The 61,533-nt window shown below is 32.0% G+C and overlaps 6 protein-coding genes across 7 annotated transcripts; 2 read left to right on the forward strand and 4 right to left on the reverse strand.

Annotated features, from left to right (window-relative positions):
• Positions 1–4,390: 4,390 nt before the first annotated feature.
• On the forward strand, positions 4,391–5,733 carry LOC122603938 (transcription factor PRE6-like). Its single transcript, XM_043776797.1, has 2 exons — positions 4,391–4,788; positions 5,362–5,733. Exons 1-2 carry the CDS (start codon positions 4,675–4,677, stop codon positions 5,512–5,514), a joined length of 267 nt encoding a protein of 88 aa, XP_043632732.1. The 5' UTR covers positions 4,391–4,674; the 3' UTR covers positions 5,515–5,733.
• A 7,600-nt stretch (positions 5,734–13,333) lies between these two features.
• On the reverse strand, positions 13,334–14,990 carry LOC122603638 (uncharacterized protein At3g28850-like). The gene has a single exon (XM_043776402.1). The coding sequence runs from the start codon at positions 14,716–14,718 to the stop codon at positions 13,474–13,476; it is 1,245 nt and encodes a 414-aa protein (XP_043632337.1). The 5' UTR covers positions 14,719–14,990; the 3' UTR covers positions 13,334–13,473.
• A 16,419-nt stretch (positions 14,991–31,409) lies between these two features.
• On the forward strand, positions 31,410–34,769 carry LOC122603674 (vacuolar protein sorting-associated protein 29). Its single transcript, XM_043776445.1, has 4 exons — positions 31,410–31,533; positions 31,787–31,961; positions 33,448–33,585; positions 34,277–34,769. Exons 2-4 carry the CDS (start codon positions 31,830–31,832, stop codon positions 34,571–34,573), a joined length of 567 nt encoding a protein of 188 aa, XP_043632380.1. The 5' UTR covers positions 31,410–31,533; positions 31,787–31,829; the 3' UTR covers positions 34,574–34,769.
• A 2,200-nt stretch (positions 34,770–36,969) lies between these two features.
• On the reverse strand, positions 36,970–41,578 carry LOC122603590 (protein IQ-DOMAIN 31-like). 2 transcript variants are annotated; one of them, XM_043776335.1, is made up of 8 exons: positions 41,519–41,578; positions 41,321–41,382; positions 40,757–40,861; positions 39,893–40,165; positions 38,963–39,163; positions 38,667–38,741; positions 37,412–38,414; positions 36,970–37,282 (listed from the first exon to the last, which is right to left on the reverse strand). In XM_043776335.1, the coding sequence occupies exons 3-8, from the start codon at positions 40,829–40,831 to the stop codon at positions 37,251–37,253; spliced, it is 1,659 nt and encodes a 552-aa protein (XP_043632270.1). In that variant the 5' UTR covers positions 40,832–40,861; positions 41,321–41,382; positions 41,519–41,578; the 3' UTR covers positions 36,970–37,250. The 2 variants fall into 2 exon arrangements, with proteins under 2 accessions (XP_043632270.1, XP_043632271.1); XM_043776336.1 differs by lacking the exons at positions 41,321–41,382; positions 41,519–41,578 and adding an exon at positions 41,226–41,269.
• Positions 41,579–48,456: 6,878 nt separating this feature from the next.
• On the reverse strand, positions 48,457–52,017 carry LOC122603355 (ubiquitin-conjugating enzyme E2 2). Its single transcript, XM_043776031.1, has 6 exons — positions 51,868–52,017; positions 51,483–51,621; positions 51,026–51,051; positions 50,121–50,210; positions 49,649–49,737; positions 48,457–48,758 (listed from the first exon to the last, which is right to left on the reverse strand). Exons 2-6 carry the CDS (start codon positions 51,605–51,607, stop codon positions 48,630–48,632), a joined length of 459 nt encoding a protein of 152 aa, XP_043631966.1. The 5' UTR covers positions 51,608–51,621; positions 51,868–52,017; the 3' UTR covers positions 48,457–48,629.
• A 5,901-nt stretch (positions 52,018–57,918) lies between these two features.
• Positions 57,919–58,774, reverse strand: LOC122606141 (protein TRACHEARY ELEMENT DIFFERENTIATION-RELATED 7A-like). Its single transcript, XM_043779102.1, has one exon. The coding sequence runs from the start codon at positions 58,728–58,730 to the stop codon at positions 58,071–58,073; it is 660 nt and encodes a 219-aa protein (XP_043635037.1). The 5' UTR covers positions 58,731–58,774; the 3' UTR covers positions 57,919–58,070.
• Positions 58,775–61,533: the final 2,759 nt, after the last annotated feature.

Here is a 61,533-nt window from a genome sequence, read left to right on the forward strand (position 1 = left end):
AAAGAAAGAAATTACTTAGTGTCATCTTCCGCGGGGTTTGAGCCTTAATACCCCGACGGTGTATGGGAGAGGTTAAGATGTAGGCAGACCTTACCTCAACCTAAATAGATAAGCTGCTTCCCTTTTCTACTTAAATGGTAGAAAAGGCCCCCAACTATTGCATGGGATGAGGATCGAACTCATGATTTATGTGTGTTTCTCCATGAATGAAAGAAAGAAACTGCTCAGTGTCGCCCTCCGCGGGTTTTAAGCCTTAATACCTCGACGGTGTATGGGGGAGGTTAAGATGTATGCAGACGTTACCTCTACCTAAGTAGAGAGGCTGCTTCAATTTTCTACCTAAATGGTAGAAAAGGCCCTCCAACCTTTGCATGAGATGAGGATCGAACTCATGACCTCTGTGAGTTTCTCCATGAAGGAAAGAAACTGCCCAGTGCCGCCTTCCGCGGGTTTTGAGCCTTAATGCCTTGACGGTGATTTGGGGGGGGGGGGTTAAGATTTAGGTAGACCTTACCTCTATCTAAGTAGAGAGACTGCTTCCATTTTATACCTAAATGGTAGAAAAGGACCTCCAAGCTTTGCATGTGTTTTCTCATGAATCACATGTAACGACTCATGGTCCATATCTCGTATTCTAAAATACGTGCAATGTTTCATCATGTAATCTAGAATACGTGTATGACTTCATCTTTATACGGTGAAATATCATCTATGTCAAATATTGACTGTCAAAAAAACATTTGAGTGTCCAAAAACTTTTAGATCATTCTACAAAAATCAATGTGATTGTTGGACTTTTAGTACTGTTTTACTAGTTTAATTGAAGTGCAGGTCTTGTCTTCTTATCAATAAATTTTAATGAAAATTTTACCAAGAATTTTTTATTTGGAATTATTCAGCTTTGATTTTTTTTTCTTGAACAGTTCATTAATTATTCTTCAAGTTTTTTTTTTTTAACTTAAATAAATATAAAGAAGCAAAAATAATCAACACGTATCAAATTTATCTCTCATAACGAACTATTACTAAATTTGAGAGTCTCACAAATATGGAGGTTCTTTGGTGACCGGACTATACTACAATAAATTAGTCATTTCTATACACTTTATTTATTCATATGTCCCATTTTAATTGTTCAATTTTAACTTATCAAGTCTTCTCCCTTCAATGTTTACCGTAAATATTTTCGTCTATATTTTATAACACTTGCTATAACATATATGAATAAATTAAGTTTTAAATATATATTTCATTGATATAAATTTCATATTCTGGTAATATATAATACAAACAAAGATATTTATGGTCAAAGTTTAAAGAAAAGACTTGAAAAATCAAAATAGAACATTTAAAATGGGACGGAGGGAGTACATAATTTTGAAAAGTGCGTAAAAACTTGTTAAATCAATTGCATTTAAAAATGTGTACAAATAGTTTACATTAAAAAGTGTAAAGAAAACTACAAGCTCCACATTTAAAAGTGTGAAGAAAAAAAATGTTCACACTAATATGTGTATACAAATTTTATACCATATGCTGATATGCACTTTTTAACTGTGGAGATCATTTCTTCACAAGTGATTTCTGCGCACTTGCGTAGAAATAACCTGTAAAGAAATTATTTTTCAGTACGTAGAATTAACTCGTGAAAAAATTGATTTATATATTTAAAAACGCGTACAAATCTAATATTGTACACACTTATTAGTGTGTAAACATTTTCTTCACGCTTTTAATTGTAAAACTGATAATTTTTTTTACACTTTTTAATGTAGACTAATTCCACATATTTTTAAATGCGAACAACTTAACAAAACTTTACGCATTTTAATGTATACGTAAAAAAAGTTCTTACAAACGATAAATTTGTTGTAGTTACTATTTGCATGCCGTAAAGACGGGCATGGTTTTATGACTAAGATTATAAGAAAGATACAGTATTATTTGCATCACCTTGTATTTATTTAATAATTGTTGATTCAAAGGAAACAATATGCTGTTATGATATGAAAACATGTTTCTCATAATCATCGCCGACAACTTCTGTGCTATCAAATAGTATCACGTGACTTACATATGGTCGAGTTTGATTTGCTTGATTGTTTCCTTGTTAAATCAAAAAAGTTTTATACAAGAAAATGAACAAAAATAAAAGGAGAAGAACTTCAAAACTAACTTATGGGTGCTTTTACCTCCAATATTAATTTTAGATCCTAACTTTAAATTTGATACAAGAAAAATCTTTAATAAATAGTAAAAGGGTTTCCCCGCAATGTGGTTACAATAGCGGTGTGATGATACCAACTGTTGGTGATAGTGGTTGTGTCGAGTAATGTAGATATTATTTGATATAAAGTTGGTAGTGAAAATATCTCTATATAACTAAGAGATGATATGTTTTTTCCTAGGTGACACTTCTCTTTTTGTGCCAACTATGTTTTTTTCCTAGGTGTCATTTTTTAATAATTTTGAAGTTTTTCAAATAATTTAGATATATATTTTGTAATGCTCATGTGGCACTTCATTTGCCACGTCATCATTTGCCTACGTTGACATTTGTTTTTTTTAATTAATCTTAAATAGCAAATAAAAAATTAAAATACAAGATTAGAACTCATGACATCTAATTTTAATATTATGCACAAACCACTTGATCTAACTTAATATTTGTTTATATTTTGCAAACTACGGTAGATATTCATTGAATTTTAAAACTAATTAAAAGATATTGATAATATATTGTCGATCTTTGTAATTTATCTCTTTCTATTTTCCTTTGTATTAATTATCTTTATACGTGGAATATAATATAGTTTAATATAATATAAGACTAGGTTATATTGATAGTTACATCTAATATTTTACTAACCGATTATATTATCAATGTTAAATTAGATATTTACTTTATCAATTTTACACATATATTTTTGATATTTAAATCTATATTTGTAACTTATCTTCATATAACTAAGATTTTGTATTTTGATAATGTATGAGCGCAAAGATGTTTATATATTCTTTAGACCGCGTCTTTTTATTAATTCAATGATAATTATCATTGTGCCGTTCTAAAAAAAATAAAAAATAATGATCATTGTTTTAAGTGAGATTGTTTTTTATATTTACGTTTCATTAGTCATGTTTTAACATATTTGATAAGTATATATATAAATATATATTTATAAATTATAATTTTATTATTTGCATCAGTTGTAAATTGACTATTTTTTATATTATCATAAATTATGAATAATAATGTAATTATCAGTTATTTTTTTATTTATGTTTTCAGTCAGTCCCACACAACGTGCGGGTTTAATCTAGTTTTACAATATAAGATTTTGATTGTATAAATTGATTCAATAAGATAAAGTAAGATAAAATAGTAATTTTGAATTCCCAAAAATCTAATTTTCGACAATCGGGTAAACATAGATGTATATAGTTTAATGTAAAAATTATATATTATGGGTGTATATGTAGAATTATTTATCTATATTATGTTAAGATACTATTTGTTTGTTAGGTTGGTTTTGAGTTAATCACGGGTTAAAATGATTCAACATTTTCCTAAAGCCTTTTTTTCAATCCACTAAAAGTGAAACGTACACCAAATTTTTTTCTTTTAATTCTATTAACAAAAACATCTCCCAATTTCCATTTAATAACTGAGTATAAAAGTCTATCATTGTAAAACAAGTTATTACTTTTCGCCGTTCAACCGTCGACCAACTATATAGTCCTATTATATCTCCAGTTAATTGCTAGAACATCCTGGTATGAGGTATAGGGGATTGAGGTATATATCAAAATCTGTTTTCAATTGAGTTTTCTAGAGAATAAAAAAAGACTAGTGTGGAAATTATATATATATGATGGATTTATTTTCTAAAGCAACCTCTCTGAACATAGAATCACATGCTAAATTAACCTTTTTTAAAATTGTCCATTTTTTCCTTCCTATCTAACTCATGAACATGGAAATGACAAGGAAAAAACATTTTACTAACATTTATTTTAAGCTATTTTCCCTTGCTTTCTATATCATTGTCTCCAAAGTCCAAACTCTAGAAAGTACTTTATAGAGATGTCGTTTTGGATATCGTTAATTTATAACTAATTACAATCCTACTATATTATATATAAATTCTCACCGGACAAATTAAGCTCTCCATGACAATTAGCCTATAATATATATATTTTTTACTAGATGATGAAATGCTAGCTAGCTAGCTAGCTAGATTGCCCGTTAAATACAGTTAGTTGAACTAACCGGCCAGTTGATCGAATTGAATTGAAACAAGGTAACCGAAAGTCATGGTGTGGGGCTAGCTCCATATATATATGACCCCTACATGGCTCCATCTCTGATCGAGCAAGCACATCAGAGACATGATCGGCCCGGCTGTTTAATCTTTTATGTTTCTACCAATATATATTACCAATCTGCCACACTACAAAGCCTTCATCAATTCATCCTTAACTCCAACCATATATATATATATATAAACCCCACTAGACATTACCCATTTATATGTATGCATTCTTCTCTAACGACTCTTCACTTAAACAACCTAGCTAGTTAATTAGCTACTTCATTTATTTTCCTTAAATATCAATTAACAAAATCTTAATCAATTAAGGCTCGATCGATCTCTATATATTTTGATCATAATGTCGAGCAGGAGGTCAGGCGGAACTCCAAGGATCACCGATGAGCAGATAGTTGATCTCGTCTCCAAGCTGCAACAACTTGTTCCTGAGCTAAGAAACCGGCGTTCCAACAAGGTACTATACGTACATATCATCATGGTTTCACTTATTTCTTAGATTTGTAATGCATAGCAAAATTAATATGACTATTAATTTCTTCATACAAATTATATTTCTATGAATTTAAAGCTTATAATAATATACGTAAAGTTATCTTATCAATTTTAAAGCACATTAGATGATTTGATAATCACAACAAAATTACTTGAAACCGAATTGATATAACCTTATAGCAATGATCAAAGCCACTTGATAAATTTCTCATTCAAGTTATTTGTCGATATATATATATATATGTCCCTACTCTTAATTATATGTTTGTTGGTTATACATATATACACGGTGTATAACAAACTTTTTGTACGTAGATATTTCTCAACCGAAAAAACTACCCTATATCCTAGATACCTAGCTACCTCTTGACCAATTACATCATGACAAATTAAGGGATGATCGATCTTTAATTAGCTATAGCTAGATTTGAATCCCCAATGGACTAACTTAATTACTCGAATGTATGTATGAGATAATTAAAAGTTCATTTATATCATCATTAACGTACGTACATACTCTATATGATTTTTCTAGGCATCGGCTTCGAAGGTGTTACAAGAGACATGCAACTACGTGAGACACTTGCACAAGGAGGTTGATGACCTTAGTGATCGTCTCTCCCGGTTATTATCAACCATTGATGACGATAGCCCTCAAGCTTCCATTATTAGGAGTCTAATTAATTGATTATCAAGTACAAATATATACAAGTAATGCATAAGTCTAAGTATTATTTCAACCATTTTCTTACTTCACATATATGTTAGTTGTCTTAATTTGTATTTCATATGTCAAAATGTCAAATCATATATATAGTTTAAAACAATTAAGGATACATATATATGTATCTTTATATTTGTAAGTTTATGTTAGTTTCTTCCCTCAATGAATTTTTATTTGTGATTATCTGAACAATTTACGATCCCAATATCGACATTTTATTAATTATCATGCATGCATGTTTATAAACAAGTGATTAAATTTCAATATCACAATCAATGGTTTAAAATCTTGATCAATTTAGGCTAAGAGACTCTTTATATCATATAAACATTATTGGCTCCTTGCGATACTTTCAAGGTTTCAAAGATTTTATGATCTCCCAATAAGAAATCTTTTTGTTGCTTCATTGAAAGTGCAACATTTTATGTTTTGAACGAATTTTCGAATAAAAGTTTACTTGTTTGTTCTATATACATTCGGTTGCCAGAAGTTTAATTCCCTTTCTATTAAAAGGGTTGTAAAGTTTTTGAAGTAAATAGTAGAAATTAAATTGTTTGAGTGTTATATTAAATAAAATGGGACCAAAAGGAAGCAATGTATATAAAGAAATGGGACCAAAGATTTTGTTGCACAATCAAATGTCACAATCCAACTTCAACATATAGATATTAGAGATGAGGTGGTCATTTAATACTCTTAAACAGGACACTGTACCACGAAAGTGATGTATGTCAACTCGATCTCCTTTCTCAAACACACAATCTCATAACTTTTAGTAGTATTATTGTTATGTTAATATATTTGTATTATTAGATTTGTTCTAACCTTCATATTGCGAACATACAAATATAGCCACACAATGACAAGTTGAGAATATACAAATCACAACTCTCAAGCTATACAATTATAGACCGACATTGACAAAATGTGCAATGTAATTGCAAGTAATAACCATTTGCTAACAATTATAAAGACACTTGAAAGGGAAAAAAGGAACGTATAATGAGCCAAATGTAACCTATGAAAAATACCAACAAGATTAATACCACTTGACCAAACTTTGCGCAAGGCAAAAAGGTAAAAGAAAACACACTAAAGTCCTAAAAGGTCTTATTTTATGTAGCCAAAGGTAAGCTCATATGTGTTGGATGGAATTTGCAATTGTCGATTGCCTGTTGACCAAAGTCCAATATGGTGGATGGAATGTGTAATTGCCCATTGGGCAAGTATGAACAAATAAGGCCCAAGAAAGTCATAAGGACCTAAGAACCTACATTATAAGGCTCCGTTTGATGTGAAGAATGAGCCAAGGAAGGCCCATTACCCATTAGAAACCCATTCTCTCAAACTATGGATTTTTAATTCCAGCCAACTACCTTTTCTATCTCATTTGTGTGCATTCATGGAATAGATATTTTTGGTACTTGGTAGAACAGGACCGAATATAAACAAATATGAATGAGTATAGTGCAGAATCAGGATTTAGGAGATGGGAGCCTGAAATATATTTTTTTAAATGGGGTTGCGGCCTAGTATTTTAGACTTTTTGGTTGGAGCTTAATAAAAGAAAAATTAAAAAGAAATTTTTGGGTTGAGGAGGGGCGAGGAGCAATGACCACCCTCATAGTGGGTTGAATCCACCCCAGAATGAGTAACGGAAAGGAATTAGCAATATAATAAAATGAAATGTTACATTCCATTAGCATGCTCATTTTAAGAATGTGTCTTAATATATAGTTTTTTTTATAAAAAAATTTCGATAGGAAAAGCTATACATGGATTCAATGTTATCAACTAATTACAAACATAATTTTAAAAACTCATTCTCCACCTAATTACAAACATATTTTTACAAACTCATTCTCGACCTATAAAAATAAAGAAAGAAAAAAAACAAGAGAAAACAAATATTAACATGATTGGTCCACTTCATAAGCCGTGTCAATTTGTAAAACAATGTTTGTAATTAGTTTGTAGATATAGCATTTCTAAAAAAAAAAAAAAAAATCAACTTTGTAGCATGATAGGGCTGTAACTCCCTTTCTTACACCACAATTCCAAATTGGTGATCAGCGAAGCCAATAACCGTTCATCCAAACATTTTAGCCAAGTGTTCTTGTTAAACAACGTGAAACATTTGACTCATGCGAATTGTATGGGTACACTTACAGTATATATCATATTGATTAGCGACATCCTTATTTGTGGGAGGGAGTTCCCTAAAGTTATCTTAACTTAATTAGTCAAGTTAGGAAGATCTTAACCTTTGATGAAAATCAAGGGTGTTGATTTAAAACTTATATTTAAATCTTGACCCCTGATTTTTCTAAAGAAATACTTTCCAAAAAGAACATTAATTGCCTCTTTCTAGATAACTTTAAGGCAAAATTGATTTCCTTTTAATAAACTAGACAAGGTCAAGCCTTCTTAAATAATCATGAGCCGTACTCAAACTCGACTCATTTCCTATAGAGCCCAAGATCATTATTCGTAAAACAAAACTATTAAAAGAATGAAAAAAGATAAGGCATTTGTATTTAATGTTGGGATTTTTGCATACATCCCCTATAAAACTATACTAATTATATATACACCCAAATTACAATTGAATTAACAAATATCCCCATTATTAGTATTTCTCATCATTAGGACCATTATATCCTTTTCCCTCCATTCAAGATTGAGCCCCAAATAATCCCTCCATTTAGGTTATTGAGTCTTCTTAAATATGTCTCCTTAATCTCTCAATCAATTAAACAATTATTCAAGAATTGGTACTGAGTTTTTCAATCACGGATATGTTTTAATCAAACCCTATCCGATACATTGTTGTAATCATTGTTTTTCTCTTTTATATGGTAATTCTAATACTTATTTTATTTCACAATTTTAATCACTTTCTTGTTCGTCATTATAGTAGTAGTAGTAATATATACTTTTTTGATTTTACAATTAGATTTGTCATTATCCTTTTATGTTTAATATACGCTTTCTGGAATAGATCGTTGTATGAAAACGGACATGATATATGATCTTGCAAATATGTTAAGTTCATATAGAATGGGGAGAAGCAACTGATCTAGTTCATTCGTGTAAATATTGGCATGTGTAAAATATTATCTTAGCATGCAATTGTTATGTTCCAAATATGATTACACTCACCGATCGACGTCGTATTACCATTTACCAGTGAGGCATGTATAGTTATGAGATGTACGGAATTCACTATTGAGACAAGTACACAATAGCAACCCATAAGTGTGTCCGTTTAATTGCAGGATAAAGAATTGAGATGGAACATCGTGTAAAATATTAAAGATCACGAGCCTTTAATCCATTTAAGATATTACTATTTGAATTTGATAATTTATTTAGATATTAAGGTGTTATGATTTGGATGAATTTTGAATTGATGGCGGTTAAGAATGAAAGGGCAAAATTATCAAAAATCTAAGTATTTTTAATACAGAAAATATGATTGGATAAAAATGTAAATTTATATGATAAAATAGGGATATTTGTTAATTTAATTGTAGCTTGGGTGATATGTAATTAGTATAGTCTTAAAGGGGATTTATGCAAAAATCCCTTCAATGGTTTCTTATGAAAAGGATTACTTGATTAGTTTGGATTGGATATGGAAAGGATTGAAGAGGGTTTTTTTTTAGAACGACATTAAAAATTTTTATTGAAAAATGCTAGTAAAAATCTAGCAAGTACAAGACACTCGCGAATTGATCTAACTAAAAAACGAAAATAAAGAACATAAAAAGTTCCAACGATACAAAACAAACACGCAACAAACTTATGGCGACTAAAACCACAATGGAGATCCCAACCCGAGACGAAAAAAATGATCTCCCATGAACGAATTCAAACACTCGTTGTATCATACCACAAATGCAAAGAAATCTAACAGACATCTTTTTTCCGTCTCTTTAAGACACTGTGTAGGAGAACAGTACCACCTTTTACGTTGCCATAATATCTTCAAATCTTGAAATCGCTAGAAAAATAATATTTCCACATGTTTAATTGTGCGAGAGAGAACGAGCCTTGAACATTTCCATCGGGGTCTTTATAGCTCTACAATTTTTCATAATCTAATTTGTCATCGGTTGGTGGACCAATATAGTCAAGCCACGTCGAACAAGACTCTACAACAAGATTAATATCAGTAGCTGGGGGGCGTTGAAGGAAACATAACACTGTAAGACGGCTGATTTTCCACTTGATTATGTTTTTCGTTACGGGTAACCTCATTGAAAGATTGATCTTGCTTTACTGATGCATCACTTGAAACCTTTGAATTCTCCTTTTCAATAGCTTTGACAGGCCTAACCTGACACTTATCTTGTTGTAATAACCTGTTGACTCAGTGCCGTCTCATGGATTTTAAAGGCCCTGCACTGCATTATTTATAAGGACCTTTATCCATATCATTTACGTATTCTCTCATTTTATAGAATAAAAAAATACCTTTCAATTCCAAACAAAAACACAATATCACATTGTAATCGTTGGGTATTATGATATAAATATTTAATATTAGCAAAAGAAAATTGAACTTTTGGGCCCTTAAACAAAACTAGGCCCTGTTCGTTTGAACATGTTGAACACCCTAAAATCCGACCTTGCTGTTGAGCAAAAAAAATCATGATCATCCAACCCATTATTATAATGTGTTGAATGTTCATTCTTAACACTAATTTCAAAAGAGGACAACTCTTCGACACATTCTGGGATACTAGAATTCTGGGCATTATCTTTCATAAAATCATTACCACAATCACACTAGTTGGTTAATATTGGATGTTAGATTGTTAATCTTTTTACAAAAAATTTTAGATGAATTAACTCAAAAGAAATTTTTTTATAAGTGTAGTTTCGGACTTTCGGATATTCATATAAGAGATTGCTTGTTCGAATCATATAACTAGTTGGTTAAGAATAGTTACAAAATTCTTTTAGGACCACCCTTTCATTTGACCAACCGATCCTCAAACCAACTTGTCGGCACACATATGAAATTATGAATCAAAAGCCTAAATTTCAGTTAACTGGAAATACAAAACATAATATATATATATATATATATCCATTCGTTTAACTAACATTGGATGCAAAGGCGGTACTAAAGGGGGTCCAAATACTCCTCTCAAAATTTAAATTTTGTTATGTATTTTTAAAAATTTTGTAGATTTTTTAAAATTTTTTTATGCGTTTTTAACATTTTGCTCCCTTTTAGATTTACTTTATATAAGTTTTTTAATTTTACCCTTATGGGATTTTTTCCTGGTACCACCTTTGATTGGTTGTTAGATTGTTAATCTTTATCATTTTACACTTCAAATTTTAATTCACACGGTCAGTATATGCTTAACCTTCTAATTTTACACTTTTACGGTGATCTTCATTTAATGAAACATTGACCATATAGAAAATATTCGTATGTCCACAAAATCGAAAACAATGTACGTGGTACTATTTTTAACTCAGATCTTAAAAGAATATACTTACCATTATTAATTTCTTGTCTTACAGAAAAAGGATGTCCAAAAAACGCGTTCACCTAATTGGTCAAACGACAACAGTCTTTGCTCCTTGCACCAACATAAATAGTATATGTTGTTGTTAAGGGCGTTTACCGAAGCATCAAGGACTACCACTCCTCTTCTCAGTTCTCATACTAATATTATTATTACTCGTATTATTATATCTATAATCTGTATATTTATAATTTTTAGTGTACATCACCAAATATGTTTTAAAACATTATACTATAAAATTATATTATTCATGTTTTATGGTGTATGGCTAAAAAGTAATGGTATCCATCATCACATTTCTCTCTGGTTTATTCTTTTCACATATCACTACAATAAAAATATCATTTAATCACTTACTTATATGAAGTGTAAACAGATATCTTAATTTGTTCACACTTAAAAATGTTTAAAAAGTGTTTACATTTAAAAATGTGAATAAATTTGAAAAATCATAACTTTTTCACACTTATATATATGGAGAAAAAAAGTTTACACTTTCAAATGTGTAAAACTATATCAACTGTTCACACTTAGAAGTGTAATGATTAATTTGTAACACCAAATTTCTTCACACAAGAAAGGTGTGAAGAAATAAGGTGTTACAATTTTACTTTCACACTTTTATGTACGAATATGTTTAACATTTGTTCATATTTTTTGGTGTGAATTTTTTCTTTCCATGCATATAAGTGTGAAAAAATTTTAATTTTTCAAAAATTTTCACACTTTTATATGTATATACTTTTAAAATATTTTTAAGTGTAAATATATTAAGAAATTTATTCACAATTTTTTAAAGTAAGTGTGAATAAATGAATTTTTTGTTGTAGTATTAACAACGTGCAATAACAAGTACGACTTTTAGCGAAACTAAATCGACTATGGTTAAGTCTTCATTAAATGTAAAGAGTTTACACATTATTATTTTTTTCAACGAACTTGATTCTACAACCTCTTATTTAGCGTCGATTTCGATGCAGTTAGAATACAAGTTTGTACTTGTTTAATAATATAATGTGGATTTTAATTATAGGGATTAGTTTCTTGAAATGTAACTATCTTTGACCGAATGTTTATAGTAGGAAAAAACTAAAGTTATGTGTATTGTATGTAAGCACCTTGAAAAAATGTTTATTGTATGTAAGAAAACATACGTGGCAACCATATACAGGTGCCACTTGTCAGATTGTAATTGGTTAAAACGAAATTCTTACATACAATAAATATTATTTCAAAGTTGTTTACATACAATACACGCAACTTTAGTTATTTCTTACTATAGACATTCGTTCAAAGTTTCTTACATTCGAGGGAACTACTCCCTTAATTATAAGCATATGTTATGGGGTGGTCTGGATTTGAGTTCGATGATGCTCGGCAATCACCCAGTGTTCAATGTGGACGAGAAAAAAAAAAAAAGATTGCCTTTGTAATGCAATCGGTTTTCCTTTCTTGTTTCTTCTTTCCTCCTTGGACACACATATATAGTTAAATTTTGGATATCATTAATTATCCAAAAATCCCAACTAATCCACCAGAGGAAAGAATACCGGAATTAATTTTTGACTTATTCCTATCTAAAGTTTTTCATTCTTTTTGATAAAACTAATTAATCACAGCCTGTGCCTACTTATAACTTGTTCAAAGTTTTCATATTTCCACTTTTATATTAGAAGTGCCCGTTTTTTCGGCAATTCTAATAATTACATTCAAAACAATCTTATTAAATTTTATTTATTTCAACCTAATAAATAATTTGCCTTGTAGTTATTGTGACCAACTACTTCACTTTTTAGGGTTGGTGGATCCTAATAATATAATTATTCCTCCTATGAAAAAAGATTAGTAGGTGTAGAGTTAATGAAATATTAACCAACGCAAGATCTTTCAGTTTATTTCTTTTTATATATTGTTGGTGTCAAAAACAGATGCACAAATATCCCACTTTGAATGAAAGAGACCTGAGTTCACAAAAATGAATAATAATCGAATTATACAATCCGGAAATTGTGGTAGTATTTATGTCTCGATATGCTTTGGTCCTATTTGATTAGTCATGAGGCCCAATAAAATGGACCACTTATGGCTCATGTGGAATAAAATGCTAAAATGGTCACGATGTACATATCTTCTTTAAAATGTGATAACCAGTGCTTGCACATGCAAAAGAAATCTAAGAAGCTTCAATAAGATGGCAAATCTTTCAAATAGTAATAATCAAGACTCTCAATGTGTAAAGGCAAACAAAACAATAGAGTAAATTTTGAATGTATCACTCTATCTAAAACAATTGATCAAAAAATAATTTCTTAGATGTAAGAAAAACAGCCTCTACTATACAATCAAAAATCAGCACAAATTGAAACCGTGTAAATTAATCACAACATATAGGACACCTTATTAGTCCATTTTCGTTGCAATCTGGACATCTTTGAAATCCATAATCGCTTTCTTCCCTTTCATCGTCTTCAGTTTCATCAGACTCGTCTTCGTAATATATCTTACAGCTACCAGAACACGTCTCACATGGCACAAATCTAATATCACCGCAAGCCTCACAACCACCTTTGCCGCCACCACCACCAAAATTGTCAACTTCCATCATTTCACAACCTTCCAACGCCTTCTCGAGGTGCCCGTCTTCATGCAATCGCCTAATTTCCATCGCACCACCGATACATTTTTTCCCGATAAATACCTTAGGCAATCCGCTAATAATGCCACCCAATAACTCCTTCAACTCCTCTTTAAATCCCGAATGCATCGATACATCCCGTTCGTCGACTCGAACTCCGGTCGCCTTCAAAATGTGTCTTACGTGACAACACTCTTCGTATGTCTTCCTAACTCCCCGTAAACTAGTGAAGTACAGAACCAATTTTTCTTTGACACGTGGCGGGCTGTTATTGGCTTTACAATCACTGACATAATCTTTCTTGGGATCCGATATATCCAATAATTCATCATTAAAGCCGTCATTAGACGGCAAATAACACGAGTTTTCTGGATGTAACAATTCCAATGATTTCCTAAATTCAGTAATCATCTCACTATCAAAATCCGATGCGATCGACGTGTCGACCGAATCAAAAACTGAATTCGAGTTCGAGTCGGGCCCATCAAGAGAAGTAAACGAATTCGGGTTAACATGAAACGAAAAACTCCGAATATGATTCGAAATCAGCTTCGGCCGAAGCGGACTCGTATCATCCAAACCTTCCATTAACTCCCACGCATTAATCGTCTCCGGTTCACCCGGAGGCGTAGTAATAGGCGTTTTCGGGGCGAATTTAGGAATCTTTTCTTCAATCATTTTCGACCATGTTTTAGCATCAATAACCCCAACAGCAAATTCATTACTTTCTTTCTCCGGCACATTTTCACAAACAGGTTCTGGACGAATCTGACACCCACCGGAATTTTTCAACCGGTCACCGGAATCCGATTGATCAAGCTGAAGGTACCCAAGTGTAGAAGATGTCAAGGCAACAAGATGGTAACTATCGCCGGTGGTTTGCGGTGGGTGATGAACATGCATTGAATAGCTTCTTGTCATCGGAGCAAATTGTCCACGGCAGTTCCGGCACACCGGTTTTTGCTTAGAAGATGCACAACCCATTTATGTTACTTGAAATTCAAAACCCACTAACAAGATTTGATTTTGAATCAAACCCAGAAACAGTTTTGTTAAATTCTATGTCTATCACTATAAATATATCAATAAGATTTACCCAAAAATTTCTTTGTGTGTGTATGTGGATAAAATGATTAAAAAAGGAATGAAAGAATTCTAAGAAAATAAGATTTTAGTATTGATTTGCAACTATAATGTATAGTAAAGCAAATGATCAAAAAAGATTTTTGAAGTTTTTAGAAAACACACACACACAAAAAAAAAAAAAACAATATAAAGTGAGTGTGAAATGAGAGAAAAAAATAAAACAAAACTTTTAGAAGATGAAATGTAAGAAGTGGTGGGAGAATGAGTGGTGTGGTGATAACAACATTCTAACACAGCCTATGAAGTCGTGGGGGACATACCATCTAAATATTTGATTGAATTAATTAAGAGTATTATTAAAAAGAAATAAATAATTAAAAACACGGCTAAAAGGACGTGTAAAGCGGGAATTATTCCCTAAATGACTCTTTCATAAATCTCTTTTTTTACATTTAGCGACTGACTCCGCTAAAAGGGTCGATCGGAAAGGGTGTGATTTGATTTGGTGTATTTGATTGTATTATGCTCGTGTAAGTGGGTTACTTATGCTGACATTATGGCGGGAATAACTTTTGTGTTAAAATTTTTTTGTGATACGATAAATGGTTTGGAAACGATTATAAAAATAATAGAATTAAACAACTTATTTACATATCGATCGAAAATTTATTTCGGTAAAATAATATATAGTCGCTTCTCATCCTTGCATTCAAAGTTTTGATATACTATATAAAAAGACGGCACCAAAAGAGGGCAAGAGGAGCCAATGCTCCCTCAGAATTTAATATTGTCATCATATATGTAATTTCTTCACTGATTAATAAAATTTTCTTATCGAATTTTAATAATTTGCTTCTCTTTGGATTTGTTTTTCATAAAATTTTTTTTTTCTTTTTGTCCTATTTTGATATTTTTTTCTAATACTGCCTCTAACAATATAAAAGCTTTCTGTACAAAGAAAATATTCAAACATTCACAATCATTCATTAACTTATGGTGTGTTTGATTTATAACTTTCATATTATAAATTGGACATGAAATTCTTCAAAATAGTTAGACCTATATATCCATCAAGGCTAGTAAGTTTTTAAATCAATTCCCCTTCACATGTTAAACCCAAATTCACAGTAATTCCATGTTTTAAATCGTATACCCCCTTAAAACCTCTTGGTCAATAAACTATGCCAAATGCCTTTTGGTAAGTTAAAAAAGATAGTTAGTTACAGTGGTTTATCAATTTATTATTATTTTACGTTTTTTTCTAGTTTTAATTAAACTTTTTCTTAGAGTGTTAGAATTTTCATAAAATAGTCCGGCATAATCATTTAGACTTTTAAGGTTTTTTCAAAGTCTTTTAGTCCTTTACTAAGACATGAAAGTGATATTTGTACATTGCAAGAATCAAATTATATATCTTTTCAAGACTTCAAACTAAAACATATTGTAGTTCTTTGAATAGTTCTTTTAGAATTTAATATATTTCTTCCTTTTTGTTGAATATACCGTAGATTACATACTCATTTTTCATGTATTTATTATGACTCTTTCAAAGAGGTCAAATAATCAACATAGGTGTCTAATTAAATACAAACTACTAGAAGCTTTGGTTATTAGATGAAACAAATTAAATCATACTTCTGCCCCATCTCAATCTCAAATAAATTAAGACAAAGAGATGGTTACGTAAAATAATAATAATCATAGAAAAAATTTACTCACTTTTTCTTAAATCTCATTTTCAATTTATTGCATTATAAATAGCCTCTAAAGATCTTTAATCAAGTCTTAGGTGTTGGGTGTTATGTTTATGGCCATAGGTGGTATAGTATAGTCTTGCACATGGTGCCATGGTTGATGGACCAAGGTTTGTGTGACAATATATTTGTTGGTAATTGCAATTACAAATATAGTAGTGGTGTGTCACGAGCAGTTAAGGCGTATGACATTGACAATACAAGAAGCGGTCGAGGCTACTAAAACTTCAAAAGCCAATCGACGGCCAACGGCTACAAATTAAAAGCTGTATCATTTTTTAACGCAAATGTTAAATGTTATTATTTAGTATTTTTAGATGATGTCTGAATTGAATATGAGACCTCCCAAGGGGCAAAATGTTGAGAAAAGATAAAGTATCTTAAAATGTTGTTTTGGGCTTTTGTTCTGGTTATTTAAAATGTTTACTATTTTATTGTGCTTTAATATGAGTAGTTAAAAAATAATTTTTGCATTGTATTTATTTATTTGAGATGTTTTTTTAAATAATACTAGACGAATATCCGTACGATGCGGCGGATATGATAGCGGTAACGACATAATGACGTTGAGTAGTGTAGGTTAATGATATAAAAAGGTACTATGGTTATTTTAAAATTTCAGAGATAAAGATTATAAATTAATACAATTAAGGGTATTTTTGTAATTCATTAGATTATGAATAGTGTTAAGTTTTATTATTAAATGAAATTTGAGTTCAAAAGTAGAAAGTTGAAGAAGGGTTGCATTATATAATAGTAAAGATAAGATAAAGTGTGAAAAATAAGGCACAATTTTCAAAATTATTCTAAAATACAATAAGCTAAAAATAAATTTTTATGTTAAACCATCATAATATTTTTTTCCCCGTATTCCTCAAGTTTTTTTTTGGTCTAAAACTTACAAAATCTACCCGTAAACGAACTCATATACTTTCAATTCAAAAACTGATTGTAAATTTGTAATTGTTGCTTGATTTTGACCTCTAAATGGATTAAGTTAAAACATAAAAAAACACCTTTTATACATGGCAGGACTGTTTTTAATATTTCCAATAAAATATACTCATCTACTAATCAATAATGTATTTACGGAATATTATAATTTTCTAGTTTCGAAGCAAATATATTTAAATTTACCAAAAAGAAAGCAAATCTATAACGACTTGTTGACGAAGCAATTACAAATATTCAATTGAAGTTGATGCATGCTAATTAATCCATTTATTAAAAAGAGTGATGGTTCGTACATTATTATTTTTAATCGTACATCTCCAAACATGATTTAAGGTGATGTTTAATGTACATTAAAACATATTCGGTAATATATAGTTAAAAATTAAAAAACAATTACAATGGAATTTTACCTGTTGTTATTTCGCTTTTTCTGAATTTTAACAAGTATCTACAAATAACCACTATCCTTTAATCGAAATTCATTTATCGATGGATTAACAAAATGAGTTTAAAGAATATTCATTATTTCATTACATAAATGAAAGAAATCAAGAATATATCTATATATACATCTTGTTTAGTTATTTGTGTTTGTGAATATTTGTTAGGTTTCTATATATAATCATTGTTTATTTATTAGCTTTGTTTGTAATGCTAATATTTAAATGTATATCTATTTGTAACTTTATAGTTTGATCGACACATATTAGACTTGGAAATAGGTCGTACGAAGTAGGTGTGCATTAATCTTAGAGAAAAAATAAATAAGTATATGGGATTATGAGAATGCAATGAACTATGCATTAATGTTTATGTTATGTAATTAACTACTTAGATGTTTATTGTATGTAATGAACTTTTAAATCTAGGTTTTTGGATGTATTTGACCAATCAAAAACTTACAAGTGACAACTTATATGGTTGACACATATACTCGGGTACATTCAATAATCAAGATTTGAAAATTTATTACATACAATAAACATCCAAGTAGTTCATTACACAACAAAAATATTCGTACATAGTTCATTACATTTCTAGATACTTATCCCAAAAAACAAGTATAGTAGATGCGCATTTAGTAAAAGATCGACATTTCAAATCTCAATAATACGGGTAAAGAGGTTGTTCCCCTTTGGCATAGGTAGTTCAAGAGTACTATGGGATTAGGCGATTGTTTTAGACCCTCAAAAATATAGGGTCTCAATATTTTGTATAAATAGAATTAATGTTTGAATTTCGACGATATACCATTATATAATTTGCATTGCAGTAACACTCTTACTGATTTTTGAATCAACATCCGCATCTTTGCATTAATAGAAGTTCCATAGCATAAGTTGAGCTAACTTTTTTTATTTATTTATCTTAATTTATATGCTTATGAACTAGGTCCCTAAAACTGTGCAGTAAGATATGAACATTTGTTATATATGACTAATAATTATTTTTTGAAAGGTGTGGTCGAATATCATAACGGAAGGTCTAGACTATGTTGTCTTAACCGAGTCCACGCTAAAGAGCTCTATCACCAAATTCGTAACAAGAGGAAAACATTGTCGTATATAGTCTGTCCAAATGCTCGACAACGTATTAGAGAAAAATCTTGTCTTTTAAAACTTAAACATGAGTCTTATTAAATCCAAACCTTTGTGAAAATACTTCTTATTCTTGGGCTATTAAACCAAATGACTAATAATTATTTGAGGGTTACTAGTAGGCACTAGCTATATCATATACTCGTACTACGTATAGTTTATTTAATTATAGGGACTAACCAAAAAGCCACTAATAAAAATTGAAAAGAACACCATTTTCGTAATCACTGCAAGGAGCTGTATGGTGATGACGTTCCACGTGACAAACATGTGCGTAGGCTGCATTATCACTGCCTTTTGAAAACTAAAAGTTTCAATTCCAACCAAAAAACTCAAAAAGATAAAATCAGATACTAAATATTAAAAGTAAAACAGCATGGTTGGATCAGTGGTAAACACCCTTGCCTCTGAAAACAGAAGTCATGGATTCGATCTTCATCCCATGCAAAGGTTGGAGGGTCTTTTCTACCATTTAGTTCAGAAACTGAAAGCAGTCTCTCTACTTTGGGGCTCAAAACCCATAATAATAATAATACATAAATTTTGGCTTACCCCGATTTCAACTATCAACTTTTCTTTTCATAACTTGTAGCTTTATGGTAACAAAAAGAAACTATATTTTTAAATAATTATAAGCATTTCTTCTTGAAAATGTTAATCAAATACATTATTGCCGTTAATTATAACCTGAGAATTATGATTAGCAAAATTCGACTTATAATTGACATATCTTGGTTTGTTTCTAATACAATACAGAGAGTATGATTTAGTGTCAAGAAGAGATCCTCTCAAGTCCCTAAGATAACTAGCTATGTTAGAAAACTCTTGACCATGGTCAAGATTTATAAATGATATTTAAATATTGACAATTGAACTTAATTTAATGGTCAAAATGTTTCTTATTTGACCCCTCCAGTTAGAAACAACTTGTGAGAATGCCCTGCTAGAGTGTCATTGTTTAGCAACGAAATATTATTATAAGATTAAGTTTCATTTATTTTTTTTCATCGGACCTAATTAAATCAATTGAACATTTTACATTTGGTCTTCTTTTACCAAACAATGCTGGAAATGCTATTTAAAGACATCTATCCAATATATACTTCTTAAAAAAAGATTTTGTTAAACGCGGTTCTTAGGATTGTTGTTAAGATCACTTACCATAAAATTAAAGATGGACTTTTGATATGAAATATATTATACAAGTTTTTTATATACGTTGAATACAACCATTTAACATATTTCCTTTAAAAAACTACATTAGCTAACAAGACTGACTATCACAGTCAAAACTTCATATTAGTCGCAAAAAGCCTCAATCCTATTAGACATTGATAATTTGATACCACATTTTATATCTATACCAGAAAAAAAAAATGTCCTTCCGGTTCAGTATTATTAGATATCAATGATGCAAACAACATGATTCGTAAACATCCGCGCGCGTATCCAAAAAGATATTTTGTGGAGGGTACCCAGATAATATGGAGCAACTTGGTAACGGGGTAAAGATGAAGTTTGTTTCAAAATGGATTAGATGAAAACGAGTCTGGTTCAAAAAGTTTTATATATATAAGATCAATCGTATATATCATTTATATATCTTTGTCGTTGTGTGAAAGTTGTAAAGGGTTACATTACATGAAACATGGAAAAGTGGGGGAGTGTTACTTTTGAATCTTTTATTTTGAACTTTTGATTAAAATGGGTATTTAATTACTTTCCTTATTATATGTCATCGACCATCTCATATCTAAGGCTATCATTATAGGATGATCGATGATGATGTACTGTCAAGATAAAAAGAAAGTATATAAAAGTTTACATTTATTATACTTGCTAACTTCCCACTACCAAGTGTCATATCATATTGGTCAGGCATCCTATTTTTTTATTTTATTTTTTTTCTAAAATACTTAATAGGCAAATATCTAGGAGTGATAAAGAAATGATATATCGAAAGTTTGAAACTATAACGATATCTCCAATGTTAAAGACGTCTTTAGGCGTTTTTGAGCTGCCATATTATATTCTTTCAAATTCTTATACAGCCTTCCAAATTCTTCAAATCTTATAATTTTATCTTCAACCATACAAACATTCTTACATATCTTTTTACCTCCACTAAAAACAAAATTATATTAGGTAAGGACAAATAAGGGCATGCCCTTAGTTAAGGGTATCCTTAAAAAAATCCTTAGTTTTGAACAAGCTTTAACGGCAAAGGATATCCAAGGACACCTAAGGGCACCCCATTGGAAATAGCCTAACGGGGTCGGGTTATCTACGGTTACCATGTAGTAAATTTGAGTCAAAAAGACTCACACCTCCCTTCATGGCCTGAATATATATATATATAGTTTAACCGCCTTTATTTACCGTTTATTTACCGTTTATAACTTGCTAATTTTCTTACATTCTTTTCGGACCACCGGTTAAGGATGGCAACGGGCCGGGTATGGTCTGGGTTTAAGCAATCCCGGACCCGGACCTGGACCCGTTTATAAATACTCATCCCAGACCCGGACCAGGACCCGACGGGTCCCCATTTACTTATTAACCGTTGGTTAACGGGTTTCCCCACGGGTAATCAGAGATTTATTAATTTTTCATTTCTTACTTATTTTTTCATTTTAATTTTTATGGATAGACTACAGAAGATATGTTCTGTTAAGCCATTTGAGTTGGTAAGCAACGGTATAAATTCGTTTGACATTATCAATAATACATCCAGATTCTATAATTTTTAATGGACTTGCTAGTATATATATCGATCAGATGATACATATAATTTCTAATGCATATCTTCCACACAACTACACAAATTCAATACACGTAATTTTATATTTTAATATATACTATGTGGATATGTCAATTGCTAGCTCTAAACATCGAAAAAAGTACAAATTACCATAAATTGGTATCACAGTTGACTACAACACAATACATCTCATCATTTTTTATGTATTTATCAAACTATGGTTACATAACTATAACTCTTTTATAAAAGTTATAAAACTAAAAGAACCTTAAGAATCTAAAACTAAGTATATTATTTAATGTATTGTAATATAAACGGTCGGGTATACGGGTTTGGGGCGGGTTTCGGGTATACGGGTTTTATTTTAAAACCGTACCGGGACCCTAACCCGTTAAAAAAAATAAAATCATCCCCATACTCGACCCTAGACCCGTTTACCCGGCCCCGAACCCGCCACAAAAATATCGAGTTTCAGTTTTCCCCATCGAGTCTGGGTTTGTTTCCATCCCTACCACCGGTCAACCACCCCTTGTGGCTTGTGATATGCCTGCAGACTGCAAAGTCAGTAGAAACGAATTTGAATGTATACTACTTAACTACTTTATAATTATTGTTTAATTATCATCATTACAAATCAGTGAGCATGCTAAAACAAGTAAGCAACACATGAGTAATCAACCAGTTACCTAACAACGAAGTCGACAACTTTATAGTTATTACAAAGAATGCTTTTTACATTACATATACGTAATTAATATTATATGCACTTATGGGAGCTAATGCAAGTTAATAAGCAACCTGTCATTATTTAGTTAGCTATACATATGTGTGCATCAAATGATTTATGTCTACTAGTTTAATCCACTTCCAGTAGCGTAAAAGTGACCTTATGATGACTTGGGTGTTTAATATAATTATTTATGTATGTATTTTAATATATAGACCCAAAAACTATTGTCGTTTTAATTAATTATGGCATGACAGTTATAGTACTTGATACATATCCAGATTGTATATATATATACGTCTCCATATTGGCAATAACAGTATGTTTCTCATCTGGTTTACCAGATTTGTTTGAGGCCAAACGACTTTAAATTGTCGGTATCAACCGCGTGCTATGGCATAAAAAGATTTCTTGGTGTCAGCGGCGGAACTTGAACGACAGTACCGGAGAGGTCAAATTTTTTTGAGGTTTTAGGTTTTCTCTTTTCTACATCTATGTTTTGTTTCCGAGAGAGTAAAAACACATAAAAACTTTTATTTATTCTGAAATAATATATAATTGATAAATATAATCCAAAATTTTGGAGGGACCATAACCCCTTTGGTCATTTTTATCTTCCGTCACTGCTTGGTGTCGTTATGAACCAGGCGGTACAACTAATATTTCAAGGAGTTTCGTCGTCATTTTAACATAAATTAGTGGAATTCAGCTTAATAAATGAACTTATGAACAACCACAACAATACATCCTTACTAAACAATTGATCTTGTTAAACATGCCTAAAACTTAACAATTTTTATCTTATGAAACATGCCCAAAATTGACAAGTTACAAAACCTTTGACAGAACCCAACGATTAAGACTTGATGTGTATATATGTTTTTAATCCAGTCAAGTTATTAAGCCTCTAAATTGTGTCAACTAAAAAACAAATTACGAATAATAAAAATTTCCTTATAGTATAGACAAAAAAAAAATTTAAAAATTACAAGTCAAATTCAACATATGAAAACAAAAATAACAAATTCATATATGGACGTCCATGCATAATAAGTTGGATATATCGATCCTTTGCTGCCAATGATTACTTTGATTTCAGATACAACGAATCAAAAATCGAAAATCTGTTATACATATGACATCCATGAGTTGTCCAATAAGTTTTCTGTCTTATTTTCCACTTCAAGTGTGTAACTATATAAAAAAATTTTTTAATAAAAAGACTAGATTTAAATCTATGCGATGCATTACATTTGCTTAACCTCATTCTCAAATCCATGATTCATTTCTAGTACTGAACAAAAACTTATATTTCTGAATTAACTTCAATTAATTCAGCAATCACCCAGAATCTAATCAATCTAAATTGATTAAACAATACAGAGAACTACACCTTCTAAACAGATGTAAATCACTCAACTATATAGATGAAACTATTATTACAATCTCGATTGTAATCTCTTTAATCTAATCAAACTTATTAGAGAAAGTGATATAGAATTATACAGACAAAAAATGAGTGATTTGTTATTAACCCTAATCGGGTTATAACAATCTATTTATACAAGGGAACTTTCAACTAATGTCATAAATTACCCATGTACTTCTCTTCTTTCCTTCTTGTACATCTTTAGTCCTCCAGAAATGCAATGTGTTGTACTCATAATTCAGCAGATGTAGTCTTGAAGTTCAAACCATAATCCATGCTTACTTGATCTTCTTATAACCTGAAAATAGGCTAATCATACAATAAGTAATAATGTTATTTGAGAATAGAATTATATTTCTCAACATCCCCCCTTAATCCTATTCTCAAATACATTTAAAAGAGTTAACTTGTTACAAAGAAACTCATGAGATTTTTTGTCCAACCCTTTTGTTAGAATGTCTGCAATATTATTTGCAGCATCTATTTTCTCAATCTTTACAACCCCTGCTAGAATCTTTTCTCTCACAAAATGGAGATCAATTTCTAAATGTTTAGTTCTTTCATGGAAAACAGGGTTGGCTGCAATTTTAGTTGCAGATTTATTATCACAAAACACTGTAACAGGAAGGATATTTTTAACAAGTATATCCTCTAAAATTTTAACTATCCAAATAACTTCACATGTAACAGAAGCCATAGCTCTATATTCACCTTCAGTAGAAGATTTAGACACAGTGTTTTGTTTCTTACTTTTCCAAGACACAAGATTACCACAAAAGAAAACACAATATCCAGTAACACTTCTTCTACTGGAAATACATTTAGCCCAATCAGAATCAACAAAAGCTTCAAGAGAGAGATTAGAAGACTTACTAATAAGAATTCCTTTTCTTGGAGCAGCTTTCAAATATCTCAATACTCTTAAAGCTACTTTTAAATGAGAATCAAGAGGTTTATGCATAAATTGACTTAAATAGTGCACAGTATATGTAATGTCAGGTCTAGTATGGGTTAAGTAAATGAGTCTGCCAATTAACCGTTGATTATCAGTAATATTTTTAAGAACATGATCAGTATCAGTCTCTTCACTAGAAAGATGAACATTAGGATGAAGAGGAACAGACATAGGCTTACCAGCAAGTAGACCAAACTCAGAAATAAAATCCAAACAATACTTTCTTTGATTGAGACATACTCCAGTTTCAGTTTTAACAACTTCAATTCCCAAAAAAATTTCAATATACCTAAGTCTTTTATCATAAACTGAGTTTGCAGATATGTTTTAAACTTCTCAATCTCATCCTCATTATCACCAGTAACAATTATATACATAAACAAGTAAAGCAATAAAGTAATTTTGATCAGCTTTAGTAAATAGAGAATAATCACTTTTACTTTGAATAAAACCAGCAGAAATTAAAGCTTCAGTAAGCTTAGCATTCCATTGCCTAGGAGCTTGTTTGAGTCCATATAAAGACTTATTCAACTTGCAAACTCTTTTGTCATTAGGATCAAAAAAACCTTCAGGTAAATCCATATATACAGTTTCATTTAAATCACCATATAAGAATGCATTGTTAATATCAAGTTGATACAAGGTCCATCCTTTGTTAATAGCTAAAGAAATTAAGCATCTAATAGTAACAATTTTCACAACAGGAGAAAAAGTCTCATCAAAATCAACCCCAGCCTTTTGACTATACCCTTTAGCAACAAGTCTAGCCTTGTATCTTTCTATCTCCCCATTAGCCTTATATTTTATCTTATAGATCCATTTACAGCCTATGGACTTTCTATCTTTAGGAAGATCAGTAACCTCCCAAGTGTTATTCCTATACAAAGCCTCCATTTCATTATTCATAGCATCTAACCAATGTTTTTCTTTACTAGCTTGCATAAAAGAATGTGGTTCAATACTTTTATTAAGCTCAGTAACAAAAGATAAGCAGCAGGCAGACAAAGCAGAATAGTTAACATAGTTTTCTAAACCATATTTGTTACTACTATAAACCACATAATCATTATATTTACTGGAAGGAAAAACAGATGATCTTTCAGACCTTCTTAAAGGCTGATCAGTAACATTTGAGGGTATATTTTCATTTAAAGATTGATTCTCAACAAGAACTTCTTCATTGACTTGATCATCAAGATGATCAATACCCTCAGATTCATTATTATTCAAGTCATGAGTTGCTGCACCATCATCACTGGTAGAACTAGAAGTACTGCCTAAGTGAGAGGTGCTGCCATCACTATTACTACTGCTATCTCTCTCTTCATCATTGGGAGATGAAGAGCACTCATGAGAATCAAAAAAATTCATCTGATCTTCAAGACTTACCATAAGAGGATCAGAAGTTTTAGTATGATGTTTATCTTTTAATGGAAAAATGTGTTCAAAAAATTTGACATCTCTGGCAAAGAAAATGTTATTTTCTTCAATAGAAAGTAATTTATAACCTTTTTTTACATTAGAATAACCTAAAAGAATACATTTAGTAGATCTTTTAGCAAATTTATCAAAGACATTTAAATTTTTTGAAAAACATAAGCACCCAAAGGATCTTAAGTGAGAGAGATTAGGTTTTTTGTTAAACATCATTTCATAAGGTGACTTTTCATTAAGAACAGAAGAAGGCAATCTGTTAATCAAATAACAAGCAGTTAGTACACATTCAGTCCACAGATTAAGAGGAAGACCCCCTTGAAATAATAGAGACCTAGCCACATTTAATAGATGTCTATGTTTCCTTTCTACCACCCCATTTTGTTGTGGTGTATAAACATTTGAAGTTTGATGAATAATCCCATTTGTTTCAACAAATGTACTAAACTTAGAATTCAAAAATTCAGTTCCATTATCACTTCTCAAAGTTTTAATGGTAGTTTTGAAATGATTCTTAATCAAATTAAAGAACATAATTACATTTTCTAAAACTTCATCCTTAGATTTTAACAAGTATACCCACACTGCCCTTGTAAAATCATCAACAATAGTTAAAAAATATCTAAAACCACCTCTCCCAGTAACTTTATATGGACCCCATACATCTAAATGTATAAGTTGACCTAAAAATTCAGATTTATGACTGCTTATAGGAAAAGAATCTCTAGTTTGTTTAGCATATAAACAAGTTTCACAATTCAGATTGTTGTCTGTTCTAAAATGTAAATCAGTTTGAAGTTTATTTAACACATTTTCTGCAGGATGACCTAACCTACTATGCCAAATAGTTTTAGACACATTGCAAGTAATTAACCTATCAATACCTTGCAAATTCTCAACAATGTAATACAGACCACCAATTTGTTTACCAGTTCCTAGAATTTTCATTGTATTCAAATCCTGGGTCATCACATAACAAAAATTATCATCAAAAGCAATTAGATACTTACTATGTTTAGCAACTTTATGAACAGACAGTAAACTAACACAGTATTCTGGAACAATTAGGACATCATACAAAGTCAAATAACTTGTTAACTGTAAATTACCAATCTTCTGAACATAAGCATAAGTACCATTAGGGTGACCAACTTTAATTTTTAATGCAGAAACATCAATTATATCAACCATGTTTTTGTCAGAAAAAGTAATATGATGATTTGCTCCAGAATCATTAATCCATCCTTTCTTAGAATAAATAGGTCTAAAATTTGTATTTGAATAAAAAAATTTCTTAAAATTGTTGTGAAAAATTTTACTAGAATTAAACAACACACCTGCCATATTGGCATTAACACCTTGAGTAGAATCTGGATTATCTTTTAACAAATTGATTATTCTAGCTAGCTGCTCATCAGAAAGATTAGTAGAAGAACTTGCAGAATTTGAAGTAGAAGCATTATTAGCAAACTTCTTTTGACCTCCTTGAGAATTAAACTTTTTCTTTCCAAAATTAGGAGGATAACCTATTATCTTAAAACATTTATCCATTGTGTGACCATTAAAACCACAGTTCTCACACACAACAGAAGAACCTCTATAAGAGTTTTGAGAATTATTGATTCTATTTTTTGAAAAATTATTCACAGAAGGAAAAGAATTACCAGAACCAACTTTAGACATAAATGCAGAAGAATTAGACTTTTGAGAACCAAAATTAGAAGTTAAACCTCTATGTGACTCATCTCTAGACAAAATAGAATAAGCAGTTTTAAGATCAGGTATTGGTTCTTTAGTTAAAATTGTACTTCTTACATTCACATACATATCATCAAGACCCATTAAAAACTGCATCAGTTTCATCAATTGAGTATGTTTAACAAAATCAGAAGCAGCATGACAAGTACATCTAGGTAACTGAACTAAAGCATCAAACTGTTTCCAAAGAGCATTCAACTTATGATAATAATCAGACAATGGCATACCATTTTGACATAAAGAATTGATTTTATGATGCAAGTTAAAAATCACAGAACCATCAACTTTGTCATAGGTTTCTTTTAATTCTTTCCAAACAAGACTAGCTTTTCTACTAAAAATTTGTCCTAAATACAGTTCTTCATTAATAGAATTCAAAATCCAAGACAAAACAACAGCATTACATCTATCCCACTGTTTACCTAGCACCTCATCAGTATTAGATCTTCTACAAGTACCATCAACAAATCCAATTTTATTTTTTGCTTCTAAAGCCAAAATCATAGCACAACTCCAGATTTGATAATTTTCAGTACCTTTAAGTTTTATTGACACGATAGAGAGAGTAGAAGAGTCATTAGGATGCAAATGTAAAGGACTACTCAAGTCTAATTTACTTATTTTAGTAATATTACCATCACTCATTTCAGATTCCTCATATTCATATTCAAAATTAGGATTCACATTATCATCATCCATTGTAAGCAAATAAAAAAACACACAACAATTAATCAATAATAACCAGAAGCAACACTTAGACTCAATTAATAAGAACAGACAATTTAAACAGCAAGAAAAGTAAAAAATATATATATATATTTGAAAATAAAACTTATTCTCCCAGAGGTGTCAGGAACAGGATTCCTGGCCTTTCAAAAGGTAGGTCAAGTTTAACACCAATGTTTTGAATGAGAATAAGATGAAAAACCAGTTTCTTACAAACAACAAATAAAAAGAGATAAGGAAGAGAAGACAAACAGTGCTATCGGATGAATAAAGTGACAATTCTATTATTCGATCGATTCACTTAGTCGATGAATAACAGAATCAAGAAGAATCCGGAGAATTAAATCGATTTTCTTTGAACAGAAGAACTCCAAACCCTAATTCGAAAAAATTAGGGTTTTCAGCGATAATCGGATCTGGAAATTATAACGGTGATCAAAGGATCATACGCCGTTAATAATATCAGTTTTAAGAACAAAAAACCTCAAATAATAAAGAAACCCTAATCGGAGATCCAGAATCCAAAAAATTATTATTTATCAAAATTATTTTGATTAATCTCCTAAACCTGGCTCTGATACCATGAACAAAAACTTATATTTCTGAATTAACTTCAATTAATTCAGCAATCACCCAGAATCTAATCAATCTAAATTGATTAAACAATACAGAGAACTATACCTTCTAAACAGATGTAAATCACTCAACTATATAGATGAAACTATTATTACAATCTCGATTGTAATCTCTTTAATCTAATCAAACTTATTAGAGAAAGTGATATAGAATTATACAGACAAAAAATGAGTGATTTGTTATTAACCCTAATCGGGTTATAACAATCTATTTATACAAGGGAACTTTCAACTAATGTCATAAATTACCCCTGTACTTCTCTTCTTTCCTCCTTGTACATCTTTAGTCCTCCAAAAATGCAATGTGTTGTACTCATAATTCAGCAGATGTAGTCTTGAAGTTCAAACCATAATCCATGCTTACTTGATCTTCTTATAACCTGAAAATAGGCTAATCATACAATAAGTAATAATGTTATTTGAGAATAGAATTATATTTCTCAACAACTAACCTCTTTCTCGTCGCATTTGCGTGGTGGTAAGAGACTAACTCTGAGTTCTTAAGTTTTTTTTAAGAGATAAAAGAAAGGGATACAAATAATTTCAAAATAATTTGTATTTTTGAGTTTTTTTAATAGAAGGAAAGGAAATGAAATCAAATGATATGGATGGATATTCTAGTTGATTTTGTTCTCTAAATTTTCTTCCTAAATATGGGATGATTTGAGATGATCTCTTCCACAATTCCACTATATTGTTTAGTTTACTTAAAGGTGGAAAGGAAATGAGATGAGAGGGAAAATATATAACATGTATTCTTAACGTTGTTTAAGTGTGAAGAGGGAAGGATTGGAAAGGATTAGAAGAGGAAGTTTAATTGTTTTTTGTCTCAAAAGTTTTCCCCTCATTTTTGAGGTGATTAGGAAGAAAAACTTCTTCTCACTCTCTTCTCCTTTCCACCCTTAAGCTAACTAAACAATACAGTGTTCTTCTCCATTCTTATCACCTCCATTCATTTCATTTCTTTTAAATCAAAACCTGAGAACACAACATAAGAGTGCATTACATTACACTTTAGCAATCGATCAAAAGTGCAACATAGTTTTCATTTTAGCAATTGATGTGATGATAATTTTTGTAAAATTTTCAGAAAAAAAAAACCATTAGATTCCAGTGATATGAATAAGTAATTCGTTAACTCACTTGAAATATATCATTCATAAAATTTTATCTAGTCATGTGATGGTACCAGTTGAAAATTTTCACGTATTTTTTTCTTAATTAGAAAATTGGATAAAAATTATCATAAAAGTTTCTATCTACAAGTATTATAAAGTTAAATAATTTATGGATTTTGCTAATGACAATTTTGACAGTTGTTGTTATTAACTATTTCGTTGTATTATTTTTTTATGAAAAAGTTCAAGAGATAAGTTTTAATATATAAAATATTATTTTTTAGCATCAGTATCTACCTATATTATCAAATAAATCAAATGACTTTTTTTTTCTTAAACTTTAAGCCTTTGAAAGTTAAAAAATATTGTTTCCCACTAATTTAAACATCTACACCTAATATACTTATAATACCTTTAATGAAATAAGATCTCTCAATTCTTAAAATAGATAAACTACCACCTTTAACATTAACTATTTTTATATTCAACATCATTGTCGACTCCCCCTAATGCCGCCCCAACCACCGTTACCACTACTGCCGCTACCTGTGACACCACCTCCACTAGCCGTTGCCACCATTACCATCCCAGCGTTATTGCATTGCGCATATATAAATCTAAGTTAATAAGAACTCTAATTGACTTTCTTTATAAAAAAAAAATTTATTAAAAAAATTACTCGTGCAATACAATTTGATACTAGTTATCGCTTATCACACGCGCATAGTTAACATTAAAATAATCAATTATAATTTCCAAAATCATCACCATTATATTTCCTTTTTTTCAAATTGACAGATGATGAGTTGACTGAATTCGCTTAAACTTTTCATCCGATCGTCACTAAATTCATATTAATCAAAGGTAATTCTATAAATCTCTATTTCCTTTTTCCAGTAAACTTAATTACATTATATTATCCACCTGATTTAATTAAATTTTTGTAGGGCTTACTGAAATATAGGATCTATACAGTATAATTATATGTATAATTAGGGTTTATTAAACTCCCTTTTATCAATCTGTGTGATCCAGCTGATTTTATGTATATAGTAAAAGGGTGATCCAGCTGATTTATTTGTAAAAAAGATTGAAACTTTTTGTTTTTTTTGTTTAGGGTTTACCAAAAAATCGGAGGGTTTGTAAGGAATTGAGGAAAGATGGTGTTGGTATTGGCAATAGGGGATATGCATATACCGCATAGGGCGCCTGATCTGCCTGCTAAGTTTAAATCTATGCTTGTTCCTGGCAAGATTCAACATATCATTTGCACCGGTAATCTTTGTATCAAAGTAAGTTTTTTGTTACTCGCTCGCTCACGAATACGTTGTTACATTGTATGTAGTATGTACTAGTTTGTTATGGTTACAGGACTTTATCGAAATGTGATTGGTTGTTATACGGAGTAGTGTATTGCGATAGTTTGCGTTTGTATGTTTGTTTGAACGTGTTTAGGATTGCGTATGGATTGTGTTTTGAAAGGCAAAATGTAGTTTGAAGTGTTTGGCTGTTGGGTACGTTCTAAATGTAGTTTGAAGTGTTTGGCTAGTAGGTGTGTTCTAGGTTGCTTGCAGAGAAAAACATAATTAACTTTTAAGCCGGGTGAGTTTTGCTTCTTTCTTTTAACATAATTTTTAAGTGATGAACACTTAACAAGTGTACTGCGAAACACCCTCTCTGGTCTGACTTTGTTTTGGGATAAGATCGATTAGCATTTTGGGACTTAAAAATCATTTTCTTGTTTCTAGACGCTAGTTAAGGGATCATGTGAAGGCAGTTGATTCTTTGAGTATATCACGTTAGTTAATTGTTCTATTTCAAAACAATTTGCTTGGAAATTTGTTTTTCGACAATCAATGTACATGGGGAAATGCTATAAAAAGGGAAATCAAGATGGCAATGGATAATGAACACTAGGATCGAGTTGCCAGCTAGAGTCTCTATCACCCTTTAAAATTTTCTATCAGCCCAATGTTTCGTTATTTGAAACTTTGCGAGTGTGCTGATTGTGATCATCCAAATGCCATCTGCACATTTGATATACTTCTGTAGATTTAGATAGAGACATGCTAATGAACTTGTCACAGACGTTTGCAAGTGAATGTAAAATTTTCAGATTCACTATAAAACCATGGTGGTGAAGGTCTTGATATATCTCTTTCTAGCCTTGTGTCCGGGATCATGATTGATTGTATTTTTAAGGTTGCACATCACTAAAGTGACGAAATTGTTAGTCAAGGTTACAGGGTTGCCAATTAGCATGTATTGATAATAAAATAATTGGTTTGTTATTTACCTCATGTTAATGAGTACAGTTACATATGCAAGTTCATATGCTGAGAAAATGTTCTCAGATCAGCTTGTAACACATTGCGCAAGAGTAGATGCAAAATGACTTTCTCTTGGTCTCATTTATACGAAAGCTATAAGTTTATGGTATCATTCACACCACCTGAACTAGTAATGACCTAAACAATCTCTGAGAAACACCATGGTGATTATTTCGAGATTTCTGCAAGCTTTAGGCAATAAATTTTCAGAAATCATTTAGTTCCTCGCTACCAATTCCATTGTCATTTGTAGTGTTCATAAACAATTTCGTGACTGACTTTCACCACTAATCACATCTGACATAAACTGTCACTTGATGAAAAATTTTCTAAACAAGCTTATTTTGTGTATTTGCATCTGCAGCTTTATTCTTACCTATCCTTGTATGCTTTAGATATCGTATGCTTCCTCATCACATCTTTCTGTTGGTTATGTCTTCATGAGCAGGAAGTTCATGATTATTTGAAAAGCCTATGTCCAAGTTTGCATATTACTCGAGGTGAATATGATGAAGATTCTCGCTATCCGGAGACCAAGACACTTACCATCGGTCAATTCAAGCTTGGATTGTGTCATGGTCATCAGGTTATTGATGTCACTTTGAGCTTGATCATAATCAGTTACAGATATTATGACTTTAATCAATATGTTGCAAATCTATCTAACATTGATAACATCATCCTGGTTCTGCAAGTATGTGATACCCATCCTCTTCAATCAACCTTATGGAGATGTTAGACAAATATATATATAACTGCTTTGCATAGAAAGACCAAGAATTTGGAATCTGGTTAACCATATTAACGCTTTACTTATGTGGCTCCTCATTTAAACGGTGTGATTAACTTTTCTAATGTTCATACACGCTTTGCAAACCAGCCTTCATTTTGCCTGTCAACTTAGAAAAAGACATTATTATGAGAAACTTGTGAAACTCTTGCATGATATCTTCTTGTTTTTATTCCGAAGTTTAGTGTTTATTTTTACTGTTTGTATGTGAAAGCATTTGTTAGGGAAACCTAAAATGATTTAAAAAGTTAATCACTTACAACATGCTATGACCTTTTTTAATACAAATATTAAGTATTAAAGAGGGCACGAAAAAAACCAACTCTCGCTATAATTAGCTACTATTTACTGCCTCAAATGCTCCATATTTAACTCTTCTTGATTAACTGGATCTCGTTATTTTTCTTCTAAGTTTTTCTTTTATGCACAAAAGTTACAATTTCGAAACCCTGCATATTCAGAGGCTAATTTACATCTATATACTTAGGTTGTTCCATGGGGGGATTTGGATTCTTTAGCCATGCTCCAGAGACAGTTGGATGTTGACATTCTTGTTAGCGGCCATACTCATCAGTTTAAGGCTTACAAACATGAGGCTGGTGTTGTCATAAACCCTGGTTCAGCCACTGGTGCATACAGCAGTGTCACCTATGATGTGAATCCAAGCTTTGTTCTCATGGACATTGACGGGTTACGTGTTGTTGTCTACGTTTATGAACTCATTGATGGAGAGGTAAAAGTCGACAAGATTGATTTCAAGAAAACAACCACATCCACTATATAAGGTCGCTTATAGTTATCCTTTTGTAGCTAACTTCGTTAGGCTTGCTTTATTTTATGTTTTCAGAACTGCTTTTCCATTCTGTGTATGTGATCTATTTCCTGTTCTTTTTTTTCATCTTTTTTGTTTCGTCTTTCTGTAAGGATGCTAATGTTTGAAATGATTAAACCCTCTCAGATTTGGATTTTTCTTTGGTAAATTTTATTGGGTGGTCACATTATGGTTACAAGATTTGGGTGTTTTGGTTGCGTGGTCCATCCCTATGCAACTGTAATTTCCTTGTGCTGGTTCAATGGTTGTGCAGTCCATCCCTAGTAAGGTATGATGATGTATCCAAGTATCTAACACCTTGTACTATGAGGAGGTGCCTGTTCCCTCCCTCTTTTTTTTTTTTCACTCGGAACGCCCCAGATCGCCCCCAAGGGGCGTCCCATTTCTAAAGAATTCGGCCATTTGTTTTCTTCCTCCTTTTGACCGTTTGAGAGTTTAATTTTCTTTTTTTTTAACCCTATGATATACGAGCATAGTGCTCGCGCGTTGCAGCGGTTAGAAGGCGAGGGCAACATAAAAGGGAGACGGTGGAGAAATAGGGCGGCGCGGAGGGTGATAGAAGGTTGATAAGAGCGTGTAATGATTAGAAAGAATGGGGAAAAGAGAGTATATAAGAGTTTTATGTATAAGTAAGGGTGTAAGGGTATTATGGGAATACTGAAAAAAATGCTTAATTTCCTAAAATAGATGTTCAATATGTTTTATAAGGGAGTAAAGATATAGGGGGAATGCCCTTTAAGAGAATGCCCTACACCAAGGTAATGGGGAGAATTCCCCTCAATTTTTTTTAACGTTGTGTCAGGGGACGACTAGCCGTTACATCCAATTGGGCAGACAGTCACTAGCGATCGATCCATGAAGTCAGGGAACCATAGGGGAGGGGAAACCACACCAATTTAGCCGCTACAAAAGGCACGACGCTAAATTGGGGAAAAATCTTGCTTGCTCGGATTCGAACCTTGGTCTCCCAAGGCTCAAACTTCATTGCAAGACGTGGATGTCCATTGCGCTATCAAGGCAGGGACGGGAATTCCCCCTCATGTTTTTATAGGAGGAGGGACATTTCCATGAAGGGCTACTCCTCTTAGTCTTATAAACTTGTAACAAGAAAATTACATATGAATCCGAGCCGTTGGTCCTCTGACCGGAGCTCATGATTCTGATCAATGTTTCAAACACAATTCCGGCAACAATTATCACATACAAATCTGAAATTGAAACAAGAAGCCATTAAGTTGACTTTTGAGAGAGATTTTGATTGAGAGAAGAAGAAATGATTCAATCAAAAGCTAATGATTCTCATTCAAGGTCGTTACTTTTATACAATGACTCACCTAACTTTTCTGTTCATACTACAGTTCGAACCAACTTTTTAACTGATTACTAAATGTTACAACATCAGTCCCTAAGTATTACGGAGTACATTTATTAAATGTGGCACTAACTAGAATAGCTATGTAACAATTATTGTTTTATTTATTTTGCACTAACTAGAATATATGTAACGGTATTTGAACATTTCAAAAGGGCGTCAGACTTACTTCAAAGTTCTTTATATTTTTTATTTTTAAAAATGTTTTTTATATTTTGTAGTAAAGTAATATATACACACAGAGGCGGAGCCAAGATTTACTGTTAAGGGGGCTCAACCATATTTTTTTCCCGATCATTATATACAATATAATGTAAAAAACATAACTTATTATTAAGATGTTAGTAAAATAGAATTTTATGACGATGATTTACTTTTATGGGTCCAATGTAAAGGTTTTATTTGCATTATCGCGGCTAGAAATCAAATATTTATAGGTTGGGGGTGGCTCGGTTCGAAAAAACTTTATACTAGTCGGTGTGAGCTAGCCTTGCAATAGAAATCATGGACAATTTGCGGAGGCTAAGCACCCGCCAGTCCCCTTACTGACTCCGCCCCTGTATACACATACACAAAAACACCAACATACATGTGTACCATAAACGATGGCATATATCACAGTCTAGCAGGGCACTAGCTGATCATTAAAGCTTTAAAGTTTAAACCATACATTACTTTCGGTTTTTACTTCTAGATTACAATATTACATTTTTGACACTGCTTATTATAGCACAACTAAATTGAGCTTTTTATGCAACACTAGCCTGTCGAATGTTGGTTACAGGTCAAAGGCGTACGTAAACCTTTGTGGGGAGTAATGAAAACTTTAACCGGGTAAAATAATGTTTGAGGATTCAACCCATGCTTCTGACTGTTAATAGGACACACAGTAACAACTAACAACCCCTTTTACCTTTGACCTGGTAACAAACAGCTGAATATGAAAATGGAAGTTATGTATCTCAAGCATCCCAAATAGGAAAAACACATGAATAACATCAAAACAAACTTCGGTTCATAACTATACATTCAGACACTGGCTATACCATCCCCGGAAACAAAAGAAAATGATCAAACCGGCGACATTCAGACACTGGCTATACCATCCCCGGAAACAAAAGAAAATGATCAAACCGGCGACAACAAACAACAGTTATTTCTTAATGCCTAACAATGTAGCAAAACACAATAAGAACCATATCGAAGCTGCAACAGATGGTCTCACCTCCTCCTCCAAGGATTTGCTGATCACTGCACTCACCTCCTCCATCCAGACTGTATCACTTTTTCTGAAACAATATGCATAAAAGCGATCAATTACACAAATGTATATAATCTAAGAGAAATGACCATTGACGACGACTTAAAATGGTTGCATAACAGAATAAGCAAAGAAAGCATTTCATAGATTTGCTTACCATCTCTAGGGGATATTTGGGATTTGTTAGGTTTACTCCCTCCTTTGCCATTGGCATGTAAAGGCTTCTGAACTCGTGGTGAGTGCAAGCTCGGTTTCGCAGTTGCAGATGGTAGAGATTGCCGCCTGGTGAAACCATTTTCAGCGCCTTCTTCAGCAGCTTTCGCTGCTGCTTGTGCTCTTAGCTTGGCCTTTGCTGATTCAGTGGCTGCCATGTAGCTTGGCAAGGTTGGTGTGTTCTGTGATACACTCTCATGATATTCTTGTTTTGCTGGTAAAGACTTTCTCCTCCGTGCTTTGTGGTTTTCCTTTCCATTTGACTCCACATTTGCAGGAGCTTCCTCTTCATGCTTCCCATTGGTTTCTTGGGATGGTGGTTCAATGGGAGAATGATCTTCTTGCAACACATCAAGTGGTTTATCCTCTGGAGGTTGAACCGAGAGTTCTTCTGGCTCTGGCTCAGGCTCAGACTCAGGCTTGGGGTCAGGCTGTTTATCACTCTCAGCAGATAAACCATTTACTTTCTCTGGGGGATTATTGGTTTCCTGCTCAGGAATCTCTTTGTTCATACTGGGTAAAGGTTTTTCAATGTTGGTTTCCGACTTCTCGGAAGCTGCAGAGGTGGATAGAGATATTTTTCTTAGATTGCGCTTGACTTTTTCAAGTTCATTAATAGATTGCTCTTGACCCGAGTCAGCTTGATGGTTGACTTTTCTGACAGTACGTCTAGATTTTTCGTTTTCGGATGAATTCGACAGGCTGTTGTCACCATTTGCTGCAGGAGTTCTGCGAACACTTCTTTTTGGCCTCCCTATTTCAATTTCCTCAGCTTGCATTTTAGCCTGCTTTCTTTTAGGTTTCGGATCAAGTGTCTTTTTAGGTTGGGGAAGTGGTTCCCAGAAGCAGGAAGATGACCAACGGTCAAGCCAATGTCTCACTGAATTTGGTTCATCTGATTCATACTGGAAGCTTAAGGGCATGGTAGTGTGAGATGAAGCAACAAGCTGAAATATATTACAAAGTCTCAGTTAACTGCTTAAGATGTAGAGATATATTAATGACTTTCATAGTGTCATACATGTAATGTGGCAAGTGTTTAGATTGAATTATTCTAGTGCCAGTGCTACAAAAGTTGCAATTTATAGTTGATTTGCAGCAATGATGTCAGTTGTATTATATTTAACAGTATCTATATTCGCCTTGCATAATATATGTATTGAAGTGACTCCCGGATTTACATAAGTATCTATAGATACCTTAGTGGCAAACACGTTTGTTGATAGCTTCTCTACTCTGAGGGATGCTCCAAGCAAATCTGCAGGTTTCTTATCCTAATAAAACAAATAAGAGGGGAAAAAAATGTATTAGCTGTGTCACGAAGCTCAAAAGCCTATAAGTAGCATGGTCAAGTCATGCAGAAGATGATGAACCCATGGAAAAAAGCAACATTATGTAAATTATAGATATTCCACATTGGCATAGAATTTAAAAGAAGCTCAAACCTATATTGTTGAGTGTACTACAAGAATTAAAAGAAAGGCAGTGAATTTACCAAAAATTTTCGCGGAGTGCACTTTTGAAGCGTTTGGCCACTATCAGAAAGTCTGACCCTTCGGCCGCGAACCAACGCCTGGAACTCAATCATTGCACGCATGCAACTCAAAGTAGCAACAGCCTGTCTCCTAACCAGGTGACCACGAACAAGGGCTTGAAGCCTTATGATGCCCTTGAGGGCCCAAAATGCTCTCCGGGCCTTCACATTTGGTTGATTTATGTTAGAGTAGGTATATTAATGACGCAGAGATGAAAGACAAATGAATTAGATCATGCCAAAATACATCTTCAAGACACTCACTGATCATGCCAATTTTACCCTAAAAGCCATTTGGTTGTAAAACTGTAAATGAGAATGCAGCTAAAACTTCACATAAATTGTTTAAATCATGTCGCCTTAAAAACTCCTTAAATGTACACGCACTACAAAGGTGGAGAAGGTTAGGGGGAGAGAATACAAGATGTAACTCCATAGCCTACTTAAAAAATCTATATTGTTAAAACTTGTTCAAATTTCCAGGGACCAAGTAAAAGAGAGTTAACTTGATTCATGAAATTCAGGACGACATATTAATCAATAAAAAATCCATGTAGAGAGGTTTTAGGTAAATGCACATTAACTAGATTTCTGGGCCATGACCAAAACTGACAATATAAAGAGCCAGACAATACAGAATTGCTAATGTCATAACAATGATTTCAGAGAGAGCATTATGGCCTACGATGCAACTTAAGTACTGCCTTTTTTTTTTCTCAAAACAGCTACTTCATCTATCATCAATTACTGCGTTATGCATTGGCAATTCGACAGAGTTTTAAGAAAATGGAAAAATAATTTTGCAACTAATAAAAAGCAAGAGAAATGTGCAAGACAAACAAGCAGCATTTTATGTTAACAGACACATCAAATCAAGCTCAATAACATTACCAAATAGCCTCTGAAAGCAGCCTGTGCCTTTGTTGCTGCTTGCTCTAGCCTGATTAACTCCTCGCCGCTTACAGGATTTAAATCCACAGGACTGCCTATGTGTTCAGCAGTATCAGGCATTAGGTTCACACTGGAGTTATTCTCCATTTCTGTATTCTCTCCACTTGAAGCAATGACAGGACGCACTGGGCTAGAAATAACCATAGGATCAGCACCAAAATCCCTTGTTTCTGCCTTACCAGCAACGGCTGTCTTTATTTCTGCGGTAACATCCTTCAAGAAATATCATGGTATTAGAATGAAATCATTGCTTTCTTTAAGCATTCTTCCAGCTCACCATACATAATGTCCTCTTTTCTAACCAGGGTTGGAACTAAATAAAAGGTAGAAGTATTGTAGGCTACGGGTCTGCTCAACCCGTGTAGCGTAATTTTTTCGAAAAATGTTGCCTTTTATCGGTGCTTGTCTTAAAACAAAATATGGGATACCGGTCAATGTAGTTAGCTCTAAACTTTTGAAATTTTTTCCTAATAATGAAACTCATAAAGTAGTCAAAATAAGCAAAAACTGAATGGGAAACGGAAACTGTCAAAAGTTCCAAAAACTCTTAAAAGCCGTTAAAAATAAGCAAAAACTCTTAAAAAGGCTAAAACACCATATCAATCTAGTCATTAATGTTACTTTGGGTCATTGGGTGGATACAAGGTTAATGTTAAAAATATTGTGCTACGGGTCACTTTTAATCCAGGTCTTGTCACTGTTTCTAACACTATATACCATACATCGTCCATAATCTGATATAACATAGATCATTTATAATAGCGAAACACTTAACGTGCATAAAAAATACATCCTTTTTCTTACTTTTGATAAATTAGACTTGGATGACTTCTTCCCAAAAAGCACAGTCTTGATCCACTTTCCAGGAGACTTCCCCATTATCGACCGATAGATGCACCTCTAAACTCTCTGCATGATCCGACAAATTAACGCCATTGACACACATGTAAAAAAAAAAAAGACAGCATCTTTCTACATACACTATATTAACTCTTATAAGTTATAACTTCAATTATCCTAAAAGACTTTATCAACTTAATTTAATCTTCTGTCTTTCAAAAAATAATAAAAAATTATGCCTTTAAAAAAGAAAAAACTTCAAGTACAAAAATAATAAATTAATTCCACACACTTCTAGTAGCAATTGGATCTATATCTAGTAAAAAGAGATACTGGTACTAAACAGTGAAAATAAAACAGTTACCAAAAATATACTCCATCAAGATAACAAATTTAGAGATAGCATATATATATAATTATACAATAAAATTACCTAATAATGTGAGATCTGTATAAAAATGAAATATTAGAGAGAGAGAAAAGTAACAGAAAGAAGTTAAGAGTAGTGGTTCAGATCTGAAAATGTACCTTGAAGAAGACAGAAGAGAATAATGGGGGCAGTTGAAATGAAACCTCAAAAAGTTGATGAACTGAAAGAGATAAATGAAAAAAAAGGAGGTTGTTATTAGATAGAGATCACTCACTTGATAATATATAATTTTTAGTTTAATAAAATTTGAAGAAAGAAAAAAAATATATGAGAGAGTGGAGATGGAGATGGTGTACCTTGTTGTTGAATTGGGTGTCATGCGGTTGAGGAACATGTCGTGGACCCTCTCTCTCTCACTCTCACTTGTGATATACTGTATAAAAAGTAATATATTATGTATATTTATTTATCTGTATATCAGTCGGTATATATATTCAGCTTCACTCACTCACACTACTTTTACTACTAAAGAAAAAAAGCTGAATAGAACAAAGTGGGCTTTGGGTTGCTTTTGTTTGTATTTCTATTTTCTAGTTGCTTGTAATTGAACTTGTGTTTCATTTAAAGGTTTGGGACAAGTCTAGATATATTAGTGTATATTTTAAATTTGTATTTTTTTTTTATCTTGACTATTAATACCTTGCTAGTTGGTCTTGTTAAAAATAAGAAAACACAATAAAATGGGCTTGTTTTTTATTGAAGATACAGTATAGAAATAAAACAACTTCAACCTCACTCGTCTGGACCATCTGGTTATCTACAAACATTTTAAAGTCTAAACACGAAAGAAGTAGATAACCTAACAAAAATTTTTGCTTATAGTTGACTATTTATGAAGTATTTAAAACTATTATTATAAGTTTAACAAGAAATATTTTTAGTACCTTGAATTGTACTATATATATCCTTTAAATGAGTCACATATTGTTACAAATAAATATTTAGAAATAGTAGTTATAATTTTTATAGTGTAAAAAGAATGTGGCTATAAGTTATATATATATAAATAAGTATAAAGAAATCCCAGTGCAGACCAAATTTATAAATTTAAAATAAATTTCATACATGCAACAAGATCTGATAATGGCTGGCCGTGACCTTAATTCGAAGTAAAGAAACAAGGATAGCCAAATCACTAGCTCTGGAACCAAAGTCATACTATCTTGACTTTGACTTGACTAAAGTCTTAATTGTTTGACTTTTAAGCCACTAACAGATCCTATTCCAACATCCACCAAGCCATCGAAACCATGACAGAATTGGAGCAACATATGTTTTGAGAATTCAAGAGAAGGTCACGCCATAAATGATAAATCAGTTTTGGACTGTTCTACAAATTTGTAAATTTGTGTTTTTAATTTTTTCGAAAATATGTAAAGGTAAAAATGATTAAGAGTATTTAAAGATAAAAAAAAGTATGTATAATAATGGTTATAAATAATGTAAATAAAAATATTGCAATGGTAGTAGGTTGACAATATAAGAACTTAATATACTTAAAATTCAAATTCAAATCACTAACATTCAAATTCAAATATTTTACTCCGTATATAATATTCCGTAGTTTGTCATAGATGATAGAATTTAATTTTTTTAGTGTTATTAGGGTTTCAAACTAACAACTACCCGTAGTATAGTGGTATACTGGTATTCTTTTTGGAATGGCAACTACGTAATATAGTGGTTCAATGAGTTGATAGCTTATTTTAACAATTTAAATGAGGATGTGCTATTCGGATGAAATGCTACCTAGATTTTCTTATCATTGCTTTGTGTTACGTATATGCTTGTAAATGAGCCAAAACATTTTTTTTTACCAGACGTCAATAAATAAACGCCGCTCGTACCCCAATTAGAGTATACTTAGGTTCCCGACCAAGTACTTTGAATAGCGACATCGTTGCTAAAAGTGATTGTCACGTCTGACACACTCCTGTACATCCCACGCGTTTTGACTTTTGCCAGACTATCAGCAGGATCAACAGTGACGTCCCTGCTGATAGTCATTGACACCTCAGCCTAGTCCAACTACCGCATTAACTATTTTGACTTTGACCGTACCTTCAGCCGCGGCGTCATTGCTAACAGTGGTCTCAAATATGTATTTATAAATTAATTGTCCCTTTCCATCTCATTCCTTCTTTCTCTCTTCCGATCAAAATTCTCTCCATCTGAAACAAATCACAAATTCATGGTCATCGTATAATCCAGACACTTTTCCAGCCACTTTTCAAATCAAGTCATTGTACAATACGAAAAACCCATTCGACTTTTAACAACAACTTTTTTGGCCACCATCCAGTTTCAACAGCCATGGTTTGATTTTTCTGGCCATCCCATTTTTTGATATGTATTATCCGGTCATCTCATTTTAATTGTTGTGATTTGTAATTTTAATAGGTTTATTAGTGCTATATGTTAATGTTTGTATTTTTAATAGTTGAGATTCACATAAACATTATGGATTCTCATTCAATTGTTATTCAAATATATGTTCTTCAAAAATAAAGAAAATTATAAGTTATGTCGCATTTTGATGATTATCAGTATATAAAAATCAGAAATATTTTATTAATTTTTAATCCTACTTATTTTATAGTTAAAAAGATTTTTTGTTATACATATTTAAATAAAAGTCGTTTTGCCAACCTTAATTGATCTCAATCAATCAATTAGTCATGTAGTCCACGTCGTAGTGATATAGTCATGGAAAATATGCTTTATATTGTGTTTGACATTAACCTTCGTAATGGTTAGTAATACTAGTACCTTTTTTTTCTATATTGTGCCTAGCTTCCTTGTCGTAAACTTAACATGACCGACAAATCCAAAATATGAAATCTCTTTCTAATTTCTTCGGTTAATATGATTATTACTTTATAATTATAAGTATTATTCGTGTTTATAAAAGTTAACTTGAGATACTTATTGTTGATACTTCGATTACTTGTCAAAAATTTTAAAATGATATTTATATTCCTTTATGAGTTGGCATATCTTGTATATGTAAAAGGTGTCGGTTATCTGAATTATTATCACCAAACATTAATGTTACTCCCTTAAGTCGACCATCACAAAACTGACTTCTTCATTTTTATTGTATATATAGATAGATCGATGGTGTTTAAGATTGTTTAATTTTTGTTTATTTGTTCATTTCTTAATTTTAAAAGAGTAGATAAGAAACACTAACAAAGATTGTTTAATAAATTGCATATTTGCTTATTATATATATAATGATTAAGGATTTTTCAAGCATATCCCTGCTTATTTTTTCAACAAATAAGTATTTATAAATAAATAATCTCAAACACCCGTAAGATAAGAGCATGTTTAGGGTACATATTATCTATACTATCTATACTACTTTATAATGATTATAAGTAGATGTTGAAAAGAAGATATGCGAAATGACAATAATACCCTTCTTTTATCAACATATTTAAACTCCCAATTAAAATCTACTCTCACTTCACCTTCACTTTCTGACACTCTCTCACATATACACTGAACAAACCTCTCTAAAAAATTGCAGCCACAACCACCGCAACCAACTTTCAACGTCGGAGTTACAAGACGCCTTATCAATGATATCCGTTACAACGCGCGGGTACCATGCTAGTTTAATAAAAGAAATACACACCATGTTGAAAGTTTATAATTGTCTAAAATACTTATCCTCACAAAAACAACCCTCATCTTTTCATATGCGGTCATTCACACACACGCAATCCTCTTTCAATATCTCTTTCTTTCTTTTATTTCCCACCATGAATCGCCGCTCGCTGCCGCGCGTGAAATATACATTTGATGAGTTGATTGAATAAATTCGAGTTCAATGTTACACCATGTTAATAATATCTGTTGCACCACGTGGGTACCTACTAGTCTATTCGTAAGTTTTTCCATATATATTGTGCAGCATTATTTGTAAAATTTTAAAGTAAATGAAAACGGTCCGGAATGGTTATACAAAATGCATATAATGTTATCCCTTTTATATAACACATTACACATTATACATTAACCAACCATCATTTATACATTTACCAATCATCATTGTTGGATATGATGTGGCTTATCTTTTACTCGTAAAACTTATAAATTATAAACCGATGATCTGATGTGATACTAATTTCGACTACGTAGCAACTTATCCTCTCCTTTAATGTTTGTTTCAATGAGAAAAAATACACATTTTGATTTGTTATATTGATATAATATAAAATTTTATAAAGTTTGGTATGAAGTATCAACTTAATAGCTTCAAAAGATATTTAGTATGAATGGTGGGTACATAAATATTTAAAGAATGAAGTTAGACAGCTAAAAGCTACGAGAGGTTGGCCGGTCACTATCATTTTCCCATTGATTCTTCTTAATGAGACATTGAATACCTTTTTTTTTTTTAATCATTAAATATAAAAACAATCATTTTTATTTTACGTAGAACATGTATATTCATAACGTACCACCTCTGGCTACGTACGTCTATGGTCTACTACCCCGAGGCTACGGACCATCGACCCCTGTCCGTTACTTACTCTATCTAGAATACAACGAATAATTAGGATGATGTTTACCCGAAAACGCCTAGGTTTCGTATGACACTGAGCATACGAGACAAATGTTGTTACATTATACGCCGCATCAAATAACGGTCTCCTGTGGTGTCATGTCGTCATGGGTTATGGACCAGCTTCTAGACCCTTCTTAGCTCTATATATACCTAGCCTTTAAATCTTGAATCTCATTCAAGGCATGACAAATTCACTAAAAACATACTCAAATAGCGTAATGATCATTCCTCCACACTAATCAGGAACCGCTAACAGGTTCAAACAACCGCTAATCAACAAGATTCACCTCGAATTTATGCATAATTCTTATACTTAAGCCCTGGCGCCCTGTGTAATTTTATACTTAAACATCTATATTGACTTATAACACATGATGATGATGTAGATAAGAAATTACAGTAAGACAATGGCATTTTATCACAAATTTGGAGAAAACTAACTATTAACATATCTTCGTCGTTATACAAGTAACATATCCATGCCAAACATTAATCCTAGCATATGTAAGGTAACCTATAGATGAAATTACACATGTTCTCATCTCAAATATTAAGTTTGTAACACCTTATGTGAGACATAAATATTATTGTACTTTTAGAAGGGTAAAAAAAACTACTTGTCGGCTATATATATAGGGATGGCAAAGGGATGAATATTGTCAGAGATTTTTCCCATCTCCATCCCGGTTTCCACTTGTAATCTCCATCCCCGTCCCCATCCCCGTTGGGGTATAAATTACATCCCCATACCCGTCAAGTATCGGGCATCCCCGTCAAGTATCAGGTATACCCATTTTGAGTAAACATAGATTTATTATAACATAATATAAGTAGTAAAAACATGTAATTCGACATTTTCTTTTTATATAGAAACTAATATCTATTTTAATAAAATATAACACCATAAAAATATTAAACAAAAACTCTAAACCTAATATAATTCTAATATGTTAAAAAACTTAAAAGTAATTCTAATAAATATATATAGTAATTTCGAGGAGATGTGGGATTTATTGTTTTATTCATAATGCGAATAATTGTCCATGCAGATTCCAAACTGGTGACTTAATAGTTAACTTGGAGATGACCAGAATGATCATGAATAACCCCATAAAGCCACATACATGCAAGTTCAGGAAAAAATAAAAAGAAACCACCTTCCCCAAATGTTATTGTACATTATGCAACTTATTTCTTTGTGTTCATAATTAATTGATATATAAACTAATTATAAGCAATACTGATTATAAATTAGAAAATCCCAACAACGGCAAAAAAAAAAAAAAAAAAATTGGCTATAAAAAGGAGATACAATATACAGTAACAAGCAAACCAATTCTTTTAAGTAACAAAATTAAGGTTACTAGATAGCAAACACAACCATGCACAGGAGAAAACCTGTAAAGACAATATGTGTCAACCAGACCCAGATATCACGCAGAGTTGGTATGAGGCACTCTGTCTTCGGCGACCTTATCAGCCTTGTTTGACAAGAGCACTCGATCTACTAAGCTCAGCCCATAACATGACTAGACTAGCAAAGAAATGCAAATCTGAACTCACTATTTTCATCGCAAACCAGTGATAATAGCCAAAACCTGGTTTACCACTAGCCAAAGCACCTACATTCCTATTTAACGTCCACCAGCAAAAGATCAGCAATATCATATCAAGAAACTGAGGACATAATCGCGGAGAAATTCAACAAGGAATGGACACTTTGGGAAGAAAACCTTAATCCAACATCCGCTTCTAAGTTTAGTGAGATATAAAGGTAACTGCAGTATTCTTGAAAATTTTGATTTATTTCCAACTTCCCAAATATGTGTATCATACTGAGAAGAAAAACATAACATAGATATTTACACTAGCTAATTTAGCTTCCTGTCCACAAAACATACAAGACTATCAAACTACGAGGAGTAACCCACTACAGCCCCAACTCAAATATGTGTATCATACTGAGAAGAAAAACATAACATAGATATTTACACTAGCTAATTTAGCTTCCTGTCCACAAAACATACAAGACTATCAAACTATGAGGAGTAACCCACTACAGCCCCAACTCCAATCCATGCCCCCCAAATCAGATAAATTGTGCATTGGATGAAAAGAGAGTTTTTTAGATTCCCTATCAGACCTGCAAAAAGACTTTAACTCAGTTGGTTCACATAATGGAGTGATCCTCAAGAATGTCAATGTCTAGTTGGTAAATTTCCCAGCAGAAGCTGCCAACAAGGAGGGCAACGAGGGTGTAGCTTAGAGCTTCCAAAGCAAGTAAAAACAGAATTACCAAGGAAAGTATGATTTATTAAATGTATTATCAATGTACTAAACTATTTACACTTTAAATATGTGCAGCATATTCATACTCGATACTCGGTGATTAAACCACATGCTTTTGCTAATATCATGACTAAATTAAACATCGAGTCAAACGTTGCAATCAACCCGTGCGTAAACAAAACGACAGGTTATATGTTATGGTAAATACTTGAAATCTTAACTTAGAACACTTTTGATAAGTAATCATATAATACAAAGTTAATATTTTGTGTACGCAGATAGTCTTGAGGCCCATTAATAGTAGAGGACAATTACGCATACATGAATCTAACAAGCAAAGAAGTGGGAAGCAGATGAAAGGCAATAGAAGCTTAAGATCCCTACAATTTTTATAACAAACATAGTTTCAGAAAACATTCATTATTGCTGTATCAGTAGTTCTCAAACACGAATATTACAGAGATACAGACAGACCACCCTACCAGGAGGAGACACATGGGCTTTCCCAACCGAGCGCCGCCCAGCAATCATATGAATTCTTAGTCAGCTGTCCAGCTCTGCTCAACCACTTCTCGCACTTTTCTGTTATACTCGCGCTTGTTCTCACTGAACAGCCGTGCAGCTTCTGAGTTGGCTGGTGAGTTTGGATTTGGATCACAGAGCAATGACTACAATGAGAAAACAAAAACATCAACAAGAAGCTTCCGCGAGCTATATACAAAAGTTATTATATTTCACAAGACAATTGCAAACTGATACGAACCCATCCCATAATAGGCTCGCATCAAGCCATAAGCTAAGTGTAGAACTCGCTCCCAAAAGCTAGCTCAAAGGAGGAGGAGACACCTAGGCTTATAAACCACCAACCAATCCCATACTTGGCCGATGTGGGATTATAACACAAACTTATATTATACTTTTATCATATATGAATTTATGCAAACTTACAATTAGACAAACAACATTTATACTCTTATAGGCCAGAAATGAAACATGTCTTCCAGGCTTCCAGCACAGGTCATTGCTCAAAGTTTTTATTAGATTTTTAAAAAAAGTGCTACTACTTCCTGTTGTTTTAACAAAACTATGTGCCTAAGATCAGCAGCCTCACCAAAATCCAAAAAAAAGTGAGCTAAGCTTGCCTTCATAAAAAATAGCTAAAAGGAATATTCAAAAAGATCAAATGAGCTTTCTTTTTTCTTAGATACCAATGCGCTTTTCTTATATACGATTTCTCATCAAACAATGAACCATTTTCCTTAACAAATAGACCATGAATATAAGATAAGGGAACAGATAGCATTCACAAATGGTTGAAATTAGAGGGGAGGGGGGGGGGGGGGGGGGGGGGGGTTGGTCATTCAGAAAGCTTGTAAGAATCATATGATTCTTCTAAAAGCCATTCAATTTCTCTGTCAACCAAATCTTGATTATCAATGGCCGAAAGGACAACTCACGCTACCAAATATTGTACAGTAATATTGTCACATAAACATGAAGGGACATGTGTCAAAACAATAAGATCGTAAAACGTCACATATGCTACAGCTAAAGTCACCTGAATTGATGTCAGAATAGCAGCAACATCATAAATGGGACTCCACTGATTTTGAAGGATGTCCAGGCATATGCTTCCATCTGCATAAACTGATACACGACAGCAAAAACACATAAATAAGACTTATAAGTAGAAAAACTATCTAAGAAAAGTGCTTAAAGAAACCATTTGATAAACCACATAACACGGAAGGGTGTTCTTAGGCACCAAAACCCCTCAGCATTATGGCTTTATATGTGTGTGTGTGTGTGTTGAGCATGGGACTTTCAAAAATGCCCCCCCAAAAAAATGTGTATCAAGGCATATGCCACTTCCCAAACATAACGTAACATTCAACTTCCTGATTGGCGATTAGGATCATGAAGGTTACTGTTCTTTACGACAAATCATAAAGCTAAAAAAAAACTAAAGACTCAGAGTTGCCACCACATGCCCCACATAATAAAACAGATGATTGATGATGGACACTTACTGTTGGGATGAAACATTCGGGAAATAAAACGCACTGTTGGTGGCTTGTTTGGATAATCTTCTGAAAACTGAAGAGTCAGCTTGAACGTACCTGAGATTGCCAGGAACATTGTAGATGTCAAGGATTACAGCAACGAAAATTTCAAGGATTAAAGATGGTACTCAGAAACACAATACCACAACTGTCAAATATATAAACAACACCTAGATACCCTATCAAACATCACACAACTGATCAGGATCGCAAAACGTTCAGAAGAGATACAAATGCAAAAATAACCGATTAGAATATATGGAGAACCGCTTGCTTCAAAGATAAATTAAACACAGTAATCTACTACATTCTTTTATGTTGATGTCTACATGTTAACTAAGAGATGAAACAAGAGTACTTGTTTGTTCCCATCGCATATAGGTAATGAAAAGATGTAGTTGGAAAGCATTCGGACTAGATGTGCTCATGTGCAAGGTAATCAGTAATGTTCTAGAGGATACCTAACTACCTATACACAAACGTGTACTCTGTAGTCTATATATTTCAACACCTACTCTTTCATGATGTGTATGCCACACATAGCCGTAAACCTATGTAGTTCATATAAATCAAATACTAGTACAAAAAATACTTTTCAATCTGCGTAGAATATAACATAAATTCCTGTAGGCAGGGTTTTAACATAGTAAGCATAGGAAACTTAACCCCGTCTAAGTTTACACTTTTTCGTTTTTACACATTGATGCGCCCACCGTTACTCTTGGATGGTTCATGGTTGACGCACTTACTTCAGATACATCAAAGATTAAAAACCAGGTGCATCATCCTTCCTACACTTCCTACGTTAAAAACCTCACCCAACGGCCTACACACACATATACATACTATACACTGTCAAACAATTCACTCACCTCCATCCCAAGGGGTGTCATCCGGCCTGCAATACAAATAATAACGATCAGCAAAAGCGTTATTCTGTCTTAAGCATAAACATCATCCTAAAGGTGCGTTTAGTTGCAAAAAATTCTCTAACATTGGTACTTTTTACATCTAAAAACTACAGAAGATTTTGAAACTACATTCATTTGTTTTCAATTATCAGCTTAGAAAACAAGTCGAGTTCCAAAAATTTGGTTACAAAAACTTAGTTACGAACCCGAAAAGTAGTTAGTTACAAAACCGAAAAAGTAGTTTCAGCTTTTCCACAAAAGATCCCTTATATGTTCACTCAAACCACGTATTCTACTATTCCGGGTTTCCTTTAAAACGAAAACCTTATTGGAAAGTTACTACTTTCTGCAACTAAACACACCCTAAGCTACTATTCCGTAGTATACACAATAAAGGTACAAACTTTATATAACCTACCCAAAAATAACAGCATTCCAGAGCATAATATTGTTATCATAAGGAGCACCACTAATTCCAGCAGGTGGGTCTTGCTGCAACCTCTTAAAATCCCTCATTAATCTCTTTCTTGCAGGCGTTGACATCTTTTTGGTCAACCCTTTTCATCCACAACCAATAAAAACAATTCAATTTTTACAATTACAATATAGTCATAACAATAAAAGACATGTACTTTAAACCCTAGATCTATAAAATCAAGAAAATATTAGACTAAAATTAACAAATTAATACGATCTATGTGATAATTAAACATGGGGTTTCGTTAAATTGTTAATTTGGGTGAGTATTAATGTAAATAAATAGATTAGAATTGATATAGATAGATAAAGGAGATAGAGATTACTTGTGTTGACGGTAGTTGATCGGAGAAAGATGATCGCCGACGGTGGTGGTGACCGCCGTATAAAAATAAAGCAAGTATGGATCGATCCCAAAGAGGGGAAGAAAAGGGTGGTGGGGTTAAATAATAACGCGTGATATGTAAGCTGGTGGTATTGCTAGTGGGTGACTCTTTGTTTTGTTTTTGTCCCTATCTTCTATACCTATATTTATTAGGAAAAAAAAATTACGACTACCGATAAAACTAGATCTATACCCGGTCGTTGACCGGGTTAGAAACTATATATATATATGTTAGAAACTATAGATGCAAGTTATTTTATGACCACTTATTTTATGACCAATCTTAAGACATGTGTTTTTTTGTAACTTACACACTACCATGATCATCTCCGACCACCATGATTTTTCGACCATCGCGTCGCCGAAAAATCATGTATAAGTTAACTTACACATAATTTTCCGGTGGGCCCGTCACCGGGAAGTCTTAATGTTTTTCAAAAAAAGTCTTGTATATCGTAGTAGATGATAATGGTGGTGTATAAGTTACGAAAAACACATTCCCTAAATGGTCTTAAATTAAGAGGTGGTCCTAAAATAACCCACCCCAAAAACTATATATATATATATATATTTAAGAGTACATGAAACGTGTTGAACTTCATATAAAAAAATAAAATAAATCAACAAAAGTGTAAATATCCAACTTTTATTAGTAAAAGGCATAACATATATCTAATAGGATAATGACGGGTTGAATTTTGTTGCATTGTCGGGTGTCGGGTTTTGTACGGATCTGGTCGGGTTTTGACCCATGCTCATGCCTAACAACGCTATCGCCACCGCTGCCATCCGTCACGACACCATCGCTACCACCCGTCACCTATGCTGTATTGCACGGGTACCCTTTTAGTATAATAATAACAATGCATATATGACTTAAACTATTTTTACTTTTGATTTGAAATTTATAAGTTTAAAACCTCATTTTATGAAGCCTTTCTTTCTTTTTATATGTCTCAACCGATAATCCCACGCAACAAAACTAATTTACACTTGACACAAAGATTTTTAGATGAAAATTACTTTACGCTGCTTTAAATTCTTTCCTTTTTACTAGTTCTTCAAGTCTAACACCATTTTAATTTCGTTAGCTATGTAAAATATTTAAATTTAAATTAAAAAATTAAATACATGTCGTAATTAGAAAATATATTTATATAACATTAAAAAATTACCTTATTTACCAAAAGTTTGACTTTTAATTTTAAAGGCTATGATTGTTTTGTGTATTATTTTAGATAGCTTAAGAGAAAAAATTTATCTATGGAACTAAGGTGCATAGACATTTACCCTAAATGGATATCGAAGCTTGAATGTATATATATATATTTTTTTTTCTCATTATAGCATGACCGACTGGTTACCAAGTAATTTAAAAGTTTTTTAACCAAAAATAATAATTTATTGTCGGTTTAATATAGGGTTTAGTGCGCCGGAATGCAACTAACTATGCCCAGAAAGTTATAGTGTGCAAGAACTAACGTTTTTTTATTGTATGCCTAAACTTAATAAAAAAGTTTAAATCATGTATCTTTTTGTGACCGACCAATCAAAACCTTACACGTGGCATGTTCAATTTATTTTTTTTCACGTGATAGCTTATATGGGATGCCACGCATACACATTGCATGATTTGAATATTTTTACTAAGTTTATGCATACAATAAAAAAACGTTAGTTCGTGCACGCTATAAAGTTTTGGGCATAGTTTGTTTCATTTTCGCGTACTAAATCCTTTAATATATTATATAAACATATGGTTCCCATAACAGAAAAGAAAAAATAAATTATCTTCAACTTTGTATATTTTTTTATAATATAATATATATAGTCAGTTTAGAGTTGTGATATCTAGACGCGGTAACCCATCAACTTGATATTTTGGGTCGGTTTGACCTTTTGGGTCAGTAAGTTAACCCGTCAACCCAAAAATATTTAAATTTTATACAATGTTGATAGTACATCGACCCATTAACTCATTTGATCTAACAACCTACAATCCATTTGACTTAAACTTAAAGAGCAAACCTCACTTTTTACACATTGGATGACCAAATAAAAAAAGTTTACATGGGTATCACACATTCGACCGGTCAACCCACATTACTCAAAACAATTCATTTGATCCAAAACCAACCAATTTGACATGTCAACGAAAAATAACTCATTTGACCTAAAACAACTCGTTTGACATATCAACCCATGTATTAATCGAGACGATTGGGTCGACTCAACTTTGGTTCGGGTCAGAAACTTTTCAACGTGTCAACCCGATCCTAATAGAACTTATTTATAGGTCTAGGTAAAATATTATACATAAAAATAACTGTATCAGATATATAATATATAAAATTTCAACTATCATACTTTATTGCATCTTATCGATAGCAAAAGGCTATAGTTATCAAACTATTATTATTATTATTATTATTATTATTATTATTATATATTAATGAACTAATGCTAATTTATAAACTAAAATTTAAAACTTAATTTTTATTTTTTATAATAAATAAAAAAAGTTAAAAGAAATTTTATTAGATAGTGATATAACTACACCAACTTCATAATTAATCGTTTGTTGTTTCGGGGGATTTTGTTATTTTCATTTTTGTACATGGATAAAATTGAAGTTTTATGTATATATAAATTTGGTTGAAAATAGATGCATACAACATGAAGACTTTGCATGCTTTTTACGAAGACAGCAAGTGTAGAAATTGACTAATTGTTATGTTACCATTAATATAAACTATAAATTAAATAAAATAAATTAGTTACCATGTTTAAAAAAAAAGTTTGACTTTAATTTTAATGGTTAAGATTAATTTAACTTTGAATTTCAATGATCAAGATTAAATGATAAATTTATTTTTTTCTCTTTGTAGTGGTAGCCATATATATATAATTAAAAAATCTCATACGAGTATATGATACGAATAATAATTTGCAGAATCCTCTGATACTGTTTAACCTTCATTTAAACAAACTTAAATCGTTGGATTAAAATCAATAGTCAAGATTCAAAATAGAAATTATAATCCCAATTATTGATTTTAGTTAAATGATTAAAGTTGCTCCAACTTTACCTATAAAGTTGACACAACTTTAAAGGATCTCTATCCATGATAATTACTATAGCATTTGAACTTTTATATTTGTGCCCAATAATGATGTTTCTTAAAAAATTCGTATTAGACCACTTTCTATCCATGACATCATGCTCGTCAAAAAATTTCGTCCATCTCATAATGATTGACACTATCTGGTCATTTGATCGTCGTGTCTTTACTTGGCTTCTTTTAGAAATTGTTTGACGAGATTTTAGTGGGACCATTCAAGTGTACGTGTGAAGAGTTTTATATATATTTTATTTTTTTTGTGATGAGGAGAGAAAATGTATGTGTGGTTTTGTAATTTTTTTATATGGAGATGAGGTGAGGATGAGCGTAGGGAAGGGTGTTTTTGGGCGTGTCTTCATCTTTTGGAGAGTGGAAACTGATGTACAAACAAAACGATGTGAAGACAAATTATGATAGAAGAGGAGGCCTTAATGATAGGTTAAGGGTGAAAAAAGAAAGAAAACTAAAGATAAACTTGAAGTGTTTTTATTAGTAAAAGTAATGGTCTTGATCATATTTAAAATTTAGTTGATTGATGTTAATTCACGAAGTTCAAGAGATTTTGCATAACCGTATAGCATTTATGCTTTATAATATCATATACATATACAAATATTTTCTATATCTATAGTTTTCACTACAAAAAAGCACTTTAACTAGAGGTGTTCTGGTCGGGTATTGGGAAATAGAGTTATTCGGTTTGGGTTATTCAGATTTTTAAGAATTAATAAACCACCCAATCCATATATGTGACCACCCAAATAAAGTTTGGGTTATTTGATTGGGTTTCAGATTACCTAGATAAAAAATACTTTTAAAATTAATTTAGTATATTTGAGTAATCATGCAACCCAAATGCCAATGTACACCATCTATATCTATACCTCATTATGATACAAACTTGATCAAATTTTGAAGATTTTAAGCATTTTTTTCAATATTCTCATAATTCCCATATATACCTTTTCTAAAATACATACCCTTCTTGCCTTTCCTGACTTCGTCTCTCGCTCCTCATTTCAACACCCACGACCCAACACACCAAGAACACAAACCCTAACCCCAACCCATTCTTCCCCAAACCCTCTTCAATCACCGTTGCGACGTTGCCAACAACCACCAACCATCGTCGTCGTTTTACAACCTCTTTTAGAAATTAAAAATTCTGGTAAGTATTATAATTATAAAGGTTCAATTAGTATAATAATACATATTTGTAACTGAAATATAATAAATTTATAGTTTGGTAATAATGATAGGATACAATAATAATAATACATCGACGGGTGAAAAATTCCAGATTGGATTGGGGTGAATGAACTCAAATATTTGAATTTTAAATCACATACCATCGATGGACGACAATGACGGTGGATTAAATGGACGACGACGACAGTCGCAGGTATAGTGGTGGGGATGGTGGCCGAGGCTTTGAAGAGAGGGAGAGAGATATGGTGGTTGCGGTGGATTGAGAGCGTAAATTTTGTGAATGTGAGTCAATCGTTTGAATGAAATATTAGTTAAGGTTATTTAAGGGTATAGATATTTTGGATAGAAAATGCTGAATAATTTTTTATTATAATGGAATATAAAAATATAAATATAGATATAAATTTTTGACATTTAAAACATTTGTAATCTTTTGTTTTCATATAGAGTTTGACCCTTTTTATTACAAATATTAAGTTATTTTGACCCATTTTAATAATAAAATTATTTTTTAAACCCGTACATAACTGACATATATACAACAAAAATTAATGTTATTTAGATATCTTATCTATACTACTATATAAAAATTATACCCCTATGTTGAAAAGTTAACATTTTTGGGACATGCGAAATTACCATTTTACCTTTAATGAATTAATTTATACAATCATTATATTGTCTTTTAAAGAATATCAACTACTCTTATAAATCAATATCTTTATATCAAATACACACACCACTTAACGTATTTGTCGCCACCAACGGTCGCCGTCACCGTCACCATCTATCAATGCCACTACATTATTGTCACTGTCATCGCCGCCGCATTGCGTGGGTACCATGCTCGTTTTCACTAAAATATTTAAGTTCAACATCTCTATATATGGGCCCAACTTTTTCTTTGCGAGCTCTATCCTAGTTTCTTAATCCTAGCATTCGCATTAAAAAAGAAAACAAAAAAAATCAAATAAAAGAAAATTGTAATGAAATTGAAAACAAGAATACGAGTATTTAAAATAGTCCAACAATGATTTAATACGAGTATTTAATTGTTTTATTCATTTCTTCTTTTCTTTTTCGCCTTAATTTTTTTTCCTATTATTACTATTTATGATAGTTATTATAAGAATTATTATTATTTGTAGGCATATTTTTAGATTATATCTGAGCTTGAATTGGGGTGTATGTTAGGCCAGGGGCCTTATAATTGAGTAGTGTGGGATGTTTGTTTGTTTGATCGGATTTAACTCGGTTTATATTTTGTAATTAGGATTTGGACAAGTACAAAGAGGAGTTGGAGCGTCTATCATATGACTTGGGGGCTCTTTTTGTTATCCTTTTCTATGGTACTAATAATTAACAAAAAACAACTTATGTTATCTGATTAGTGTGGTTTTATGCATATCATTGGGCGATTCTGGGTAGTTTTTTTTTTTATAAACGTTATTTTGACATGAAAACTCTAGATGATCGTCTATGCAACCGTTCTGGTAAACATGTTATGGAACCATCCCATTCAGAAGTTATATGACTCGGAATCGGAAGCCTCCCTTTACTGAATTAGTCTCGTCATAACTTCATTTGTAAACAATCAAACACACGACTTGTGAATATATGGATCAGTTAGCATAGTTCTTTGAATGCCATGAAACACACAATTAGTTAACTATTTTCGCTTAGAAAATAAAGTTAATACAAATTGATATACATCAGGAAATAATCAAACAATGAAAAAATTGCATAACAATATTAACTTTTTTATTTATTTTACCAATTTGTTGTGAATTAGAAGCCCGTGCCACCGTAGACACTAGACCTTGTGCCCATGGTGGAGCTGGCCAGAACTAGAGGATGATGGTCCTCCTGCATCAACCAGACCAGCAATGTAGTTTTCACTATGCAAGCCTTTTCTGAAATCCTCAACTTCACTTTTCTTGATATCTTCTTCAATGTGTATATCGTCTTCAACTGAAAGAACCACAGTTTCCCCATGTGGTCCTTGTACGATATTCTCAGTGACCTTTTTATGTTCGTCAATATGGACATTTTCGGCTTTTCTAACAACCTTCTTCTTTTTCTTGAGGAAACACCACAATGCCGCTAACATGAATGCCAAGAAAAATAGACCACCACATGAGACAAACACCACTATGATCACTGTGTTGTGGTGCCCTGGTGGAGATGGAGGTGGTGGAGGGATAGTATGAGGCGGGGGAGGTGGTAAAATATGTGGAGGGTGTGGTGGTGGGACAGCATGTGGCGGAGGTGGGACGACATGTGGAGGTGGCGGGACTACATGTGGTGGAGGTGGTGAGATGGAATGTGGAGGTGGTGGGATGACATGTGGCGGTGGTGGGACGACGTGTGGAGGTGGCGGTGACATAAAATGAGCAGGAGACGGTGGTGTTGTGGAGGGCGAGGGCGGTGGAGGAAAATGGGGGAAGAAGTATTGAGATTGAAAAGAAGCCATTTATTGTTACTTCTAATATGTCAAAGAGAAGATTGTTGACTGAATTGATGTGTCGCAAAGAGAAATTGTGTGCTTATTTGTAGTACATGAGGGAGGAGATTATATTACTTACAAGTATCGATATAAAGAGGCTTGGTGCACATTTTATGCCTTGAAGTTTTCTTACATTGATTGTATTGCAAAACACTTCTCCAGCCTCTTAAGCTTTTCATATTTTTTTGTTTGGAATATTAATACCAAATAAGATATCTGAAATGTTTTTAAAACCAGGGTTATTTTGCATTACCAAGGTTTTTTTACAATTTGATCAATCTTGAGTAATACAATTTTGGGAGTACTGGGGAAAACTCGACCAGTTGTGTGTAGTATCAATCTAGACAATACTACATTCCACTTATAATTCAGTTTTTCACTGCCCAAAATCCCGTTTGTTAAATAAATCAGGGTACGGTGCTAATGTATATTCCTGATAGTCGATCCTCTGCCCCAGCCCGAAAGTTGTTGCTTGGATTAAATGGATCCTTCGGGTTGAAAAAAGAGGTCAAACTTAACGCAAAGGTTGCCGGAAACTTGATTATTTGTATTGATAGAGCCACGCATTAGTTCTGTCTTATTAACAAGGTACTAGAAAAGTGTGTGAATGTTTTCTATTGCATCAAATGAGAGGTAAACTGGAAGAAGGTTTATTGGGATGAATTCGGCCCAATGAATATAGATTTAGTTCTAGTTTTAGACTTTTAGGTGGTGTTTGTTGTATATTTATTTGACTTGATAAGAGAATATATCAAATGTATTAACTTAGAAGATTTTGATCTATTGAGTTAAACTTAAAATATAAATAATGAGGTTAACTCAAAAAATCAAACTGAGTATATCTATAGAGTATAGATGATGATCTGTACATAATCGAATAATAACTAATTTAACTACGTATCACTGAATGTGCTTTAAGATGTTATATATTATACAAAACTATGAAGCATTTTGGTGTTGTAGAGATCGTAATATTACACAGCCGAATTCAATGAATGTGCTGACCAAAAGTTGATAATTACATTCAATGAATGTGTTGTACAAAAGTTAAGGCATCAAGAGTTTTACTAAAATGCATAACATATGTTGTTATATACAAGTTTTAACAATTTGGTCACATTTAAGTTTTTCTTCTCAAGTCTCATGTTTTGGTGGTGCTGGAAGAAAGAGTCGACAATGTAAGTTACTATAAAGAGCACCTTTAACGATCACGCACACAACACTATAGTTAATATATGGGCACTACACATTGAATCCTTTTATCTTACTTTTAATAATCAAACAAATAACTACCCAAACAATACCTTTAAGACAACAAATTTAAAAAAAAAAAAAAACCCTAAAATTTGATCCACACCAACAAACGGTATGATATAAACCACACTCCCTACCCGTTGTCACACTAATAAACTAACGGGCTAGCGGACCACACCCGCTAACAGACCACACCAAAAACCCATTAAGCGGTAGATCCTGTCGAGTTCTCTAAAAGCTAGAGTAGATCACTCTTTATGATGTCCAACTTTCGCCTGTCCAAGTTTACCCTGTTCACCTTTTCGGCCTCTTCCTTCTCACTTGAATATATGGCTTACACCTAGTTAGCTACATCGTCCCACATCCAAATATCTTTAAATCCTTGTCTCAAACCACTCCGGACTCATGTAAGCCTTTAGTTATAGCCTTATTTGGCATAACAAGCAAACGCACTCACGTTTTCAATATGCCAATTCTTACGAGTCTTGAATTTTAGATAGCCCCTGGTGTTACCAAAGACTCTTGTTGGATTTACACACTCTCGAACTGAACAGTTCACTATGTCCCAGCAAATAAACCTTTTTTGTTTGGGAAAACAAATTGCATTACCACTCTTCTTTGGAACCTAAGATTAACATTAAAGTACATTAAACTTAGTCACAATACTTTTGGTAAAAAAAAAAATGTAGAAGCTTTATATTTTACGGACTTTTTTTTATTAACTTTACCTTAAAAAAAGCGCATAGAAAATAAAGTTTTTACATTTTTCCGATACCAAATAAAGTAACTCACTTTAGTCTACTTTAATGTTAATGTTAGGATGCAAGGAAACGATTTGTACTCCCAAACAAAAAAAGGTTAGGGGTGTTTGGTTCACAGAATATTTTTGAAGGAATTATAATCTGTCAAAGAAATTGAAATTTGAAGGAATTGGAAACTGAATGGATAGCAATCTGATGGAATTGGAATTTGAAAGAATTATAATTTGTATTTGTTTGGTTGGCCAGAATCAAATGGAATGGAATTCATAATATAAATAATAATAATAATAAAAATAATTAATAAATATATTTTTATAAAATTTTTAAATTTATATTTTATAAAATGTGTATAAAATATTATTAACTTTTTATAATAATAAAATTATTATAATATAATAATTATATTTATAAAATAATAAAATTTTTACAATCTAGCATTATTAATTTAAATAAATAACTATTTAATAATTAATTGTTATTATTTTTATTAATTTATTGTATTATTTATATCATTAATTATTATTACTATAATTATATTTGTTATAATTATAACTAATTAATCTTATTTTTATTATATTAATTGTAATAACAATTATTATTTATCTTAAAAAAATTTTTGCGATAATATTAATTATTATAAATAATAATAATAACTGCTATTTAAATTAATATATAAATTATAATAGTAATAATAACTAATAATAATTATTTTTATTATTATTTAATTATATATAAAATAATAAAAATTTTACAGT

The sequence above is a fragment of the Erigeron canadensis genome, chromosome 6, assembly GCF_010389155.1.
Source record: "Erigeron canadensis isolate Cc75 chromosome 6, C_canadensis_v1, whole genome shotgun sequence".
Lineage (NCBI taxonomy): Eukaryota > Viridiplantae > Streptophyta > Magnoliopsida > Asterales > Asteraceae > Erigeron > Erigeron canadensis.

Bases quoted from the DNA above. Each gene is read 5' to 3' on its own strand.
- LOC122603938 (XM_043776797.1), top strand. From the start codon at position 4,675: ATGTCGAGCAGGAGGTCAGGCGGAACTCCAAGGATCACCGATGAGCAG. The intron at 4,789-5,361 runs GTACTATACGTA...TGATTTTTCTAG, and splicing joins GAAACCGGCGTTCCAACAAG to GCATCGGCTTCGAAGGTGTT.
- LOC122603638 (XM_043776402.1), bottom strand. From the start codon at position 14,718: ATGGGTTGTGCATCTTCTAAGCAAAAACCGGTGTGCCGGAACTGCCGT.
- LOC122603674 (XM_043776445.1), top strand. From the start codon at position 31,830: ATGGTGTTGGTATTGGCAATAGGGGATATGCATATACCGCATAGGGCG. The intron at 31,962-33,447 runs GTAAGTTTTTTG...CTTCATGAGCAG, and splicing joins CCGGTAATCTTTGTATCAAA to GAAGTTCATGATTATTTGAA. The intron at 33,586-34,276 runs GTTATTGATGTC...CTATATACTTAG, and splicing joins GATTGTGTCATGGTCATCAG to GTTGTTCCATGGGGGGATTT.
- LOC122603590 (XM_043776335.1), bottom strand. From the start codon at position 40,831: ATGGGGAAGTCTCCTGGAAAGTGGATCAAGACTGTGCTTTTTGGGAAG. The intron at 40,166-40,756 runs GTAAGAAAAAGG...TATTTCTTGAAG, and splicing joins CCAAGTCTAATTTATCAAAA to GATGTTACCGCAGAAATAAA. The intron at 38,415-38,666 runs GTATCTATAGAT...AATATATTTCAG, and splicing joins CAAACGTGTTTGCCACTAAG to CTTGTTGCTTCATCTCACAC.
- LOC122603355 (XM_043776031.1), bottom strand. From the start codon at position 51,607: ATGTCAACGCCTGCAAGAAAGAGATTAATGAGGGATTTTAAGAGGTTG. The intron at 50,211-51,025 runs GTGAGTGAATTG...TGGCAATCTCAG, and splicing joins TGACACCCCTTGGGATGGAG to GTACGTTCAAGCTGACTCTT. The intron at 48,759-49,648 runs GTGACTTTAGCT...TTCTCATTGTAG, and splicing joins CTATTCTGACATCAATTCAG to TCATTGCTCTGTGATCCAAA.
- LOC122606141 (XM_043779102.1), bottom strand. From the start codon at position 58,730: ATGGCTTCTTTTCAATCTCAATACTTCTTCCCCCATTTTCCTCCACCG.